General features: G+C 50.6%; 2 protein-coding genes across 2 annotated transcripts; both read left to right on the top strand.

Moving 5' to 3' along the window:
- The first annotated feature begins 13,117 nt into the window (after positions 1-13,117).
- Positions 13,118-20,052, top strand: LOC147107953 (proteinase-activated receptor 3-like). The gene is made up of 2 exons (XM_086004323.1): positions 13,118-13,304; positions 17,720-20,052. The coding sequence occupies exons 1-2, from the start codon at positions 13,205-13,207 to the stop codon at positions 18,775-18,777; spliced, it is 1,158 nt and encodes a 385-aa protein (XP_085860449.1). The 5' UTR covers positions 13,118-13,204; the 3' UTR covers positions 18,778-20,052.
- A 15,978-nt stretch (positions 20,053-36,030) lies between these two features.
- LOC147107952 (proteinase-activated receptor 3-like) lies at positions 36,031-68,058 on the top strand. The gene is made up of 2 exons (XM_086004322.1): positions 36,031-36,457; positions 65,352-68,058. The coding sequence occupies exons 1-2, from the start codon at positions 36,238-36,240 to the stop codon at positions 66,479-66,481; spliced, it is 1,350 nt and encodes a 449-aa protein (XP_085860448.1). The 5' UTR covers positions 36,031-36,237; the 3' UTR covers positions 66,482-68,058.
- The last annotated feature ends 3,878 nt before the right edge of the window (positions 68,059-71,936 follow it).

Raw genomic sequence — 71,936 nt, 5'->3', positions numbered from 1 at the left:
AACGCTTAGTCTGGGGGGCCGGAGATTGGTGGCACAACGCTTAGTCTGGGGGGGGCGGAGATTGGTGGCACAACGCTTAGTCTGGGGGGCCGGAGATTGGTGGCACAACGCTTAGTCTGGGGGGCCGGAGATTGGTGGCACAACGCTTAGTCTGGGGGGCTGGAGATTGGTGGCACAACGCTTAGTCTGGGGGGCCGGAGATTGGTGGCACAACGCTTAGTCTGGGGGGGGCGGAGATTGGTGGCACAACGCTTAGTCTGGGGGGCCGGAGATTGGTGGCACAACGCTTAGTCTGGGGGGCCGGAGATTGGTGGCACAACGCTTAGTCTGGGGGGGCCGGAGATTGGTGGCACAGTGCTTAGTCTGGGGGGGCCGGAGATTGGTGGCACAGTGCTTAGTCTGGGGGGCCGGAGATTGGTGGCACAACGCTTAGTCTGGGGGGCCGGAGATTGGTGGCACAACGCTTAGTCTGGGGGGGGCGGAGATTGGTGGCACAGCGCTTAGTCTGGGGGGGCCGGAGATTGGTGGCACAGTGCTTAGTCTGGGGGGCTGGAGATTGGTGGCACAGCGCTTAGTCTGGGGGGGCTGGAGATTGGTGGCACAGCACTTAGTCTGGGGGGGGGGGGGCTGGAGATTGGTGGCACAACGCTTAGTCTGGGGGGGGGAGATTGGTGGCACAACGCTTAGTCTGGGGGGGCCGGAGATTGGTGGCACAGCGCTTAGTCTGGGGGGCCGGAGATTGGTGGCACAGCGCTTAGTCTGGGGGGCCGGAGATTGGTGGCACAGCACTTAGTCTGGGGGGGCCGGAGCTTGGTGGCACAGCGCTTAGTCTGGGGGGGCCGGAGATTGGTGGCACGGCGCTTAGTCTGGGGGGGGCGGAGATTGGTGGCACAGCACTTAGTCTGGGGGGGCCGGAGATTGGTGGCACAGCGCTTAGTCTGGGGGGGCCGGAGATTGGTGGCACAGCGCTTAGTCTGGGGGGCTGGAGATTGGCGGCACAGCACTTAGTCTGGGGGGGCCGGAGATTGGTGGCACAGTGCTTAGTCTGGGGGGGCCGGAGATTGGTGACACAGTGCTTAGTCTGGGGGGGCCGGAGATTGGTGACACAGCACTTAGTCTGGGGGGCCGGAGATTGGTGGCACAGCGCTTAGTCTGGGGGGGGCGGAGCTTGGTGGCACAGCGCTTAGTCTGGGGGGCCGGAGATTGGTGGCACAGCGCTTAGTCTGGGGGGGCCAGAGATTGGTGGCACAGCGCTTAGTCTGGGGGGGCCGGAGATTGGTGGCACGGCGCTTAGTCTGGGGGGGCCGGAGATTGGTGGCACAGTGCTTAGTCTGGGGGGCCGGAGATTGGTGGCACAGCGCTTAGTCTGGGGGGGCCGGAGATTGGTGGCACAGCGCTTAGTCTGGGGGGGCCGGAGATTGGTGGCACGGCGCTTAGTCTGGGGGGGCTGGAGATTGGTGGCACAGTGCTTAGTCTGGGGGGGCGGAGATTGGTGGCACAGTGCTTAGTCTGGGGGGCCGGAGATTGGTCGCACAGTGCTTAGTCTGGGGGGGCGGAGATTGGTGGCACAGTGCTTAGTCTGGGGGGCCGGAGATTGGTGGCACAGTGCTTAGTCTGGGGGGGCCGGAGATTGGTGGCACAGCGCTTAGTCTGGGGGGCCGGAGATTGGTGGCACAGCGCTTAGTCTGGGGGGGCCGGAGATTGGTGGCACAACGCTTAGTCTGGGGAGCGGAGATTGGTGGCACAGCGCTTAGTCTGGGGGGGCCGGAGATTGGTGGCACAACGCTTAGTCTGGGGGGCCGGAGATTGGTGGCACAGCGCTTAGTCTGGGGGGCCGGAGATCGGTGGCACAGCGCTTATTCTGGGGGGGCCGGAGATTGGTGGCACAGTGCTTCGTCTGGGGGGGCTGGAGATTGGTGGCACAGTGCTTAGTCTGGGGGGGCGGAGATTGGTGGCACAGTGCTTAGTCTGGGGGGCCGGAGATTGGTGGCACAGTGCTTAGTCTGGGGGGGCCGGAGATTGGTGGCACAGCGCTTAGTCTGGGGGGCCGGAGATTGGTGGCACAGCGCTTAGTCTGGGGGGGCCGGAGATTGGTGGCACAACGCTTAGTCTGGGGGGCGGAGATTGGTGGCACAGTGCTTAGTCTGGGGGGGCGGAGATTGGTGGCACAGCGCTTAGTCTGGGGGGGCCGGAGATTGGTGGCACAACGCTTAGTCTGGGGGGCCGGAGATTGGTGGCACAGCACTTAGTCTGGGGGGCCGGAGATTGGTGGCACAGTGCTTAGTCTGGGGGGCCGGAGATTGGTGGCACAGTGCTTAGTCTGGGGGGCGGAGATTGGTGGCACAGCACTTAGTCTGGGGGGGCCGGAGATTGGCGGCACAGTGCTTAATCTGGGGGGGCCGGAGATTGGTGGCACAGCGCTTAGTCTGGGGGGGCTGGAGATTGGTGGCACAACGCTTAGTCTGGGGGGCTGGAGATTGGTGGCACAGCGCTTAGTCTGGGGGGGGCGGAGATTGGTGGCACAGTGCTTAGTCTGGGGGGGGCGGAGATTGGTGGCACAACGCTTAGTCTGGGGGGGCTGGAGATTGGTGGCACAACGCTTAGTCTGGGGTGCCAGAGATTGGTGGCACAGTGCTTAGTCTGGGGTGCCAGAGATTGGTGGCACAGCGCTTAGTCTGGGGGGGGGGAGATTGGTGGCACAGCGCTTAGTCTGGGGGGGCCGGAGATTGGTGGCACAGCACTTAGTCTGGGGGGGCTGGAGATTGGTGGCACAGTGCTTAGTCTGGGGGGGGGGAGATTGGTGGCACAGCGCTTAGTCTGGGGGGCCGGAGATTGGTGGCACAGCGCTTAGTCTGGGGTGCCGGAGATTGGTGGCACAACGCTTAGTCTGGGGGGGCCGGAGATTGGTGACACAGCACTTAGTCTGGGGGGGCCGGAGATTGGTGGCACAGCGCTTAGTCTGGGGGGGCCGGAGATTGGTGGCACAGCGCTTAGTCTGGGGGGTGCCGGAGATTGGTGGCACAGCGCTTCGTCTGGGGGGCTGGAGATTGGTGGCACAGCGCTTAGTCTGGGGGGGGCCGGAGATTGGTGGCACAGCGCTTCGTCTGGGGGGCTGGAGATTGGTGGCACAACGCTTAGTCTGGGGGGGGGGCGGAGATTGGTGGCACAGCACTTAGTCTGGGGGGCCGGAGATTGGTGGCACAGCGCTTAGTCTGGGGGGCCGGAGATTGGTGGCACAGCGCTTAGTCTGGGGGGCCGGAGATTGGTGGCACAGCGCTTAGTCTGGGGGGGGGCGGAGATTGGTGGCACAGCGCTTAGTCTGGGGGGGCCGGAGATTGGTGGCACAGCGCTTAGTCTGGGGGGGGGGCCGGAGATTGGTGGCACAGCACTTAGTCTGGGGGGGCCGGAGATTGGTGGCACAGTGCTTAGTCTGGGGGGGCCGGAGATTGGTGGCACAGCACTTAGTCTGGGGGGGCCGGAGATTGGTGGCACAGCGCTTAGTCTGGGGGGGGGGGAGATTGGTGGCACAGCACTTAGTCTGGGGGGGCCGGAGATTGGTGGCACAGTGCTTAGTCTGGGGGGGCCGGAGATTGGTGGCACAGCACTTAATCTGGGGGGGCCGGAGATTGGTGGCACAGCGCTTAGTCTGGGGGGGCCGGAGATTGGTGGCACAGCGCTTAGTCTGGGGGGGCCGGAGATTGGTGGCACAACGCTTAGTCTGGGGGGGCCGGAGATTGGTGGCACAGTGCTTAGTCTGGGGGGCCGGAGATTGGTGGCACAGCGCTTAGTCTGGTGGGGCCGGAGATTGGTGGCACAGCACTTAGTCTGGGGGGCCGGAGATTGGTGGCACAGTGCTTAGTCTGGGGGGCCGGAGATTGGTGGCACAGTGCTTAGTCTGGGGGTGGCCGGAGATTGGTGGCACAGCACTTAGTCTGGGGGGGCCGGAGATTGGTGGCACAGTGCTTAGTCTGGGGGGGGCCGGAGATTGGTGGCACAGCGCTTAGTCTGGGGGGGCCGGAGATTGGTGGCACAGCGCTTAGTCTGGGGGGGCGGAGATTGGTGGCACAGTGCTTAGTCTGGGGGGGGCCGGAGATTGGTGGCACAGCGCTTAGTCTGGGGGGGGGGAGATTGGTGGCACAGTGCTTAGTCTGGGGGGCCGGAGATTGGTGGCATAGTGCTTAGTCTGGGGGGCGGAGATTGGTGGCACAGCGCTTAGTCTGGGGGGCCGGAGATTGGTGGCACAACGCTTAGTCTGGGGGGCCGGAGATTGGTGGCACAGTGCTTAGTCTGGGGGGGCCGGAGATTGGTGGCACAACGCTTAGTCTGGGGTGCCGGAGATTGGTGGCACAGCGCTTAGTCTGGGGGGCCGGAGATTGGTGGCACAGTGCTCAGTCTGGGGGGGCCGGAGATTGGTGGCGCAGTGCTTAGTCTGGGGGGCCGGAGATTGGTGGCACAGCGCTTACCGGCCGTGCAACGCCGTCCTGGTGGAGTTAGTGGAAGCATCTGACCCAAAGTTCGTGCCCAGGAGCGCCGTTCCAGCTTCGCACAGCCTCTGGGAGCGAGACTGTGGAGCTCGCAAGTAATTGTGAGCAATAAAGAGGTCTGTGAACTAAAGGGGCCACGCACTCAGAACTAATACAAAATATCGTGGGCAGCACGGTGGCATAGTGGTTAGCACTGTTGCCTCACAGCGCCAGGGACCCGAGTTCGAATCCGGCCTCGGGCGACTGCCTGTGTGGAGTTTGCACATTCTCCCCGTGTTTGCGTGGGTTTCCTCCGGGTGCTCCGGTTTCCTCCCACAGTCCAAAGATGTGCGGGTTAGTTTGATTGGCTGTGATAAATTGACCCTTAGTGTTAGGGGGATTAAATACGTGGGGTTACGGGGATAGGGTGGGATATGTGTTGGTGTAGGGGTTACGGGGATCGGGTGGAATATGCGTCGGTGCAGGCTCGATGGGCCGAAATGGCCTCTATCTGCAGTGTGGGGTTTCTGTGATTTCTGTGATTTCTGTGAAAATGCAGTGAAACAATGCAGTTTTCAGTCCTTACTGCCTTTCAAAAATAAAATTTAAAAGAAGTCCCAAATGTGAATTCCGTTCCTAATCTTTAAAAAAATGGGAAAAGTGCTTCAGCACCAATACAAATGGCTCAGCAAGCCAGGGAAGGAGCTCCCAGGGTCTCACACTCAGCACTCCAGCTTTGTGCAGAGGGTCAACACTGCAAGAGAGGTCCTCTACCCACAGGGGCCAGGAGGCCCTCCAGAAAGAACAATGTGGGACCAGATCACTGAGGCCGTCACTGCCGGCAGTGTCACCCCCACCACCTGGCTCTGGCACCCAAAGAAGCTTCATGGCCTCAGACCACTGGTCAAGGTCAGTGAATGCACCTTCAAAAGCCGTCTCCTACCAACTGCACCACCAGCCTCACACACTGCTCAATGCACGGCCCCCCAATCACTCACCTACCAACAATCTGCACCAATCAGGAGGCACATCTGCCATTCCTAGCCTCACTTCATCCCCTTGGAGGAGACGGTGCTGGCCATTCTTGGCCGGGGCATGGCTGAGCCCTTGGGCAGCAGCGGGGCTGAAAGGATACAAGATGCTGGTATCCTCATATGTTATCCTTTTGGCATGCACCTCATGCTTTGCCGCCCTCCCCTCACAACTCCACCCTTGTGCCTTCCTCATTTCACACACCCAAGAAATGCAGCCTGCCCAGCCAGTGGGTGACCAAGAAGAGGGAGAGGTGAGTGAAGAAGAGCAAGAAGAAGAAGAAGATTGTTTTGACTCTCCCAGCCACCAGCTCCTCAAGGTCAACCAGCAAGGCCATTTGCAGTGTCCCCCACTGAAAGTCAACAGCCGTCCACCAGCCATGTTTATAGATGAGGAAAGACAGGAGGAGGCTCGAGTGGAGCATGGACTGGTTGGGCCGAATGGCCTGTTTCTGTGCTGTATATCCTCTGTAATTCTATGTAATGCTGCAGTCACTGGACTAGCACTGCATGACATCCGTAGGATAGGCAAAGGCACACACAAGACAGTCACTAAGAGAATGCATAAGGGCGATGAGTTGATTTCTTGATGTCATATTGGTAGATAGATGTATAAAGTTGGATTGGAAAATTTGATTTCTGGTGCCTTTTATTTCAGCATTGTGGCCAAGAGGACGTTGTGATGGTCAGTAACCGAGGGAAGGTAAGGTGTGGGACTAATATTGAAAGGGGAATTGGGGTTGTGGTCACTAGGACCGCAGGCGAATGATTCCATCCCGGATATCCCGGCCACAAAGGGACTGTCTGGGATGCATCCTTCTGCCTGCTTCCTCCTCTCCTGCTTTCTCCTCTCCTGTGTCTTCCTCTTCCCTCTGCGAGCAGATGCTGTAAATATGAAATGACAGCATAAAATGCTGGAAATACTCAGCTGGTCAGGCAGCATCTCGACCTGAGATGTGAAATCTGTTTTTCTCTCCATGGATGTTGCCTGACCGGCTGAGAATTTGCAGCATGTTCTGTCTTCTCAAAGACCTTCATTTACCATCCTAGACCTTGCAAGCGTTCGGCAGCACTCCCTACACACTTAATAAACTTTTAACATAGATACATAGAAGATAGGAGCAGGAGTAGGCCATTCGGCCCTTCGTGCCTGCTCCGCCATTCGATGAGATCATGGCTGATCCTTTAATTCAGTATCCCGTCCCCGCCTTCTCTCCGTAACCCTTAACCCCTTTTGCCCGTAGAAATATATCTAATTCCCTCTTAAATATATTTAATGAGCTGGCGTACACTGCCCTCTGTGGCAATGAGTTCCACAGGTTCACCACTCTCTGAGTGAAGAAATTCCCCCTCATCTCTGTCCTAAATGGTTTAGCCCTTATCCTTAAATTATGTCCTCTAGTTCTGTTCTCACCCGCCAAGGGAAACATTCCTTCTGCATCCAGTCTGTCTAGACCTGTCAGAATTTTATACACTTCTATGAGGTCCCCTCTCAATCTTCTAAACTCCAGTGTGTACATCCCTAAACTACATAGTCTCTCCTCATAGGTCATTCCCGCCATTCCTGGTATCAGCCTGGTGAATCGCCGCTGCACCCCCTCCATGGCAAGAACATCCTTCCTCAGATGAGGCGACCAAAACTGTACACAGTACTCGAGGTGTGGTCTCACCAGTGCCCTGTACAGCTGCAGCAAGGTATCCCTGTTCCTGTATTCTAACCCTTTTGCTATGAAGGCCAGCATACCGTTTGCCTTCTTGACCGCCTGTTGCACCTGCATGCTCGCCTTCAGTGACTGGTGTACAAGAACACCCAGGTCTCTCTGTACTTCCCCCTCTCCCAATCTATTGCCATTTAAATAATAATTTGCCCTCCCGTTCCTGCACCCAAGGTGGATAACTTCGCACTTGTCCACATTATAGTGCATCTGCCATTTATCCGCCCAATCGCCCAGTCTGTCCAAATCGCTCTGGAGCTTCCTGGTCTCTTCCTCTGAGCCCACCCCCCCTCCTAGTTTAGTGTCGTCTGCAAATTTGGAAATGCTGCATCCGACTCCCTGATCCAGGTCATTAATGTAAATTGTGAACAGCTGGGGGCCCAGGACAGATCCCTGTGGTACCCCACTTGTTACTGCCTGCCATTCAGAAAATGAGCCGTTTATTCCAACTCTCTGTTTTCTATCTGACAGCCAGTTCCCTATCCACGCCAAAACTTTCCCCTTTATCCCATGAGCCTCAATTTTCCATGCTAATCTTTTATGTGGGACCTTATCGAAGGCCTTTTGGAAGTCCAGGTACACCACATCTACTGGCTCTCCCCCATCTATTCTACCAGTTACTCCCTCAAAAAATTCCAATAGATTAGTCAAGCACGATTTACCCTTTGTAAATCCATGTTGACTCTGTCCTATCCTGTCCCCATTTGCTAAGTGCTCCGCTATTTCATCCTTAATGATGGACTCCAGCATTTTGCCCACAACTGATGTAAGGCTTACAGGTCTGTAATTACCTGCTTTTTCCCTACCCCCCTTTTTGAATAGTGGGGTAACGTTAGCTACCCTCCAATCCATCGGTACTGTTCCCGAGTCTAATGAATTCTGAAAAATCATCCTTAGTGCATCCGCTATCTCTAGGGCCACCTCCTTCAGTACCCTAGGATGCATGTTATCAGGCCCTGGGGATTTGTCCACCTTCAATCCCTTTAGCTTCCTTAACACCATATCCTTAGAGATATTGATTTGCGTCAGTTCCTCCTTTGCCAATGTCCCTATTTTTCCCGATATCCCAGGGAGGTTTTTTGTGTCTTCCTTCGTAAAGACTGACCCAAAGTATGCATTTAGTTGATCTGCCATTTCCTTATTTCCCATTATATATTCCCCCGTATCTGACTGCAATGGACCAACTTTGGTTTTCACCAGTCTTTTCCTTTTGATATACTTATAAAAGCTTTTGGAGTTAGTTTTTATATTTTCCGCCAGCTTGTTTTCGTAAGCTATTTTGCCCCTCTTGATTATGCCCTTTGCCCTCCTTTGCTCTATCTTAAACTGTTCCCAATCTTCCGCTCTGGCGCTTTTTTTGGCTATTTTATACGCCCTATCTTTGGATTTTATGCTGTCTCTAATTTCCCCTGTTATCCACGGTTGAGTCACCTTTTTAGATTTCCTTTTATGCCAGATTGGTATAAACAATTTTTGCAATTTTGTCATTCTATCTTTAAATGTTTGCCATTGTTTATCTACCTCCAGTCCTCCCAGGAACGTTGTCCACTCAGACCTACTCAGTTCCCGTCTCATGGCATCATAATTCCCCTTGTTTAAATTCAGGACCTTAGTCTCTGAGTCAATTTCTTCGCTCTCCATTTCGAGTGAGAAATCGATCATGTTATGATCGCTCTGACCCAAGGGTCCCCGTACAACAAGATTACTGATTAGTCCCTTCTCATTGCACAGTACCCAGTCCAATATAGCCTGTTCCCGAGTTGGTTCCTCGACATATTGATCCAGATAACCATCCCTCAAACACTCAAGGAATTCCTCCTCCTCATTATTTTTACTGATTAGGCTAGTCCAATCTATATGTAAGTTAAAGTCACCTATGATGACAGCTGTGCTCTTATTGCACGCTTCTCTAATTTCCCTCGTGATGCCCTCCCTAACCTCTATTTTACTATTTGGAGGCCTATATACCACTCCTATTAATGTTTTTCGCCCCTCGCTATTTCTTAGCTCCACCCATATAGATTCTGTATTAACTGAGTTAATATCCTTCCTTTCAATTGCATTTATCCCCTCTTTTACTAGCAATGCTACCCCTCCTCCCTTTCTTTTTTGTCGATCCTTCCTAAATACTGAATACCCCTGTATGTTAAGCTCCCAGCCCTGCTCACCCTGCAACCATGTTTCCGTAATCCCAATTAGATCATAATTATTAACCTCTATTTCCACAGCTAATTCATCTACCTTGTTCCTGATGCTTCTCGCATTAAGGTATAAAACCCTCAGGCTTTTTTTATGCTCACATTTTTTATGAATTAGTTTGGCCCTTTGTTTTTTGTTCCTCACCCTTTTATCATTTATTTCTGTCTGCCTTTCACTTTCCTCTATTTCACTACATAGGTTTCTAGCCCCCTGCCATACTAGTTTAAATGCTCCCGAACTGCTTTATCAAAAATTACCCCGAGAACATCAGTTCCATCTCTGCACAGGTGTAGACCGTCCCTTTTGTATAGGTCACACCTACCACAAAACTGGTTCCAATGCCTCAAAAATTTAAAACCCTCCCTCTTACACCACTGCTCAAGCCACGTATTTAGCCTAACTATCCTGTTCTCTGTACTCTTACTAGCACGTGGCACTGGTAGTAATCCAGAGATTACTACCTTCGAGGTCCTACTTTTTAGTTTGGCTCCTAACTCCCTAAATTCTACTTGTAGGACCTCTTCCCTTTTTTTAGCTACGTCGTTGGTACCAACATGTATCACGACAACTGGCTGTTCCCCCTCCCCCTCCAGAATGTTCTGCACCCGCGCCGAGACATCCTTGACCCTTGCACCAGGGAGGCAACATACCATCCTGGAGTCTCGGTCGCGACCACAGAAACCCCTATCTATTCCCCTTACAATCGAATCCCCTATTACTATAGCCCTGCCACTCTTTTTCCCTCCCTTCTTTGCAACAGAGCCAGTCATGGTGCCATGAGCCTGGCTGCTGGTGCCTTCCCCCGATGTGTCACCCCCCCCGACAACAGTACCTAAGGCGGTGAACCTGTTGCTAAGGGAGACAACCCCAGGGGATTTCTGCACTACCTTCCTGCCCTTGCTCTGCCTTTTGGTCACCCATGTACTGTCTACGCTGGCCTTAACCTGCGGTGTGACCAACTCACTAAATGTGCTATCCACACCCCTCTCAGAATCGTGGATGCTCCAAAGTGAGTCCACCTGCAGCTCAAGGGCCATCATGCGGTCCCACATGAGCTGCAGCTGGACACACTTCCTGCACACATAGTCGTCAGGGACACAGGAAGCGTCCCTGATTTCCCACATGTTACAGGAGGCCAATACTTCAATAAAATCAAAAAAAACAGTCCAAAAAATAAATCCAAATTTACTTGAAAGATGTGTGTGACCCTTTAAGAGGTGCTGACATTGCTACTGTCAGCCTGCTTGCATGCCGGGTTAACCTGGCGTGGTTAGGACCCAGCGCTGAATTCAGTGCTAGGGTTGAAGTTCGCCTTGGTGACATTAAGTCAGCGTTACACACCGATTGACATCACCACGCCACCATCTTCTTCTGCATGGCGCTGACAGTTACCGGCAGCGCAAAGGGAGGGAGGAAAACGGTGGCCGCCATGGGACCCGCCACCAGCTGGCGAAAGAGCGGCAGCCGGCATTTTAGCGCCATTTCATGGCGCTATGGAGTGGCGCTGATGGGCCGAACTTCTAGCCCTTATTTTCCAAGCAGTGTGTGGCCACCTTATTCTTCCAACCAAAATGCAGCACCTCACACTTCTCTATATTGATGTTCATTTGCCAATTACATGCCCATTCTGCTAGTTTATTAATGTCTTTTTTGTTGCAGTCCTCTGTGTTAACTACACCTCCCAATTTGGTGTCATCCGCAAATTTTGAAATTGTACTTCCGATTCTCGAGTCCAAATTGTTGATGTAAATGGTGAACAACAGTGGTTCCAGCGCCGATCCTTATGGAACATCACTTCCACCATTTGTCAATCTGATTAACTACCTTTAACCCCATCTCTCTTTTCTGTTTTGTAGCCAGCTGTAGCTTGCTGCAACTGTAACACCAGTCACTATAATCCTGTAACTATAACACTAGTCACTATAATCTTGTAACTATAACACCAGTCACTATAATCTTGTAACTATAACACTAGTCACTATAATCTTGTAACTATTACAGCAGTCACTATAATCTTGTAACTATTACAGCAGTCACTATAATCCTGTAACTATAACACTAGTCACTATAATCCTGTAACTATAACACTAGTCACTATAATCTTGTAACTATATACCAGTCACTATAATCCTGTAACTATAACACTAGTCACTATAATCCTGTAACTATAACACTAGTCACTATAATCTTGTAACTATAACACCAGTCACTGTAATCCTGTAACTATAACACCAGTCACTGTAATCCTGTAACTATTACACCAGTCACTGTAATCCTGTAACTATATACCAGTCACTATAATCCTGTAACTATAACACCAGTCACTATAATCCTGTAACTATAACACTAGTCACTATAATCTTGTAACTATAACACCAGTCACTGTAATCCTGTAACTATAACACCAGTCACTGTAATCCTGTAACTATTACACCAGTCACTGTAATCCTGTAACTATATACCAGTCACTATAATCCTGTAACTATAACACCAGTCACTATAATCCTGTAACTATAACACTAGTCACTATAATCTTGTAACTATAACACCAGTCACTGTAATCCTGTAACTATAACACTAGTCACTATAATCCTGTAACTATAACACTAGTCACTATAATCTTGTAACTATAACACCAGTCACTATAATCTTGTAACTATAACACCAGTCACTGTAATCCTGTAACTATAACACTAGTCACTATAATCCTGTAACTATAACACTAGTCACTATAATCCTGTAACTATAACACTAGTCACTATAATCTTGTAACTATAACACCAGTCACTGTAATCCTGTAACTATAACACTAGTCACTATAATCCTGTAACTATAACACTAGTCACTATAATCTTGTAACTATAACACCAGTCACTATAATCTTGTAACTATAACACCAGTCACTGTAATCCTGTAACTATAACACTAGTCACTATAATCCTGTAACTATAACACCAGTCACTATAATCCTGTAACTATAACACTAGTCACTATAATCCTGTAACTATAACACTAGTCACTGTAATCTTGTAACTATAACACTAGTCACTATAATCCTGTAACTATAACACTAGTCACTATAATCTTGTAACTATATACCAGTCACTGTAATCCTGTAATTATTACACCAGTCACTAGAATCCAATTTCACCTGCACCAACTCAGATCTCTGCCTTGCTCCCACTCCATGTGCGACTTGATATTAATCGGACTAACGAGGAGTTCTCTCGCTACCCCGGTCGCTCCATGGTTAATGCACCACTGCTACTGAACCATACCGACCAGGACATTCTCTGCCATGCCCCTCGGCATTCTCCTGCCGTGTTAGCCTTGATTACGCGCCCACACCCTGACTCAGAGATAGAGCGACAGCTGGACCCAGCGATCACTGAGCCCATTATAGTTTACTCTGGCAATGTGGTGTACACTTGTTTCATCTCTTTGTCGTTTCACTGTTACATTACAGTTTGTAGCAAAATAAATCCAGTGTAATGTAATTTAAAAAGTCAACTGGAGGAATCCAGAGCGTTGTGAGGTCATTCTCCCGGCTCTGCTCACCCCCCTCCCAGCTCTGCTCACCCCCCTCCCAGCTCTGCTCACCCCCCTCCCAGCTCTGCGGTTTCCTGAAGTTACTGGGCTGTTTGATAAGGTGATGTGTGAACGTGTGAATGTGACACAAGCTCCTCATCCAAGTGCGGCGAGCTTCCTGCGGTCTCATTGTAAACTCCCAAAACACAAAGGGGAGGAAACACTGATAAAGACCCTGAGATCAGTTAATCCAGAGCCAGAGGGCAAGATGTGCAGCTCGGCAACTGTGGAGCTGCCCCGGCTGCTCCACTCGCTCACCGTCTCAGCTTTCTTACTCGCGTGTGCGGGGGGCTGCCACTCGCAGGAAGGTAGGAATCCGCACATCACCGGTTCAGGTCAGGCAGGACATGTTCCTGCATTCACAACATGTTCCTGCATTCACAACGGCTGGCGAACGGGAATTCTGTTCCCTGTTTATGTTTCCCTGGTCCTTTCTGCTGAGATTGGTTCAGAATTCCTCAAACGCTACACATTGGTCAGAGTAGGACAGCAAACTCGCACCCGCCACATTTAAACCTGCACCTAACCCGCGCTGTACCTGCCCTGGGAGTGTTTGATGGGACAGTGTAGAGGGAGCTTTACTCTGTATCTAACCCCTGCTGTATCTGCCCTGGGAGTGTTTGATGGGACAGTGTAGAGGGAGCTTTACTCTGTATCTAACCCCTGCTGTATCTGCCCTGGGAGTGTTTGATGGGACAGTGTAGAGGGAGCTTTACTCTGTATCTAACCCGTGCTGTACCTGCCCTGGGAGTGTTTGATGGGACAGTGTAGAGGGAGCTTTACTCTGTATCTAACCCGTGCTGTACCTGCCCTGGGAGTGTTTGATGGGACAGTGTAAAGGGAGCTTTACTCTGTATCTAACCCGTGCTGTACCTGCCCTGGGAGTGTTTGATGGGACAGTGTAGAGGGAGCTTTACTCTGTATCTAACCCGTGCTGTACCTGCCCTGGGAGTGTTTGATGGGACAGTGTAGAGGGAGTTTAATCTGTATCTAACCCGTGCTGTACCTGCCCTGGGAGTGTTTGATGGGACAGTGTAGAGGGAGCTTTACTCTGTATCTAACCCGCGCTGTACCTGCCCTGGGAGTGTTTGATGGGACAGTGTAGAGGGAGCTTTACTCTGTATCTAACCCGTGCTGTACCTGCCCTGGGAGTGTTTGATGGGACAGTGTAGAGGGAGCTTTACTCTGTATCTACCCCGTGCTGTACCTGCCCTGGGAGTGTTTGATGGGACAGTGTAGAGGGAGCTTTACTCTGTATCTAGCCCTGTGCTGTACCTGCCCTGGGAGTGTTTGATGGGACAGTGTAGAGGGAGCTTTACTCTGTATCTAACCTGTGCTGTACCTGCCCTGGGAGTGTTTGATGGGACAGTGTAGAGGGAGCTTTACTCTGTATCTAGCCCTGTGCTGTACCTGCCCTGGGAGTGTTTGATGGGACAGTGTAGAGGGAGCTTTACTCTGTATCTAACCCGTGCTGTACCTGCCCTGGGAGTGTTTGATGGGACAGTGTAGAGGGAGCTTTACTCTGTATCTAACCCCGTGCTGTACCTGCCCTGGGAGTGTTTGATGGGACAGTGTAGAGGGAGCTTTACTCTGTATCTAACCCGTGCTGTACCTGCCCTGGGAGTGTTTGATGGGACAGTGTAGAGGGAGCTTTACTCTGTATCTAACCCATGTTGTACCTGCCCTGGGAGTGTTTGATGGGACAGTGTAGAGGGAGCTTTACTCTGTATCTAACCCGTGCTGTACCTGCCCTGGGAGTGTTTGATGGGGCAGTGTAGAGGGAGCATTACTCTGTATCTAACCCGTGCTGTACCTGCCCTGGGAGTGTTTGATGGGACAGTGTAGAGGGAGCTTCACTTTGTATCTAACCCGTGCTGTACCTGCCCTGGGAGTGTTTGATGGGACAGTGTAGATGCAGCTTTACTCTCTATCTAACCCGTGCTGTACCTGCCCTGGGAGTGTTTGATGTGACATTGGCGGTGGAAGCAGGTTCAATTGTAACTTTCAAAAGGGAATTGGATAAATACTTGAAAAGGAAAATATTGCTGGGTTCTGGAGAAAGAGCGGGATTAATTGGAAGCTCGTTCAAAGAGCCAGCACACATATGATGGGCCGAATGGCCTCCGCCTGTGCTGTATTGTTCGATGATTCTACCAATCTAAGCTCTACCCTTCCCATGGGCCTTCCTTTGATGCGATGCCCGGAACTGAAAGCAACACTCTGACTGTGGCCTGAGCATGGCAGACAGAATTTAAGAGGCTGAAGACTTTGTGGAAGGGTCATGGAGGGCATTTCCGGTGATTCTGAATTCTCAAAACAGTCAAATCAATAAATATTCCCATACCTGCTTCCAGCGCTCCATTTAACTTGTGCTGGACCCCAGCCTATACCGGCCATGAATAGCGGGCAAGGTTTACCGCCAAGCTCCCACCACAATGGCACCTAAACACATAGAATCATAGAAATTTGCAGCACATTGTGTCCGTGCCGACCGACAAATAACAATCCAGCTTAATCCCACTTTCCAGCTCTTGGTCCGTAGCCCTGTAGGTTACGGCACTTCGAGTGCATATCCAAGTAGTTTTTAAATGTGATGAGGGTTTCTGTCTCTACCACCATTTCAGGCAGTGAGTTCCAGACCCCCACCACCCTCTGGGTGAAGAAATTTCCCCTCAAATCCCCTCTAAACCTCCGACCAATTACTTTAAATCTATGCCTCCTGGTTTTTGACCCCTCTGCTAAGGGAAATAGGTCCTTCCTACCCACTCTATCTAGGCCCCTCATAATTTAAAACACCTCAATTAGGTCTCCCCTCAGCCTCCTCTGTTCCAAAGAAAACAACCCCAGCCTCTCCAATCTTTCCTCATAGCTAAGATTCTCTACTCCCAGCAACATCCTTGTAAATCTCCTCTGTACCCTCTCTAGTGCAATCACATCTTTCCTGTAATGTGGTGACCAGAACTGCACGCAGTACTCCAGCTGAGGCCTAACTAGTGTTGTATACAGTTGAAGCATAACCCCCCTGCTCTTGTATTCTATGCCACGGCTAATAAAGGCAAGCATTCCGTATGCCTTCTTAACCACCTTATCTACCTGGCCTGCTACCTTCAGGGATCTGTGGACATGCACTCCGAGGTCCCTTTGTTCCTCTACACTTCTCAGTGTCCTACCATTTATTGTGTATTCCCTTGCCTTGTTAGCCCTCCCCAAATTTATTACCTCACACTTCTCCAGATTGAATTCCATTTGCCACTGTTCTGCCCACCTGACCAATTTATTGATATCTTCCTGCAGTCTACAGCTTCCTTCATCAGTATCAACCACACAGCCAATTTTAATATCATCTGCAAACTTCTTAATCATACCCCCTACATTGAAGTGTAAGTCATTGATATATACATCATCGGACCCCAATTTTCATTGAGAAATGAGGTTGTTTCTGGCAGACTCTGACCACCTAAATTGAAGTCTGCTGGAACATTGTAATGGGCGGGCCGTATCCAGGAATTGGCGGTGAATTTTTTTCACTAATTTTGCACCGCGACCTCCCCATTCCTTCTGTAAAGTGGGCCGGTAGAGAGATGAAACTCTCCCCAGTGTCTTGTACCGTCTCATCTTTGCTTGTTATATTCAGCCTCTGTGTATAAAAACCAAGACTCCCATTAGCCTTTTCATGGCCGATTCTCCTTCACTCCCACCTTTGATGACCTGCTTCGCACTGTCAAATTTTACCATGTAGGACTTCACATGGCTCTGCATTGAACTGTATCCACTCCATTCACCAATTCCTCTTCCCCTACAATCTTCATCTTTCTTCCTCACGGTTTGACGGTCCTCCCAGTTTGGTATTATCAGTAACTTCAGTATCCATTCTCCTGTGCCTACATTCTAATCATTTATATAAATGGGAAACAAAGGAGCACCCAGCACAGGGACGATGGGCTGAATGGCCTCCTTCTGTGCTGCAAGATTCTATGATTCTAGATCCCTGGGGCGCACCAAGACCCACATCCTGCCATCCCAACAACACCCATTTAGCCAACTCTTTGATTTCTATTCCCCTTAACGTTCCTGTATCCATGCAACTGTCTCACTTTAGTGTCAGCCGTGGCTCATTGGCAGCATTCTCACCTCTAAGTCAGAAAGTTGTGGGTTCAAGTCCCACGTCAGCACGTAATCTAGGCTGACACTCCCAGTGCAGTGCTGAGGGAGCGCTGCACTGTCAGAGGTGCCGTCTTTCAGATGAGACGTTAAACCGAGGCCCTGTCTGCCCTCTCAGGAGGACGTAAAAGATCCCATGGGCACTGTTTCGAAGAAGAGCAGGGGAGTTCTCCCCGGTGTCCTGGGTCAATATTTATCCTTCAAACAACATCACTAAAACAGATGATCTGGTCATTATCACATTGCTGTTTGTGGGAGCTTGCTGTGCGCAAATTGGCTGCTGCATTTCCCACATTACAACAGTGGCTACACTTCAAAAAGTACTTCATTGGCTGTAAAGCGCTTTGGGATGTCCAGTGGTCGTGAAAGGCACTATATAAATGTAAGTCATTCTTTCTTTCCTAACCATAGACAGGCAATAAAATAACCCGACAGACTGTGTGCATACGAAAGATCTAAAGACGAAACTAGAGCAGAAAATAGGCATTGAAAGAATTTCAAAATATTAAAAGCTCTTCCTGACCTGTGATTCTAAAGGTCCAGTTTCCTCTTGTCTGTATAGGGACCTCAGGAGATGAAGGACATGGAAGAAGTCTCTCCTTTGAAATTGTTACATTAACAAAATATTCAAACATTTCTAAGAATTTGTTAAATGAATCAGCCAAGTATCACCTGACCAGCACTATCACCACAGCCGTGACCCCTGCCCTTTACATCATCGTCTTTGTCATTGGTCTCCCAGCCAATGGGATGGCCATGTTCAGTCTCATTACCAAGGTCCAGCGAATGCCTTCCACCATCTTCCTGATGAACTTGGCAACGGCCGACCTTCTCCTGACCCTAGTGCTGCCATTCAAAATCCACTATCACTTCCTGGGCAACAACTGGCTCTTTGGTGAGGGTCTCTGCCGGACAATGACCGCCTTCTTCTACGGGAACATGTACTGCTCCATCCTGCTCCTCACCTTCATCAGCATCGACAGATACTTCGCTCTGGTCCATCCGTTTCTCTCCAGACGATTCAGGGACAATAGGTTTGCCGTTGGTGCCTGTTGTGTGATTTGGGCGCTTGTTGTACTCTCTGTGTTACCGTTTCTCCTCCAGAGGCAGACGTATCCAATCCAGGACCTAAACATCACCACCTGCCATGATGCTTTGCCGGAAAAAGTGCAGTCTGATTATTTCTTCTATTACTTTGTGTGTTTGGTTGTGTTTGGGTTTCTGATTCCCTGTCTTGTTACTATATTCTGTTACGTGTCTGTGATCAAAACATTGATGATCAATGATGGTAAATATGGCAAAGCTGTAAGGACCATAATTCTGGTGCTGATAGTGTATGTGGTGTGTTTCACTCCCAGTAATATAATCCTGCTCATCCACCACTCTGAGTATCACCTCACTGACAGCAGTGAACTGTATTTATATTATGTGGTCTGTCTGGTGCTCAGCACCTTTAATAACTGCATCGACCCATTCATCTACTATTACATCTCCGATGAGTTACGAGACAAAGTGAGAAGCTTAATATCTCTTAGTAAAGATAAGAAAGGTGAAGACTCCAGAAAAACATTCCTTCACACAGACAGCTCATCAGCATCGAAAACTATGGCACCACTATAATGTATTTAAATGAAATGGGAGTCAACAATGGAAAGGCACAGGAGGGTTTGGATTACGGGAGACCCAGGGGTTCAAATACAAAATTCCCCGAGAGAGCAAGTGCAGGGGGATAACGCCATAACAAGGCCAACATCATTCTGGCTTTTATAAATAGAGACACAGAATCCAAAAGTAAGGAAAGAACATAAGGAATAAGAGCAGGAGTAGGCCATTCGGCCCCTCGAGCCTGCCCCGCCATTCAATAAGATCATGGCTGATCTTCTAACTCAACTGCACTTTCCCGCCCGATCTCCAAATCCCTTGATTCCCCTAGAGTCCAGAAATCAATCGATCTCAGCCTTGAATATACTCAAAGACTTGGCATTCACAGCCCTCTGGGATAGAGAATTCCAAAGATCCACAACCCTCTGAGTGAAGAAATTCCTCCTCCTCTCAGTCTTAAATGGCCGACACCTTATCCTGAGAAAGAATGATAAATTTATATAAAACACTGATTAGGTCAGAGTTCGAGGAATGTGTCCAGTTTTGGGAGCCCCATTATAGAAAGGCTATTAAAGCCACGGAGAGCAGACAGTGTAGATTCACCAGGGCGTTGCCAGGGATGGAAACTCTAGTTATGAGGAGAGACTGGAGACACTGGGACTGTTCCCACTGGAGCAGAGAAGATCAAGAGGAGATTTAATAGAGGTTTAAAATGATGAAGGGTTTTGATAGGCTGAAATAAAAACAGAAAATGCTGGAAACACTCAGCAGGTCAGGCAGCATCCGTGGAGAGAGAATCAGAGTTAACGTTTCAGGTCAAAGAGCTTTCATCAGAATACCAAACTAATTCCGTTAAAAGATCATCGACCTGAAACGTTAACTCTGATTCTCTCTCCACAGATGCTGCCTGACCCGCTGAGTGTTTCTAGCATTTTCTATCTTTATTCCAGATTTCCAGCATCCGCAGTATTTTGCTTTCGTTTGATCGGCTGGATTGGGAAAGACGGTTCCCTCTGGATGGGGAGTCGGTGACGAGGAATCATCGATTTAAAATGATCACCAAGAGTGAGGAGAGATTCAGAGAAATGTCTTCACACAGAGGGTTAGTAGAGGTAGTGCAGTGCTGTCAATGTGACAAAGTGGGAGAGTGGGACTAGCAGAGAGCGGGATCGGGCTTGAACCGTTCTGTGATTCTATGAAAGTCTATTTGTATTTTGTTATGTTTAAATAAACTTGCTCACTTTATGTAAAAGCCTTTTTCCTGTAACTTTAATAAACTGCACTCAGATCCTGGTTTGTCACTTCCTGCTCAGTTCTACCGAACTAATTTCTGAACCATTTTGTTTCATTTATGGAAGGTTGAGAATAACCGCACTCTCGCCAGTGAAGATTAGTCTGAGTCCAACTCGCTTCAAAATTTCAACTGACTGCTTCGATCGGGAGGGCGGTGGACCGACCAAAGCCCAGCGCTCAGAGGCTTCAGCCATTCTCATGAGCAGCGTACGATAGCAAAATACTGCAGATGCTGGAAATCCGAAATAACAACAGAGAATGCTGCAAACACTCAGCAGGCCTGGCAACAGTCTTGACGAAGGGTCTTCGACCCGAAACGTTGACTCTATTTTCTCTCCACGGATGTTGCCTGGCCTGCTGAGTTTTTCCAGCATTTTCTGTTGTTATTTTTATTCTCATGAGCAAGCCGTCGCTCAGAGGCTCACGATTATCGAGCAGCTCCTCGATCAGAAAGGACAAGAGATCTGACGGCCAGGCCGGGCCAGGAGATCCCAGGGAGGAGGCACAGGGTCGAACCTGGCGGAGCATTATTGCATTCCTTTCCTGTTTAGCCCCATCAAACACAGTCCTCGCTCACTCTCTCAGCACTTGCAGACAAGGGCCTGCTGCATCAATCTCAGCTTCCTTAGTGCTTGCCCGATGTAAGATATTTTGTCCAGATCCTTATCTCCTGTCCCTAATATCCTCCTCCTTCCAAATGCTACACCAGTGGGAGAAACAAGTATGGTGGCACTTTCCTGGTCCACGTGGGAAGCCCATCACTCGACTGTGGCAAAAGCCTGTCACTGGATCAGGAGATGGTTCTGTCACTGGATCAGGAGACGGTCCTGTCACTGGATCAGGAGACGGTCCTGTCACTGGATCAGGAGATGGTTCTGTCACTGGATCAGGAGATGGTTCTGTCACTGGATCAGGAGATGGTTCTGTCACTGGATCAGGAGATGGTTCTGTCACTACTGATATATTAAGTAGACAAAGCACTTAATATGCTTGTATTCAAAAAAGGTGGTGGAGAAAAAGCGGGGAATTATAGACCGGTAAGCCTGACATCGGTAGGGGGGAAAATGCTGGAGTCTATTATAAAAGATGTAATAGCAGAGCACTTGGAAAGCAGTGACAGGATCAGACAAAGTCAACATGGATTTACAAAAGGTAAATCATGCTTGACTAATCTACTGGAATTTTTTGAGGATGTAACTGGTAAAATAGATAAGGGAGAACCAGTGGATGTGGTGTATTTGGACTTTCAGAAGGCTTTCGATAAGGTCCCACATAAGAGATTAGCGTGCAAAATTAAGGCACATGGGATTGGGGGCAAGGTATTGACTTGGATAGAGAACTGGTTGGCGGACAGAAAGCAAAGAGTTGGAATAAACGGGTCGTTTTCCGAGTGGCAGGCAGTGACTAGTGGGGTACCGCAAGGATCGGTCCTAGGACCCCAGCTGTTCACAATATATATTAATGATCTGGACGAGGGAATTGGATGTAATATCTCCACATTTGCAGACGACACAAAGCTGGGTGGGAGGGTAAGCTGTGAGGAGGATGTCGTGAAACTCCAGTACGATTTGGACAGGTTGGGTGATTGGGCAGAAACATGGCAAATGCACTATAATGTGGATAAATGTGAGGTTATCCACTTTGGTGGCAAAAACAGGAAGGCAGATTATTATTTGAATGGCAATAGATTGGGAGAAGGGGAAGTGCAAAGAGACCTGGGTGTTCTTGTGCACCAGTCGCTGAAGGTAAGCATGCAGGTGCAGCAGGCGGTTAAGAAGGCAAATGGCATGCTGGCCTTCATAGCAAGAGGGTTCGAGTACAGGAACAAGGATGTCTTGCTACAGTTGTACAGGGCCTTGGTGAGACCACACCTTGAGTAGCAGTATTGGTCACCTTACCTGAGGAAGGACGTTCTTGCCATGGAGGGAGTGCAGCGAAGATTCACCAGGCTGATACCTGGGATGGCAGGAATGACGTATGAGGAGAGATTGTGTCGATTGGGCTGATACTCACTGGAGTTTAGAAGATTGAGAGGGGATCTCATCGAAACCTATAAAATTCTGTCAGGTCTGGACAGACTAGATGCAGGAAGGATGTTTCGGATGGCCGGGGAGTCCAGAACCAGGGGTCATAGTCTAAGGATAAGGGGTAAGCCATTTAGGACTGAAATGAGGAGGAACTTCTTTACCCAGAGAGTGGTGAACCTGTGGAATTCTCTGCCACAGAGGGCGGTGGAGGCCAGTTCATTAAATATATTCAAGAAAGAGTTGGATATATTTCTTGAGGCTAAAGGAATCAAGGGATATGGGGAGAAAGCAGGGACCGGGTACTGAGTTTGGATGATCAGCCATGATCTCATTGAATGGTGGAGCAGACTCGAGGGGCCGAATGGCCTACTCCTGCTCCTATCTTCTATGTTTCTATGTATCAAATTCTCTTGCCTGTGTTTGAATGAAAGGATTGACATGTGCCAGCCTCTAATCTCCATCAGTTACCCGACATCCACACACACAGGGAGTGAAACTGGTCGTCACCAGCAGCGTGACACAGGTGGCACGATTACCTCATACCGATTACATCACCAATTACACCATACCGATTACATCATACCGATTACATCACCAATTACACCATACCGATTACATCATACCGATTACATCACCAATTACACCATACCGATTACATCATACCGATTACATCACCGATTACATCACCAATTACACCATACCGATTACATCATACCGATTACATCACCAATTACACCATACCGATTACATCATACCGATTACATCACCGATTACATCATACTGATTACCTCATACCGATTACATCACTGATTACATCATACCGATTACATCATACCCATTACATCACCGATTACATCATACTGATTACCTCATACCGATTACATCACTGATTACATCATACCGATTACATCATACTGATTACATCATACCGATTACATCACCAATTACATCACCAATGATTCTATCCGCTGAAGCAATGGGCTGCGGTGTACATCGAGCCGCCGATTCGCTCTCAGCCGGTTTGCATTACTGGTGTAGACCAATTTCACGGCCATGCTGTCCGGCGCTGATAGTGTGGCAGGTGCCGGGCCCCTGGTGAAGTTTCTCCTCTGCAGCTCGGGCATTGGGCACAATCTTTATAGAATTCACATCGTGAAGCTCCCGGGGCGGTATTCCTCCCACTGAGAGCACAGTGTGGGAATCCGGGAACGGCGGTCAGTGGGTCTCTTGAATTTTGTGTTTATTAAAATCAATGGATTAAATCCTGTGCGGCCCACTGACCTCTGCGGCCAAATATATGGTATACATGCCCAGCGGGCAAAACTCTGAAATGCAAACTCAGAAAATTACCCTTACATGTAAAAAGGTCAGTTCTGTAAACGGTGGGCACGATTTTAGAGCGATCTGGTGAAAGGCATGAATCCTGGGACACAAAGGCCTAGAAATTCATTATAGCCACTTTTGGGGCGGTAAAGTCGTGCGGCCGCTAAAGTTTGCGCCCGGCGCAAATTCGAGGCCACTTCGCCGATATTCATTAGCTTCGCCCTAAGAGTTTGCTCGAGCGCTAAAACTGGCGATGCATGGCTGTCTTTAGGCGCTAAGCCGGCAGCCCGGGCGCTAACACCGGAAGGTGGGCGCAGGGCAGGTGCGGCGAGCTGCTGATTGACGGCAGACACTCTGGCTCCGGTGAGCTCTTAAAGGGGGAGGGTGGATTTGTTTGTTTGAAAGGCCGAGACTGCTGTATTTGTGTTGTTGGGGAGGGCTTCTCTCCATCAGTTTGTTATGTGGTACCTCCTCCTCCTCCTCCTCCTCCCCCCCTCCTCCTCCTCCCCCCTCCTCCTCCTCCTCCTCCTCCATCATCACCATCTTTGTCTCTCACAAAGTGTTGCAAAACGGCTGCCTTTTCTACTGCAGGAGTGCCCTTTAATTTGCGCTCCCCGCGGCCCGCCTCAGCTGTGTACCGTTCCACTTCACAGTCGTTAGGGCCGCCAGGCGCACAATGGGGCGGCGCAAGTGAAGTTCCGGTTCCGGGCGCACAAAGGGCGTTGCACGACGAAATGACGTCATGATCTGCGCGTGCAGCTGAGCGCGCGCAAAGACTTTGCGCCGGCGCTAAATGTCTACTGAAGTTGGGGCGAGGCGCAGATCGCGCTGCGCCCGGGCGCTAAGCGCCTAGCGCTCGAGATCTGCTCCTCCTAAGGCGTTAACGGCTGGCGCAGCCAACTGAATTTCTAGGCCAAAGAGTTAATGTAAAATAACAACAGAAACGCTGGAAACACTCGGCAGGTCAGGCAGCATCCGTGGAGAGAGAAACAGAGTTAACGTTTCAGGTCGAAGACCTTTCGTTCTCCACCGATGCTGCCTAGCCTGCTGAGCTTTTCCAGCGTTTTCTGTTATTTCAGATTTCCAACATCCGCAGTATTTTGCTATTGGAAGATCTAATATAGCTGTGCAAGGATGGTGCAATAAGGGCACAGGACTATGTGGGGGTCACAGAGTTGCAGATTAGCTGGAGGTTCTGAATACCGGAGATGGGAGGTCAGTGAGGTCGACAGGGAAATGGTCCAGGGGTGGAGGACGGTCCTCTTGGTGAGAGACCAGATGTGTGGTTGAACTCTCAGCTTAAGGTTGGAAGGTTGGTGCAGTCAAAGTAAGAGGCACTTGGGTTCCAGCAAGACCAAGAGGATAGAGTCGGTTTCGAGTTGTAGGAAACAACTCCAGTTCACCTGAATCTCCAGTGTGAGTCCCAGGTTGCAGTAAACAGGGTTAGAGGCAAAGCTTATCCTGGTTATCAACTTTATCTCTTTTAATATCATAGGCAAGAAAAGTTGGTTCGGTAGACCATGCCCAAATTTATAGAAGGGGCAGAAAATTGCCCAGATCTCCTCCACATGTGAGTCACGTTTGGCCTTCAGTTGTCCAGGCACAGGACACAGGGCTGGACCTATTGTTCCCGCTCCATTGATCAAATGCCAATAAAGATGGGAGCCTGGGTTCAGCATTACATCTCTGGGACCTGGGCTCAAGTCTGGCCATGGTTGATCAGTGATGGTTTCCTCTGCTGACTGGCTGTAAGAGTGTTACACGGAGCGAGGTTGACTAGTTTCCAAACTACAAGCCGGTCCCTCTTGCAGTGCTATTTGGCACTAAGTTGACAATCTCGCCAAAAAAGCCACAAGTTGGAAAGGCAGATGGAAAAATGTTGCACTGGTGCTCTGAGGATGGGGTTAAGGGAATGCATTAGTGCAATGTAACGGTAGCTGTTCTCTGCATTTAACCCATGCAGTGCCTGATGTGAGAGCGTTTGACACTGACACTGGTTCAGGGAATTCCCTCGGAAGCTCGCTCCCAATTGGCTGCCGTAACTTCGGCGGAAAGTCGGAGGAAATCCTCCCACTAACATCCCTCACCTTGATAAGCAGAGATTTCATAAATGTTAAGACAAAACATTGAAGATGGAGCAGAAAAAGACAAGTGTCATCCTGTCTTGGCTTTGCTAAATTGGCTCTCTCCAAGCTGTCCTCATGATTAGAAGAGAATGAAGTGAAAAAGAGAGAATTCAATCTCAGATGAAAAGAAAACAAGAAAGGATTTCAGAGTCATCACCAATCTGCAGAGTGGGACGAACGTGCTGGAGACCTCGGCAGGTAACTTCAAGGTACCATCCATGTTATAATGGCTTATGTGACCTGGTGTTAACCTCTCTAAAAATGGCAAAAGATAGCATGAGGCCAGTCTCACCAGGCACTGCACCGCCCTGCCAGAGCTGGGGATGTCAGGGTTACAACACAGGTGAATAGAATGATCAGCTTATTTAGATCTGGGAGAAGTAACAGATGTCCCTTCATGTGGTGGAGCAGGCTTGAGGGGCTGAATGGCCGACTCCTGTGGAGAATTGGTCCAACCTATGGGGGAGGTTGTGTTTAAGAGGGAACGACTGCACTGGACAGGATATGAAGGCTACTTAATGCAGCTCTGCTGTTCCAGCTTCACTCAAGGATGTTCCCAATGGGCAGGAGTCTAATCTAAAACAGGCTTCATGTACATGGCCCAGCTGAAGAATAATACTTCACATTGAGCAGAGTCAAAGGCATCAAAGGGGTGGGTTTGCTTGTAATTAAAAATAAATTAAGAAATATTTCAGCCTGGAACAATTGAGGCGGCTCTGGTGATATAGAGAAAGGAATTCTTGGGAAAGATATAGGACACAGGGAAGAATGATCATTCTAAGAGTGCTGACTGTCCCATTAACTGCAAACCTGCTGAATAGCTTGCGTGACTGTGAGATCATTACTTTTGAATATGAGCTGCAGATTCTGACTAACCGGCACTCTTATACACCTGCAGCTGGGATTGGTCCATTTAAAAGGGAAGGTGTTTTTAACAGTCAGCGGCAGTGATACTTTCTCCCTTGGTAAAATAATTGAATATTCAGAAAAATCGAAGTTGCTTGTCACAGGCCATAACAGCAGAGAAACCAGTGCAACAGAAGTAAAGAGCCAGACATCACCTGCACACCATAAGGTTTTCCCTTTCTAACCATGACTTGAATTCCTCATTGTTATCGATTAACCGGTGTCCTGATAGCCAAGGCCTCGGGCACCAATGGAAATAGCAGGAGATCGAAATGCTGAAGAGGCTTTATTACCTGTCGCGGGACAGACACAGAACACGCTCGGAAACATCAGCAGCAGGAGCATTGCCCTCAAAGGTTAGAACTCCATTTGATCAAAGTATTTTTTTCCATCTAGGAAAAGAAAGACTTGCATTTCTATAGCGCCTTTCACGACCTCAGGATGTCCCAAAGCGCTTTACAGCCATTGAAGTACTTTTTGAAGAGTAGTCACTGTTGTAATGTAGGAAACGCGGCAGCCAATTTGCGCACAGCAAGCTCCCACAAACAGCAATGAAATAATGACCAGAAAATGTGTTTGTTGATGGATAAATAATGACCATTAGAACTCCCCCGCCCTTCTTTGAAATAGTGTCATGGGTTCTTTTACGTCCATCTGAGATTGCAGATGGGGCCTCGTTTTAACGTCTCATCCGAAAGATGGCACCTCCGACAGTGCAGCGCAACCTCAGTACTGTCCCTCCGACAGTGCAGCGCAACCTCAGTACTGCCCCTCCGACAGTGCAGCGCTCCCTCAGTACTGCCCCTCCGACAGTGCAGCGCTCCCTCAGTACTGCACTGGAGTGTCAGCATAGATTTTTGTGCTCATTGAAACTTATAAAATTCTGACAGGACTGGACAGACTAGATGCAGGAAGGATGTTCCCGATGGTCGGGGAGTCCGGAACCAGGGGTCACAGTCTAAGGATAAGGGGTAAGCCATTCAGGACAGAGATGAGGAGGAATTTCTTCACCCAGAGAGTGGTGAACCTGTGGAATTCTCTACCACAGAAGGCAGTAGAGGCCAATTCATTAAATATATTCAAGAAGGAGTTGGATATATTTCTTAAGACTAAAGGGATCAAGGGATATGGGGAGAAAGCCAGGGCAGGGTACTGAATTTGGATGATCATAGAGTCATAGGCCTAGAAATTCAGCAAGGCGCTGCCAGCTTTGCGGCCAGTTACCGCCCAAAGAGGGCTTCTGCGCCAATAGAGGAGTTTGCGCTGATATTCAGCGCAGTGGTAATGGCGGCGGTAGCCGTTAGCGCTGCGCCGGCACCGATGACGTCATCGGTGTGCGCAGTGCCCCGGTTCCGCCCCGATACCGGCCCGACCCCCATATTGAGTTGCGGCCGCCTCTTCCACAGCGGCCGCAAACAGCGATCAGAAAACGGGGCCGTACTGTAGCCTTAGTGGGGCGCTTTAAGGTGGAGGTACAGCCGGACGCTTTTTTGGCGGCCGCCTGCCCGCACCTCCTTCCCCGGCCTCCTCCACCTGCCCCCCCCCGCGGCATTGCCGGCTGCTTTCCGCGAACCCGGCACTTCTCCTTGGTGCCGGGCTCATTTTCCGGCACTATCCAGCGGTGATCTCCCCGTTGCAGGCACCTCCCCCTTAAGAGAAGGAGGAGGCCTGCAGTACCGCAGCCTGCCGCTCCGCAGCGGGTGGCACAGCGGCGCCTCGAGCACTGAAATTCAGTTTCAGCGCCCCAAGCGGGGGCGGGCACACCCTGGAATAGCGCTCGGTTCCGACTTGGGGCGCAAAAACTGAATATCTGACGGTCGCAACTGGCTCCGCGCTCAGCGCTAACTTTTGGGCGCACGCCAGCTGGCGGGCCCAAAGTGAATTTCTAGGCCATAGAGTCATAGAGTTATACAGCACAGAAAGAGGCCCTTCGGCCCATCGTGTCTGCGCCGTCCATCAAGCCCTGTCCAATCGAATCCCATTTTCCAGCATTTGGTCCATAGCCTTGTATGCAATGGCATTTCAAGTGCTCATCCAAATGCTTCTTGAATGTTGTGAGGGTTCCTGCCTCTACCACCCTTTCAGGCAGTGAGTTCCAGACTCCAACCACCCTCTGGTTGAAAAAGTTCCTCCTCAAATCCCCTCTAAACCTCCTGCCCCTTACCTTGAATCTATGCCCCCTTGTTATTGACCCCCCTACTAAGGGGAAAAGTTCCTCTTTATCTACCCTATCTATGCCCCTCATCATTTTGTACACCTCAATCAGGTCCCCCCTCAGCCTTCTTTGCTCCAAGGAAAACAACCCCAGCCTGTTTAGTCTTTCTTCATAACTGAGGCACTCCATCCCAGGTAACATCCTGGTGAATCTTCTCTGCACCCTCTCCAAAGCAATCACATCCTTCCTATAGTGAGGCGACCAGAACTGCACACAGTACTCCAGCTGTGGCCTTACCAGCGTTTTGTACAGCTCCATCATAACCTCCCTGCTCTTATATTCTATGCCTCGGCTAATGAAGGCAAGTATCCCATATGCCTTTTTAACCACCTTATCTACCTGTTCCGCTGCCTTCAGGGATCTATGTACATGTACACCAAGATCCCTCTGACCCTCTGTACTTCCTAGGGTCCTACCACTCATTGTGTATTCCCTTGCCTTATTTGTCCATCCAAAATGCATCACCTCGCACTTTTCAGGGTTAAATTCCATTTGCCACTTTTCCGCCCATCTGACCAACCCGTTTATATCGTCCTGTAGCCTGAGGCTTTCCTCCTCGCAATTTACCACCCCACCAATTTTCGTGTCATCTGCGAACTTACTGATCATACCTTTTACATTCTCATCCAAATCATTTATGTAGATCACAAACAGCAAGGGTCCCTGAGGTACCCCACTGGACACAGGCTTCCAGTCACAAAAGCAACCTTCGACCATCACCCTCTGCCTCCTGCCACTCAGCCAGTTTAGGATCCAACGTGCCAAGGCACCCTGGATCCCATGGGCTCTTACCTTCTTGACCAGTCTCCTATGCGGGACTTTGTCAAAAGCCTTACTGAAGTCCATGTATACCACATCCACAGCATTTCCCTCATCCACACACCTAGTCACCCCCTCAAAAAATTCAATCAGATTGGTCAGACATGATTTACCCTTGACAAAGCCATGCTGACTATCCCCGATTAATCCTTGCCTCTCCAAGTGGAGACTAATTTTGTCCCTCAGAATTTTTTCCAATAATTTCCCTACCACAGATGTTAGGCTCACTGGCCTGTAATTCCCTGGTTTATCCCTGCTACCCTTCTTGAATAATGGTACTACATTAGCTGTTCTCCAGTCCTCTGGTACATCCCCTGTGGCCAGAGAGGTTCTGAAAATTTGTGTCAGAGTCCCTGCAATCTCCTCCTTTGCCTCACACAGCAGCCTGGATACATCTCGTCCGGGCCTGGGGATTTATCCACTTTTTGGCCTGCTAAAACCGCTAGTACCTCCTCCCTCTCGATGCTAATATGTTCAAGTATATCACAGTCCCCTTGCCCGATTTCTATGTCTACATCGTCTTTCTCCATAGTGAACACAGATGCAAAAAATTCATTTAAAACCCCGCCTACATCATCTGGCTCTACACACAGATTGCCACTTTGGTCCCTAATGGGCCCTACCCTTTCCCTGGTTATCCTCTTGCCCTTAATATACTTATAAAACATCTTAGGATTTTCCTTTATTTTGCTCGCCAGTGTTATTTCATGGCCCCTCCTCGCTCTCCTAATTTCTTTTTTAAGTATGCCCCTGCACTTTTTATACTCCTCTAGGGCTTCTTCCGTCTTTAGTCTTTTGTAACTGCCAAAAGCCCCCCTTTTTTTCCTAATGCATTTTTGTATATCTCTTGTCATCCAAGGTTCCCTTTGCTTGTTGGTCCCACCCTTGACCTTTACAGGAACATGTTGGCGTTGTACTCTCTCTATTTCCCTTCTGAAAGTCTCCCACTGTCTTGATGTGGATTTTCCTATAAGTAGCTGCTCCCAGTCCACTTTGGCCAGATCCTGCCTTATCATATTAAGATCGGCCTTCCCCCAATTTAGAACCCTTATTTCCGGGCCGTCTTTGTCTTTTTCCATGACCACCTTAAATCTCACCGAATTATGGTCACTATCGCCAAAATGCTCTCCTACTGACACTTCCACCACTTGCCCGGCTACATTCCCCAGAATTAGGTCCAGTATCGCCCCCTCTCTTGTAGGACTTTCTTGTATGCTATGGCATTTCAAGTGCTCATCCAAATGCTTCTTAAATGCTGTGAGGGTTCCTGCCTCCACAACCCTTTCAGGCAGTGAGTTCCAGACTCCAACCACCCTCTGGGTGAAAAAGTTCTTTCTCAAATCCCCTCTAAACCTCCTGCCCTTTACCTTGAATCTATGCCCCCTAGTTATTGACCCTTCTACTAAGGGAAAAAGCTCCTCAGTGTCCATCCTATCTATGCCCCTCATAATTTTGTACACCTCAATCATGTCCCCCCTCAGCCTCCTCTGCTCCAAGGAAAACAAACCCAATCTGCCCAGTCTCTCTTCATAGCTGAAGCGCTCCATCCCTGGTAACATCCTGGTGAATCTCCTCTGCACCCTCTCCAAAGCGTTCACATCCTTCCTGTAGTGTGGCGACCAGAACTGCACACAGTATTCCAGCTGTGGCCTAACCAGTGTTTTATACAGCTCCATCATAACCTCCTTGCTCTTATATTCAATGCCTCGGCTAATGAAGGCAAGTATCCCATATGCCTTTTTTACCACCTTATCCACCTGTTCCGCCGCCTTCAGGGATCTGTGTACTTGCACACCCAGATCCCTCTGACCCTCCGTCTTGCCTAGGGTCTTACCATTCATTGTGTATTCCCTTGCCTTGTTAGTCCCCCCAAAGTGCATCACCTCGCACTTTTCTGGGTTAAATTCAATTTGCCACTGTTCCGCCCATCTGACCAACCCATCTATATCGTCCTGCAGACTGAGGCTACCCTCCTCGCTATTTACCACCATACCAATTTTTGTATCATCCGCGAACTTACTGATCATACCTTTTACATTCATATCCAAGTCATTAATGTAGACCACAAACAGCAAGGGACCCAGCACCGATCCCTGTTGTACCCCACTGGCCACAGGCTTCCAGTCACAAAAACAACCTTCGACCATCACCCTCTGCCTTCTGCCACTAAGCCAGTTTTGTATCCAATGTGCCAAGGCACCCTGGATTCCATGGGCTCTTACCTTCTTGACCAGTCTCCTGTGCGGGACTTTATCGAAGGCCTTACTGAAATCCATGTATACCACATCCACTGCGTTACCCTCATCCACACACCTAGTCACCCCCTCAAAAAATTCAATCAAATTAGTCAGACATGATCCCCTTGACAAAGCCATGTTGACTATCCCTGATTAATCCTTGCCTCTCCAAGTGGAGACAAATTTTGTCCCTCAGAATTTTTTCCAATAATTTTCCTACCACTGATGTTAGGCTCACTGGCCTGTAGTTCCCCGGTTTTTCCCTACTTCCCTTCTTGAATAATGGTACTACATTAGCGGTTCTCCAGCCCTCTGGCACATCCCCTGTGGCCAGAGAGGTCCTGAATATATGTGTTAGAGCCCCCGCAATCTCTTCCTTTGCCTCACACAGCAGCCTGGGATACATTTCGTCCGGGCCTGGGGATTTATCCATTTTTAGGCCAGCTAAAACCGCCAATACCTCCTCCCTCTCGATGTTAATATGTTCGAGCATATCACAGTCCCCCCGCCCTATTTCTATGTCTACATCGTCCTTCTCCATAGTGAAAACAGATGCAAAAAATTCATTTAGAACCCCTCCTACATCTTCCGGCTCCACACACAGATTGCCACTTTTGTCCCTAATGGGCCCTATTTTTTCCCTAGTTATCCTCTTACCCTTAATATACTTATAAAACATCTTAGGATTTTCCTTTATTTTGTTCGCCAGTGTTATTTCATGGCCCCTCCTTGATCTCCTAATTTCTTTTTTAAGTATCCCCCTGCACTTTTTGTACTCCTCTAGGGCTTCCTCCGTCTTTAGCCTTTTGTATCTGCCAAAAGCCCTCCTTTTTTTCCTAATCCATTCTCGTATATCCCCTGACATCCAAGGTTCCCTGTGGTTTTTGGAACCACCCTTGACCTTTACGGGAACATGTTGCCATTGTATGATCTCAATCTCCCTTCTGAAAGCCTCCCATTGCTCCGATGCGGATTTTCCTACAAGTAGCTGATCCCAGTCCATTTTGGCCAGATCCTGCCTTATCCTATTAAAATCGGCCTTCCTCCAATTTAGACCCTTTATTTCCGGCCCATCCCTGTCCTTTTCCATGACCACCTTAAATCTCACCATATTATGGTCACTGTCACCAAAGTGCTCACCTACTAGCACTTTTTCCACTTGGCCGGCCACATTCCCTAGAATTAGGTCCAGTACCGCCCCCTCTCTTGTAGGACTTTCTACATGCTGGCTCAAAAAGCTCTCCTGGATGCACTTTAAGAATTCTACACCCTCTGAGCCTTTCACATTCTGACTATCCCAGTTAATATTGGGGAAGTTGAAATCCCCCATTATTATTACCCTATTATTTGCACATTTCTCTGAGATTTGCCTACATATCTGTTCCTCTATCTCCCCCTGACTGTTTGGAGGCCTATAGTACACTCCCAGCAAAGTGCTTGCCCCCTTTTTGTTTTTAAGCTCCACCCATATGGCCTCATTAGAGGAACCTGCTAATATATCATCCCTCCTTACTGCAGTAATTGACTCCTTAATTAATATTGCGACACCCCCTCCTCTTATACCTCCCCCTCTGTCTCGCCTGAAGATTCTGTACCCCGGAATATTGAGCTGCCAGTCTTGCCCCTCCCTCAACCATGTCTCCGTGATAGCAACAATATCGTACTCCCATGTGTTCAACAACAACTTCAGTTCATCCACCTTATTTGCAAGACTCCTTGCATTAAAATAAATGCCTTCCAGCCTTGCTATATTCCCTTTTGCCTTCACATATTTGCTCTGCCTTCCCAGCTGACTTGTTTTTTCCTCCGTATTTGGCTGTAAATCACTCCCTACTATAGCTCCACTCTGTATCCCATCCCCCTGCCAAGTTAGTTTAAACCCCCCCCAACAGTGCTAGCAAACCTCCCCGCAAGGATGTTGGTCCCCCTCTGGTTCAGGTGTAAACCATCCGACTTGTACAAGTCCCACCTTTCCCAGAAGCAGGCCCAGTGATCCAGGAAACTAAAGCCCTCCCTCCTGCGCCATCCCTTTAGCCACGCATTCATCTGTTCTATCTTCCTATTCCTGTACTCACTAGCACGTGGCACCGGGAGTAATCCAGAGATTACAACCTTTGAGGTCCTGCTCTTTAATCTTCTACCTAGCGATGATTGCATTGAATGGCGGAGCAGGCTCGAGGGGCCGAATGGCCTACTCCTGCTCCTATCTTCTATGTTTCAAGTCTCTGGAGTGGGACTTGAACCCACAGCCTTCTGACTCAGAGGTGAGAGAGTGACTCACTGTGCTAGAGCTGACACTGAAAGATTACAGTACCGAGGAATTGTATTTTTAACTTGAGTACATGACATGCAAGTGTCCACTTCTGAGAAACAGCAAGCTCATACAAATGTAAAAGAGAGTGCACAGGAAATTTGTGTAAAGAGATAAGATATTCTCGTAGTACCGCAGAGCAAGGAGGGCGACACCCTTCAGCCACAGAATATGAACTGCTGGTTTCTTCCAGTGAAAGGGTAAAATTGTGTGTTTTCCTTAATTTAATTAACAGCACCACAGCTGCGCAACGAAATAAACAGTTTGTTCAATTGTACATATATTATCATCCAACAACAGTCTATTAATATCGGGGAGGAGGAAGCGGTGAGAAAATTGGTGGAAAAATTAAAAAGTAAAAAGAAACACGAAGCCTCCATAACTGTGTGCAGAGTCCGAGCCAGGTTCACAAGTCCATCATTTATCAATGGAAAAGATGAAATGAATTCTTCTCAAATCACTTCTAATGGGTCGAAGTTTGCAATTTGCTTTGAGAAATGGCCTGTGACTCTGACCCAACAGCCAGTGAGGAATTTGATTGAAGAGTCACAGAGCCGTGGGAATGTGAACAACAATCCAGTCTCAGATGATTAACTGGATAAATATCTGGCTGGGAACCGGGCTGGAGGTTACAACAACAACACCTTGTATTTATATAGCACCTTTAACGTAGTAAAACGTCACAAGGCGCTGCACAGGAGTATTTTAAGACATAAAATTGACACCGAGCCACATAAGGATAAATTAGGGCAGGTGACCAAAAGTTTGGTCAAAGAGGTCGGTTTAAAGGAGTGTTTTAAAGGAGGAAAGAGAGGTAGCGAGGCGGAGAGGTTTAGGGAGGGAATTCCAGAGCTCGGGCCCAGGCAACAGAAGGCACGGCCACCAATGGTGGAGCGATTATAATCAGGGATGCTCAAGAGGGCAGAATTAGAGGAGCGCAGATATCTCGGGGGGGTTGTGGGGCTGGGGGAGATTATAGAGATAGGGAGGGGGGGTGAGGCCATGGAGGGATTTGAAAACAAGGATGAGAATTTTAAAATCGAGGCGTTGCTGGACCGGGAGCCAATGTGGGTCAGCGAGCACAGGGGGTGATGGGTGAACGGGACTTGGTGCGAGTTAGGACACGGGCAGCCGAGCTTTGGATGACCTCAGGTTTACGTAGGCGCAAGCGGAGGCAGAACGAAAGGGTCCCGGTGCGATGGGATGGGGGAGGTTGGCTGGAGGGGAGGAGGCCATGGTTGAATAGTGGAGGTGTGAAGATGGACGAATATTCTGGGGTTGTGGTTGATTCCCTTTGGGGTCAGGGTTTTTTTATGCTCAAGAGATTCAGTGGGTGGAGCGGAGCCCATGACAGGGGTCGTGGCTCACGGCCCACGAATGGAGCTGGTGTGTTGGATCAAACAGTCGTTTCTCATCCCGTGCTTTCTACGGTTACTCCCAGATAATCTGCGTTTGGTTTACAGAATACAATGTTAGAAAGTAATATCAAATGTAAACAGAAATATAGCTGAGTGTCCTGAGAGCAGCGAGCCTCCCAGCAGGGGTAACAGAGGGCAGTGATTGTCCCAGCAGGGGTATCAGAGGGCGGTGATTCTCCCAGCAGGGGTAACAGAGGGCGGTGAGCCTCCCAGCAGGGGTAACAGAGGGCGGTGATTCTCCCAGCAGGGGAACCAGAGGGTGGTAATTATCCCAGCAGGCAGATTGCCCGAAATGTCCCTCATTCTTTGAGTAAATAAATTTGTCCCAATATAAATTAGAAGAAAATAAACTCAAAATGCCGGAAATCCTGTTTTAGTTTCAATTCTTCCCACTATCTGTTTGAAGGTTAGTTGGGTTTAAGCAGGGGCCCACTGATCAAACCCCACAAATTCCTCCATCTGGGGGAAATAAATTATGCAATTGGGGTTCTAGAACCGCTGCCCTTCAGATATTGCTGTGGGTCTCGGGGCAGCCGGGAATGAGGAATATTTCTCAGACGATGATTCTCTACTTGTGCTCCTAACACTGTCGGCCACACGGGACACCTGTGCTGTGAGTTCTGCAATGGGACAGAGAGAGCGAGAGAAAGAAAAAGTAGGAATTTTCCTCCAATATTTCAATTATAGGACATTTTTTAGAAAAAATGTTTACAGCTTTAGCCCTTTTTGTTTAACGGTTTAATCTAACTTATTAAAATCCTCTCCGGAATCCAGGACCCAAAACGTCACCAAGTTGGCCTGTGATGTTTACACAGGCTGCTGATCTCAGTAGAAAAACATTGATATCCATCTGCAGTCCGCTTCTTCCCATGTTCTTTCACAGCCTCCAGCCTCGACACTCGGCTCGGAAACATTGCTGTCTTTGCAGCTCACAGGACAAGTGCCCCGAAATGGGTTGTAATCTGCTGCTGGTTGTGCTGCTCTGGAGTCGGGCAGCAGGTTGCACAACTCCAGACTATGATGGTAAGAGTTTTCCCTTTTAATTCCTGTCAATATCAGACACGGCAGGGCAGAGTTGGTGCAGCTTTCTGCTGATGTTTTATGCGTCCCGGGAATGTCGAGAGGAATGTCGGTCTGAAATGTGCTTACACTCTCAGTAAATGTGTCTCGCACAACATCTGCGAGTTCTATAGAGGTCCTCAGACACACACAGACACAGGCATCTCAGACACACACAGACACAGGCATCTCAGCATCTCAGCACGGCCAGTGAGGGGTGGTGATAGACAAAGAGAGAGGCTTTTAGAAAACTTCTGAAATCAGGTAGGGAGGTGGCCCAGGCCGAGGGATTTAGGGAGGGGGCTCCACAGGGTGCGTGGGGGGGGGGGGGGAGTGTTGTGGGGGGGAGTGTTGTGTTGTGGGGGTGTTGGGGGGGGGAGTGTTGAGGGGGTGGGGTGTGTGTTGGGGGTTGGGGAGAGTGTTGGGGGTTGGGGGGGGGGGGTTGTTCCAGGTGTGTGTATTGGTGGTTGTCATGAAATAACATTGGGCGGCCAGCTGGTGGCGCCGTCCAAGGAGTATAAATACTCGGGCGTGGGCCCAGCTTGCTCAGGATGTTTCTGTAACCAGGAACTAGTGATGTAACTAGAAATCTCATGGTTGTGAAACAGTTGATTAAAGCCTTGTTTTATACTCAAACCAAGCGCTCAGTAGTCTTTTTACATCGGGGGGGGGGCGTGTTGGGGGTGTGTGTTGGGGGTGGGGGGGTATATTCGGGGGGGGCATATTTGGGGTTGGGGGGGTGTTCCGGGGGTATGTGTTGGGGGTATGTGTTGGGGGTGGGGGGGTATATTCAGGGGGTATATTCGGGGGTGGGGGGGTGTTCCGGGGGGTGTGTTTGGGGTGGGGGGGCTATATTCGGGGGGTATATTCGGGGGTGGGGGGGTGTTCCGGGGGGTGTGTTGGGAGTGTGTGTTGGGGGTGGGGGGGCTATATTCGGGGGGGTATATTCGGGGGTGGGGGGGTGCTCCGGGGGGGTGTTCCGGGGGGGGCTGTTGGGGGGTGTGGGGGTATATTCGGGGGGGGGTATATTCGGGGGGGGGGTATATTCGGGGGGGTATGTTCGGGGGGTGCGGTGGAGTCTCAGAAACAGCATTGCTACCATTGGTGTCTGAGGAATGGAGATTTGGAGTGTGATGTACGACTGCGTGGACTGAGGCCATGAGGGGATTTGAAAGCGAGGACAGGATATTATAATCAGTATTTGGAGAGGAGTCGGTGGGGTTTGAGGAGGGCTGGGTGATGGGAGTGCCGCACTGTGTGGCGGTGAGCAGGCTGGAAATGGTGCAGTGAATGAGTTGCAGTTTGTGGAAGGTGGATCGGGGAGGCTGTTCAGGGAGAGGATTTTGAAACATTACACAATGAGGGAGAGAGGAAGGGGCAGTGGAAAAGAAAAGAGAGTAAAAGAAGGCAGCCTGAAAATACCGTATGAACAGCAAAGTTTTCAAATATTTTAGGATAATTCTGAAAGTGCTGAGACACTGGAAACTGGTGTTGGGAATCACGGTTTTATTTCCATTGATCCCAATGTCAGCTTTACACCCGAGTGGCAAGTTGAAAATCTGCTCCAAAATATTCTCTGTGGAAAAGAACAAACTTTGAATACCGGGGAATAGAAGTTAAAATGTATCTGGAACTAAACCCCAACAAGGAATAGCACCATCTGGCAAGGGGGGGATCTAGAGGAGAAAGAAATTACTAGGTTAAAAGTTAGAACAGTAACCGAGTTGTGGAGTAAGTTACCAGCAAGGCCACTGAATGGGTCACAGAAACAGGAACAACAAACAACTAGATATCATCCTAAAAAGATATGGGAATGGGGGATATCATGAGAAGGAGGTTTGAGATCTATCAGAAAGACACGGGCGAGTTGACTTTAATTGCTTACTGCTGTTCTCAACAACGTTTCTGCCCTTAAGGCAATGTTTAATATTCAGCAACATTCAGTGTGTGCTGCACTGCCATTCACTTATTGCCACGTTTAAGGTTTCACCAGAGCCTGAATGTGAAGAATCCTGAGGCCTGTCCAGTCCACAGATCCCTAGGAGCTAGTGGACAGAACATAAGACAGGTACCAAAATGTAACCAAAAAGGCCAGTGGAATGTCGGACTTTATTTCGAGGGGGCTGGGACATGAGGAAGTGAAGCTTCAGCTGTACCGAGCTCTGGTCAGACCCCCTCTGGACACTGGGTTCAGGTCTGGGCCCCGCCCCTCAGGGAGGATATCTCGGCCTCGGAGGGAGGGCAGCGCAGATTCACCAGAATGATACCGGGGCTGAAAGGGTTAAATTATGAGGACAGGTTGCTTAAACTTGGCTCTTATTCCCATGAGTTTAGAAGATTGAGGGGATGATCCAATTGTCATGTTTACACTGATAAAAGGATTTGATCAGGTAGATAGAGAGAAACTATTCCCTCTGTTGGGGCGAGACCAGAACAAGGGCGGCTGATCTTAACCCCGGGCCCGGCCGTTCCGGAGTGAAATTAAGAAGCATTTTTTACTCACGGCGGGGGGGGGGTGGAAATCTGCAACACTCTCCCCCAAAAGGCTATGGATGCCGGGGATCAATTGGAGCTTTCAGCATTGAGATCAATAGAATGTTGTTGGTTCAGGGGGTCAGGGGGTCAGGGGATAGGGGATAGGGAGAAACTGCGGGTTAATGGAGTGGAGGTGCAGATCAGCCGTGATCTAACTGGAAAGGCGGAACAGGCTCGAGGGGCTGAATGGCCTCCTACTCTTCCTATGTTTCAATTCATAAAGAATTATGAGGCGAAGTTTTGTGCATTGGTGTGAGTCAAATGTAAATGGTTAAGAATTGGTGCAAATTTCGTCCGAATGCTAATGTCTCCCATTTTCCAGGAACAGACTAGTTGCATAATTACCGGTACTGACACTGACCGGTAATGGCACTGACCGGTACTGGCACTGACCGGTACAGACACTGACTGATACAGACATTGACCGATACAGACACTGACCAGTACTGGCACTGACCGGTACTGACCAGTACAGACACTGACCGGTACTGACACTGACTGATACAGACATTGACCGATACAGACACTGACCAGTACTGGTACTGACCGGTACTGACCAGTACAGACACTGACCGGTACTGACACTGACTGATACAGACATTGACCGATACAGACACTGACCGGTACTGGCACTGACCGGTACTGACACTGACCGGTACAGACACTGACCGGTACAGACACTGACCGATACAGACACTGATCGGTACTGGTACTGACCAGTACAGACATTGACCGATACAGACACTGACCGGTACTGGCACTGACCGGTACTGACACTGACCGGTACAGACACTGACCGGTACAGACACTGACCGGTACAGACACTGACCGATACAGACACTGACCGGTACTGGTACTGACCAGTACAGACATTGACCGATACAGACACTGACCGGTACAGACAGTGACCGATACAGACACTGACTGATACAAACATTGACCGATACAGACACTGACCAGTACAGACACTGACTGATACAGACACTGACCAGTATTGACACTGACCAATACAGACACTGACCGGTACAGATACTGACTGATACAGACACTGACCAGTATTGACACTGACCAGTACAGACAGTGACCGATACAGACATTGACCGGTACAGACACTGACACTGACCAATACAGACACCGACCAATACAGACACTGACCGGTACAGATACTGACTGATACAGACACTGACCAGTATTGACACTGACCAGTACTGGCAGTGACCGGTACAGACATTGACCGGTACAGACACTGACACTGACCAATACAGACACTGACCAATACAGACACTGACTGATACAGACACTGACCAGTATTGACACTGACCAGTACAGACAGTGACCGGTACAGACATTGACCGGTACAGACACTGACACTGACCAATACAGACACCGACCAATACAGACACTGACCAATACAGATACTGACTGATACAGACACTGACCAGTACTGGCACTGACCGGTCCAGGGGATTTATCAGCTTTCAGTCCCATTAATTTCTCCGGTACTATTTTTTACTAATACTAATATCTTTCAGTTCCTCATTCTCGCTAGACCCTTAGTTCTCCACTATTTCCAGAAAGTTTTTTGTGTCTTTTTCCATGAAGACAGACACAAAGTATTTGTTTAATTTCTCTGCCATTTCCTTATTTCCCATTATAATTTCCTGTCTCAGCCTGTAAGGGACCCACATTTACTTTCACTAATCTTTTCCTTTTTACATACCTGAAGAAGGTTTTACAGTCTGTTTTTATGTCTCTCGCTAGTTTTCTCTCATATTCTATTTTTCCTTTTGTCATCAATTTCTTGGTCATCCTTTGCAGAATTCTAAAATACTCCCAATCCTCAGGCTTGCTGCTCTTTTTGGCAACATTATAAACCTCTTCCTTTTATCTAATAATATCTTTAACTTCTCTTGTTAGCCACGGTTGGACCACTTTTCCTGTGGGGTTTTGTGCCTAAAGGAATGTTTATTTGTTGTAAATTATGTATTAATTCTTTAAATGCTAGCCATTGCTCATCCACTGTCATACCTTTTAATGTAGTTTCCCAATCTACCTTAGTCAACTCACCCCTCATACCTTCGTAGTTTGCTTTCTTTAGATTTAAGACACTAGTTTTGAATTTAACTAAGTCACTTTCAAACTCAATATAAATTCTATCATATTATGGTCACTCTTCCCTAAAGGCCCCTTTACTACAAGGTTAGTAATTAACCCTTTCTTGCTGCACAATACTAGATCTAAAATAGCCTGTTCCCTAGTTGATTCCTTAACATACTGATCGAGAAAACTATCTTGCATACATTAGATGAATTGGTCCTCCACACTATTACTGCAAATTAGGTTTGCCCAGTCTATATGTAGATTAAAGTCCCCCATGATTATTGTATTACCCTTGTTACATGTGCCTCTAATTTCCTGATTTATACTCTGCCCTACATTACACCTACTGTTTGGGGGCCTATAAACAACTCCCACCAATGTTTTCTGCCCCTTGCTGTTTCTTAGCTCCACCCAAACTGGCTCCACCCAAACTGATTCTACTTGTTGATTTTCGGAGCTAAGATCCTTTCTCTCTACTGTCTTTACCCCATCCTTTATTCTCAGGGCTACCCCTCCTCCTTTTCCATTTTGCCTATCTCTTCTAAAAGTTAAGTATCCTGGAATATTTAGTTCCCAACCTTGGTCACTTTGCAACCACGTCTCCATTATGGCTATTAGATCAAACCTGTTCATTTCTATCTGCGCTATTAATTCATCTATTTTGTTGTGAATGCTTCGCGCATTGAGTTTTGTGCCTTTTGCTTTGACTTATTTCTATTTTTCCCTGATGTCACCTTAGTCACTGATGCCCTATGACCTTTGTTACTCTCTCTGTCCCTTCCTGACCCACTCTGCTTATTTTTACCCCAAACTCTACTCTGCTCTAGAGCCTCGACATTTCTCTTGCTGCTTTTAAATTTACTCTTTCCTGAATCCTCCCACCCCCCCTTCATTAGTTTAAAGCCCTGTCTACTGCCCTAGATATTCGGTTCGCTAGAACACTGGTTCCAGCCCAGTTTAAGTGGAGCTCGTCCCAATGGAACAGCTCCCTCTTTCCCCAGTACTGGTGCCAGTGCCCCATGAACTGAAACCCCTTCCTCCCACACCACTCTTTGAGCCACGCATTTAAACCTCTAATCTGTTTGGTCCTATGCCAATTTGCACGTGGCTCAGGTAACAATCCAGAGATTATTATCTTTGAGGTTCTGCTTTTTAATTTGGACCCTAGCTCCTCAAACTCCCTCAGCAGAATCTCATTCCTAGTTCCACCTATGCCGTTGGTTCCTACGTGGACCACGACAACTGGATCCTCCCCCTCCCTCTCCAAGTTCTTCTCCAGCTGTGAGGAGATGTCTTTAACCCTGGCACCGAGCAGGCAACATAACCTTCGGAACTCTCGGCCGCGGCTGCAGAGAACAGTATCTAAACCCCTGACTATACTGTCCCTTACCACAACTACATTCCCTTTCACTCCCCCCACTTGAATGGCCTCCTGCACCATGGTGCCATGGTCAGCTTGCTCATCCATCCTGCAGGCTTTTCCCTCATCCACACAGGCAGCAAGAACCTCATACCTGTTGGACAAGGACAAAGGCTGAGTCTCCTCCAGCACTGCACCTGGGGTCCCCTTACCTGCCTGAGTTGCAGTCACAGCCTCCTGTCCCTGACCACTAACCAGACCTGTACCACTGCCTAACCTAAGGGGTGTGACTGCTTCCTGGATCAAAGTGTCCAGGTAACTCTTCCCCATCCCTGATGCCCCACAATGTCTGCACCTCAGACTCCAGCTCAAAAACTCTTAGCTGACGTTCCTCAAGATGCAGGCACTTACTGCACATGTGGTTGTCCAGGATCACACTGCTCTCCACAAACTCCCACATGCTGCAGTTGCGACACACCACCTGCACTGCAATCCCTATATGACCTTGTTTTATTTAATTAGGTAACTTCGTTTGCAGTGTAGTTTCTTGACTACTTACTTGATCTAGATTAAGTTAAGGGTACTGAAATTAAATATCTACCTGTAACACAAAGCACTACAAGTAGTGTCGGCAAAAAGCAACAACTCCTTCCCTCTCTTCTCCAAATTCCCACTCTTTCCAAATTCCCAACTAAAACACTGTTCAAGTCCACTCCGTTTAATCCCGCTCTGTGCAGACCACTCTGTGCTCTACAGAATGTTTACTTTCATACTCTTGGAGCCTCACCCAATTTGCAAGTGATGATTCCGCTCTGCTGCTCCCGGTGATTAGCGTCTGCTCAAGACAAACACTGACCGTTATCTCCCCGGGCAGGCAACTCCTGTTAACTACAGTTTTTATAAAGTTCTATGTTAAAATCAAAATCTTAAACTAAATTTCACTTTTTACAGCTTCTACTTACCCAATACTTACCAGAAATTCCCACTCTTTCCAAATTCCCAACCAAGGCACTCTGTTCAAGTCCACTCCCTTTAATCCCACTCTGTGCTCTGCAGAAATGTTTATGGAATTGTTTTTATCGGCCTGGCATTATTTCTTGCTTTCTTTTTATTCCTGTTTTCACTCGGCGGATCAGGAGGCTTTACAATTTTTTTTGGCAGATCCACATTATTTGGACAATGGGTTTTCCATTGGCAATTCCCCTTCACTTACATTTTCTTTGGAGTAAGAGAGGAGCAGTGGGACAATGCCAGGCGGCACCAGAGGCTGGCGGTGCCTGCCCGCCCACAGATACAGGCAACACACCCAAGCTCCGGGTCGGTACACAGATGCTGCAACTGACACAGAAACATAGAAAAATAGGAGCAGGAGTCGGCCATTCGGCCCTTCGAGCCTGCTCCGCCATTCAATATGATCAAGGCTGATCCTCTATCTCAATATTCCCGCTCTTTCCCCATACCCCTTGATGCCATTTGTGTCTAGAAATCTATCGATCTCCTTCTTAAATATATTCAGTGACTTGGCCTCCACAGCCTTCTGTGGTAGAGAATTCCACAGGTTCACCACCCTCTGAGTGAAGAAATTTCTCCTCATCTCAGTCCTAAATGTCCTACCCTGTATCCTGAGACTGTGACCTCTCGTTCTAGACCCCCCAGCCAGGGGAAACATCCTCCCTGCATCTAATCTGTCTAGCCCTGTCAGAATTTTATACGTTTCAATGAGATCCTCTCTCATTCTTCTAAACTTTTTTAAAATTTGTTTATGGGATCAGGGCATCGCTGGCAATGCCAGCATTTATTGCCCATTCCTAGTTGCCCCTTGAGAAGGTGGTGGTGAGCCACCTTCTTGAACCGCTGCAGTCCGTGTGGTGAAGGTACTCCCACAGTGCTGTTAGGGAGGGAGTTCCAGGATTTTGACCCAGCGACGAAGAAGGATCGGCCGATATACTTCTAAGTCAGGATGGTGTGTGACTTGGAGGGGAACTTGGAGGTGGTGGTGTTCCCATGTGCCTGCTGCCCTTGTCCTTCTAGGTGGAAGAGGTCGCGGGTTTGGGAGGTGCTGCTCTTTCAAAACTGAGATGAGGAGGAACTACTTCACTCAGAGGGGGGTAGGTCCATGGAATATGCTGCCCCAAAAAGCTGTAGAAGCTACATCAATACATAAATTTAAAACAGAAATAGACAGTTTCCTAGAAGTAAAGGGAATTAAGGGTTACGGGGAGCGGGCAGGAATTTGGACATGAGTCTAGGTTCGGATCGGTCATGGCCCTGTGGGTAGCGGAGCGGGCCCAGGGGCCGTGTAGCCTGATCCTGCTCCTATTTTGTGTGTCTAATTCTGTTAGATTCAGGAGATGGTTCTGTGATAGTGGATTGGCGGTTAGGATCAGATCAGCCATGATCTTATTGAATGGCGGAGCAGGCTCGAGGGGCCGATTGGCCTACTCCTGCTCCTATTTCTTATGTTCTTATGTAAGCCTTGGCGAGTTGCTGCAGTGCATCTTGTAGATGGTACACACTGCAGCCATGGTGCGCCGGTGGTGGAGGGAGTGAATGTTTAAGGTGGTGGATGGGGTACCAATCAAGCGGGGCTGCTTTGTCCTGGATGGTGTCGAGCTTCTTGAGTGTTGTTGGAGCTGCACTCATCCAGGCAAGTGGAGAGTATTCCATCACACTCCTTACTTGTGCCTTGTAGTTGGTGGAAAGGCTTTGAGGAGTCAGGAGGTGAGACACTCGCCGCAGAATACCCAGCCTCTGACCTGCTCTTGTTGCCACAGTATTTATGTGGCTGGTCCAGTTAAGTTTCTGGTCAATGGTGACCGATGGTGGGGGATTCAGCGATGGTAATGCCATTGAATGTCAAGGGTAGGTGGTTAGACTCTCACTTGTTGGAGATAGTCATTGCCTGCCACTTCTAGTGCATACAGGCCTAGTCGACCCAATCTCTCCTCATACGACAGTCCTGCCATCCCAGGAATCAGTCTGGTGAACCTTCGCTGCACTCCCTCTATGGCAAGTATATCCTTTCTTAGGTAAGGAGACCAAAACTGCACACAGTACTCCAGGTGTGGTCTCACCAAGGCCCTGTATAACTGTAGTAAGACATCCTTGCTCCTGTACTCAAATCTTCTTGCAATGAAGGCCAACATACCATTTGCCTTCCTAACTGCTTGCTGCACCTGCATGTTTGCTTTCAGTGACTGGTGTACAAGGACACCCAGGTCCCTTTGTACACCAGCATTTCCCAATCTAGCACCATTTAAATAACACTCTGCCTTTCTGTTTTTCTTACCGAAGTGGATAATTTCACATTTATCCACGTTATACTGCATCTGCCATGTATTTGCCCACTCACTCAACTTGTCTAAATCGCCTTGAAGCCTCTTTGCATCCTCCTAACGTGCACCGACACTGTCAAGGGACTTTAACAGCCAGCGGTACCATCTGTTGCAAGGGCACCTGCAGTTAATATGCACCGGGGTAGTGTACTGTGGCAGTAATGGACGAATGTGGCCTCAAATTCGCTTCCTCCTTCCAACCTGCTGCATGCAGTCCTGTGGCAGGCTGACCCTCATCGCTACTCACCCATTTCACCGGCCATCAAGCGGGAGGCTGCCCCGCTCAGCCACATACTCCGCTTCCTGCCTTTGCAGTGACTGTCTCGCCCACTGGGCTTGTTCGGGTATTTTTGTTAACCCGAGGCGGAAATATCATCAGCTTTTGCAGCGATGGCCCGCATTTAGTTCCCACGCGCATCGCTTACCTTTAAGTGGCGCCGACCCTTTACATTTACTCACAACCCGTTTGTGGAGGATTTTCAGGAGCTGTGAACATCGGGCCCGGGTTAGACCGGGAGCTCACCCTCCCTGTGCAAATAAAGCTGACCCGAACGATCAGGTCGGGCCAGGCCACCGGACAGTGGTTATACTGCGCGGCCTGACTGCAACATCTACACCGCTGACCACCTCATCCTTAACAGAGAGGAGATCTTTATCCCATAGTGTGGGCTGGCCATCAATACAGGTGCCAGAAGTGAACGGACTGTGGTGCAAGGACCACACTCTAGAGCACAGCGAATGAGAACGACGCGTGGGATCTTCCCCGACAGCTGCCTTCATGTTGCATCTCCTCTGTGTCATGGCCGGAATCCCACAAACTCAAGGACCTGCGACCAGGAAAAGCTTGCGGTGCAGACGGCATCCTAAGCAAGATGATTAAACACAGGGACGATAAAATGAAATTGGCTATACTGAAACTCTTCAACTTGGTTCTGAGTGTCGGTTACATCCCTGATATCTGGAACAAAGGACTCATAACGCCCATATACAAAAGTGGAGACAAAGTTGACCCAAATAACTATCGAGGCATCTGTGTAAACAGTAACCTGGGGAAGGTTTTCTGTAGTATCATAAACAAAAGACTTATAAACTTCCTTGAGGAGCACAATGTCTTGAGTAAAAGCCAAATTGGATTCCTACCAAACTATAGAACATCAGATCATATCTTCACTCTGCAGACCCTAATTGACAAACATGTTCAACAAAACAAAAGCAAAATTTTTGCCTGCTTTATAGATTTCCAGAAGGCTTTCGATTCCATCTGGCACGACAATCTATTCTTGAAACTTATTGAAAGTGGTGTAGGGGGGAAAACATATGATGTAATTAAATCAATGTATACAAACAATAAATGTGCAGTTAAAATTGGAGACAAACAAACAAAATACTTCCCACAGGGGCGTGGTGTGACACAGGGCTCGCCCATCTCACCGACACTCTTTAATATTTGCATAAATGAATTGGCAAAACTACTTGAACAATCTACAGCACCCGGCCTCACCCTATGTGAATCCAAGGTTAAATTCCTCCTCTATGCAGATGACCTGGTTCTGCTGTCACCAACTAAGGAGGGTCTACAGCAGAACCTGGATCTGCTAGAGTCATTCTGTCAGACCTGGGCCCTGACAATAAACCCCCAAAAAACCAAAGTCCTTGTGTTCCAGCAAAGATCCAGACATCAGGGACCCAGAATAAATTTCACACTAGGAACAACTAAAATTGAACAAACCACTAACTACACATACTTGGGCTTAAAAATCAGCTCTACGGGAAATTTTCATCTGGCTGTGAATGAACTGAAAGAGAAAGCAAGAAGGGCTTTCTATGCCATTAAAAAATCAATCCAAATAGAAATCCCAATTAGCATTTGGCTCAAAATTTTTAAATCAGTAATTGAACCAATTGCACTCGATGGCAGTGAGGTGTGGGGACCGCTAACACAACAAGAATTTGCAAAATGGGACAAACACCCAATTGAGATCCTACATGCAGAATTCTGTAAAAGTATCCTCCGGACTCAAAGGAAAACCATAAACAATGCATGCAGGGCAGAACTAGGCCAATATCCATTAATAATTACTATCCAAAAAAGAGCCACCAAATTTTGGAAACACCTAAAAATGAGCAACCCCCACTGCTATCATTACGAAGCCCTGAAATGCCAAGAGATGACCATAAAGAAGAATACCCTCAGTCAACTAGTCCTGGGACTCAGTGAAGTAACTACTAACACTACTAACAATAACCAGCCCCAGGACAGTGACATCGTAGCACAGAGAATTCGACCCAACACAATGGTCACTAAGCAAAAGGAAAAATATCTGTCATATTGGGCAGAAACAACAAAAACCCAAAACAAACTCAATTGCTACTTGGCCCTAAACAGACAATACAACATGGCTGAATACCTGACCATGGTAAAGGATAGCAAACTGAGAAAAACCTTGACAATGTACAGACTTAGTGAACATAGCCTGGCCATCGAAAAAGGCAGACACAGACAGACCCGGCTGCCAAGAGAGGACAGGATATGCTCTCACTGCAGTCAGGGAGTGGTGGAGCCAGAGATGCACTTCCTCACAGCTTATGGAAAATATCAGGGCATCAGGGAGAATTTCTACCCAAAATTCACAAAAATATGCCCTAAATTCAGAAATTTGAATGACGACCAAAAACTCCCATACCTACTAGGGGAACAGAGAAATTGTGTAACCTTAGCGGCACACTATGTTACAGCTTGCCATAAACAGAGGGACAACCATTAAACCTAAGAAAAGAGTATATACAAACTATACGAATGTATATTTATACACTCAGGGATATATCTGTTTATACACTGTATGGATAGATCTGCGTTTAGGTGTTCAACCATAAATGTTTTTTGATGCTTTGGCAACATAAGATGTACCTTATCATGCCAATAAAGCGATTTGAATTGAATTGAATAGAATTGAAATGTCACTCGCTCCAGAGAGAGCACATCAGTGAAAAGAGAACTTGTTAATTATATGGTGGCAGCAAGAGGCACGATTTCACCCTCCCCTCTTTCATAAATAACTCGTGCAATTGGACTGGGAAGAGATTTCCTAGAGTGGAAAGAGGATCAGGTTCACTTTCAAAGACAACTTTGGGAGAAAGTCTTGGTGCTGACCCATGGACTGACCTTTCTTGGTGCTGACCCACAGACTGACCTTTCTTGGTGCTGACCCTTGGCCTGACCTTTCTTGGTGCTGACCCTTGGACTGACCTTTCTTGGTGCTGACCCTTGGCCTGACCTTTCTTGGTGCTGACCCTTTGCCTGACCTTTCTTGGTGCTGACCCTTGGCCTGACCTTTCTTGGTGCTGACCCTTGGCCTGACCTTTCTTGGTGCTGACCCTTGGCCTGACCTTTCTTGGTGCTGACCCTTCGCCTGACCTTTCTTGGTGCTGACCCTTGGCCTGACCTTTCTTGGTGCTGACCCATGGCCTGACCTTTCTTGGTGCTGACCCTTGGCCTGACCTTTCTTGGTGCTGACCCTTGGACTGACCTTTCTTGGTGCTGACCCTTGGCCTGACCTTTCTTGGTGCTGACCCATGGCCTGACCTTTCTTGGTGCTGACCCTTGGCCTGACCTTTCTTGGTGCTGACCCATGGACTGACCTTTCTTGCTGACCCATGGACTGACCTTTCTTGGTGCTGACCCTTGGCCTGACCTTTCTTGGTGCTGACCCATGGCCTGACCTTTCTTGGTGCTGACCAATGGACTGACATTTCTTGGTGCTGACCCATGGACTGACCTTTCTTGCTGACCCATGGACTGACCTTTCTTGCTGACCCATGGACTGACCTTTCTTGGTGCTGACCCATGGACTGACCTTTCTTGGTGCTGACCCATGGACTGACCTTTCTTGGTGCTGACCCATGGACTGACCTTTCTTGGTGCTGACCCTTGGACTGACCTTTCTTGGTGCTGACCCTTGGCCTGACCTTTCTTGGTGCTGACCCATGGCCTGACCTTTCTTGGTGCTGACCCATGGACTGACCTTTCTTGGTGCTGACCCTTGGCCTGACCTTTCTTGGTGCTGACCCATGGACTGACCTTTCTTGGTGCTGACCCATGGCCTGACCTTTCTTGGTGCTGACCCATTGACTGACCTTTCTTGGTGCTGACCCATTGACTGACCTTTCTTGGTGCTGACCCTTGGCCTGACCTTTCTTGGTGCTGACCCATGGACTGACCTTTCTTGGTGCTGACCCATGGACTGACCTTTCTTGCTGACCCATGGACTGACCTTTCTTGCTGACCCATGGACTGACCTTTCTTGCTGACCCATGGACTGACCTTTCTTGGTGCTGACCCATGGACTGACCTTTCTTGCTGACCCATGGACTGACCTTTCTTGCTGACCCATGGACTGACCTTTCTTGCTGACCCTGAGACTGACCTTTCTTGGTGCTGACCCATGGATTGGTAATGTTCAGCTATTCCAATACTCCAAAGACATTTGTTTAAAATCCCCGAATATGACCGGGAATGTAAGGGTTAGGCTCGAATCTAACATGTGGCTTGTCACAAAGAGCAAGCTTTGATCACGACGATTGTGTTTACAGGGATCCTGGAGTAGCTGGCATGCAGGAAATTGCAATTACAGCCCCTTCCTTCCTGTGATTTGACTGGAAATTGTGAAACTCTGTTTTGTATAAATTTTCCAGAAAATTATGAGTCACCAAAATGGAAGCTCCCTGAGTTCGTGATGTGCTGGTGACTGAATAAACTTACTGGAAGAATGGTCACTATTCCTAGCGATATGGTAAAAGCATTCTAAAATCACACGAAACAATTTTCCCAGAGAGATTGAACAGGGGGGATATTCCCATGTGTTTACCATGTCACGAACACGCTGTGACCAGAAGGGATATTACACTCTCTACCTTGACTCTCACTCCCTGTAATTCAATCTACATCAAGGTGAAGAATGTTGGTGTGGAATGAAATAATTTTCCATATTTTGCAGCCGGAGTCTCAGTATCAAAAACTCCCAGGGCAGGTACAGCACGGGTTAGATACAGAGTAAAGCTCCCTCTACACTGTCCCATCAAACACTCCCAGGGCAGGTACAGCACGGGTTAGATACAGAGTAAAGCTCCCTCTACACTGTCCCATCAAACACTCCCAGGGCAGGTACAGCACGGGTTAGATACAGAGTAAAGCTCCCTCTACACTGTCCCATCAAACACTCCCAGGGCAGGTACAGCACGGGTTAGATAGAGTAAAGCTCCCTCTACACTGTCCCATCAAACACTCCCAGGGCAGGTACAGCACAGGTTAGATACAGAGTAAAGCTCCCTCTACACTGTCCCATCAAACACTCCCAGGGCAGGTACAGCACGGGTTAGATACAGAGTAAAGCTCCCTCTACACTGTCCCCATCAAACACTCCCAGGGCAGGTACAGCACGGGTTAGATACAGAGTAAAGCTCCCTCTACACTGTCCCATCAAACACTCCCACGGCAGGGACAGCACGGGTTAGATACAGAGTAAAGCTCCCTCGACACTGTCCCATCAAACACTCCCAGGGCAGGGACAACACGGGTTAGATACAGAGTAAAGCTCCCTCTACACTGTCCCATCAAACACTCCCAGGTCAGGTACAGCACAGGTTAGATACAGAGTAAAGCTCCCTCTACACTGTCCCATCAAACACTCCCAGGGCAGGTACAGCACGGGTTAGATAGAGTAAAGCTCCCTCTACACTGTCCCATCAAACACTCCCAGGGCAGGTACAGCACGGGTTAGATACAGAGTAAAGCTCCCTCTACACGGTCCCATCAAACACTCCCAGGGCAGGTACAGCACGGGTTAGATACAGAGTAAAGCTCCCTCTACACTGTCCCCATCAAACACTCCCAGGGCAGGTACAGCACGGGTTAGATACAGAGTAAAGCTCCCTCTACACTGTCCCATCAAACACTCCCAGGGCAGGTACAGCACGGGTTAGATACAGAGTAAAGCTCCCTCTACACTGTCCCATTAAACACTCCCAGGGCAGGTACAGCACGGGTTAGATACAGAGTAAAGCTCCCTCTACACTGTCCCATCAAACACTCCCAGGGCAGGTACAAAACAGGTTAGATACAGAGTAAAGCTCCCTCTACACTGTCCCATCAAACACTCTCAGGGCAGGTACAGCACGGGTTAGATACAGAGCAAAGCTCCCTCTACACTGTCCCATCAAACACTCCCAGGGCAGGTACAGCACGGGTTAGATACAGAGTAAAGCTCCCTCTACACTGTCCCATCAAACACTCCCAGGGCAGGTACAGCACGGGTTAGATACAGAGTAAAGCTCCCTCTACACTGTCCCATTAAACACTCCCAGGGCAGGTACAGCACGGGTTAGATACAGAGTAAAGCTCCCTCTACACTGTCCCATCAAACACTCCCAGGGCAGGTACAGCACGGGTTAGATACAGAGTAAAGCTCCCTCTACACTGTCCCATTAAACACTCCCAGGGCAGGTACAGCACGGGTTAGATACAGAGTAAAGCTCCCTCTACACTGTCCCATCATACACTCCCAGGGCTGGTACAGCATGGGTTAGATACAGAGTAAAGCTCCCTCGACACTGTCCCATCAAACACTCCCAGGGCAGGTACAACACGGGTTAGATACAGAGTAAAGCTCCCTCTACACTGTCCCATCAAACACTCCCAGGGCAGGTACAGCACGGGTTAGATAGAGAGTAAAGCTCCCTCTACACTGTCCCATCAAACACTCCCAGGGCAGGTACAGCACGGGTTAGATACAGAGTAAAGTTCCCTCTACACTGTCCCATCAAACACTCCCAGGGCAGGTACAGCACGGGTTAGATACAGAGTAAAGCTCCCTCTACACTGTCCCATCAAACACTCCCAGGGCAGGTACAGCACGGGTTAGATACAGAGTAAAGCTCCCTCTACACTGTCCCATCAAACACTCCCAGGGCAGGTACAGCACGGGTTAGATACAGAGTAAAGCTCCCTCTACACTGTCCCATCAAACACTCCCAGGGCTGGTACAGCACGGGTTAGATACAGAGTAAAGCTCCCTCGACACTGTCCCATCAAACACTCCCAGGGCAGGTACAACACGGGTTAGATACAGAGTAAAGCTCCCTCTACACTGTCCCATCAAACACTCCCAGGGCAGGTACAGCACGGGTTAGATACAGAGTAAAGCTCCCTCTACACTGCCCCATCAAACACCCCCAGGGCAGGTACAGCACGGGTTAGATACAGAGTAAAGCTCCCTCTACACTGTCCCATCAAACACTCCCAGGGCAGGTACAGCACGGGTTAGATACAGAGTAAAGCTCCCTCTACACTGTCCCATCAAACGCTCCCAGGTCAGGTACAGCACGGGTTAGATACAGAGTAAAGCTCCCTCTACACTGTCCCATCAAACACTCCCAGGGCAGGAACAGCACGGGTTAGATACAGAGTAAAGCTCCCTCTACACTGTCCCATCAAGCACTCCCAGGGCAGGTACAGCAAGGGTTAGATGCAGAGTAAAGCTCCCTCTACACTGTCCCATCAAACACTCCCAGGGCAGGTACAGCACGGGTTAGATACTGAGTAAAGCTCCCTCTACACTGTCCCATCAAACACTCCCAGGGCAGGTACAGCACGGGTTAGATACAGAGTAAAGCTCCCTCTACACTGTCCCATCAAATGCTCCCAGGGCAGGTACAGCATGGGTTAGATACACAGTGAAGCTCCCTCTACACTGTCCCATCAAACACTCCCATCAAACATTCCCAGGGCAGGTACAGCACGGGTTAGATACAGAGTAAAGCTCCCTCTACACTGTCCCATCACACACTCCCAGGGCAGGAACAGCACGGGTGAGATACAGAGTAAAGCTCCCTCTACACTGTCCCATCAAGCACTCCCAGGGCAGGTACAGCAAGGGTTAGATACAGAGTAAAGCTCCCTCTGCACTGTCCCATCAAATACTCCCAGGGCAGGTACAGCACGGGTTAGATACAGAGTAAAGCTCCCTCTACACTGTCCCATCAAACACTCCCAGGGCAGGTACAGCACGGGTTAGATACAGAGTAAAGCTCCCTCTACACTGTCCCATCAAACACTCCCAGCGTAGGTAGAGCACGGGTTAGATACAGAGTAAAGCTCCCTCTACACTGTCCCATCAAACACTCCCAGGGCAGGTACAGCCCGGGTTAGATACAGAGTAAAGCTCCCTCTACACTGTCCCATCAAACACTCCCAGGGTAGGTACAGCACGGGTTAGATACAGAGTAAAGCTCCCTCTACACTGTCCCATCAAACACACCCAGGGCAGGTACAGCACGGGTTAGATACAGAGTAAAGCTCCCTCTACACTGTCCCATCAAACACTCCCAGGGCAGGTACAGCACGGATTAGATACAGAGTAAACCTCCCTCTACACTGCCCCATCAAACACTCCCAGGGCAGGTACAGCACGGGTTAGATACAGAGTAAAGCTCCCTCTACACTGTCCCATCAAACACTCCCAGGGCAGGTACAGCACGGGTTAGATACAGAGTAAAGCTCCCTCTACACTGTCCCATCAAACACTCCCAGGGCAGGTACAGCACGGATTAGATACAGAGTAAACCTCCCTCTACACTGTCCCATCAAACACTCCCAGGGCAGGTACAGCACGGATTAGATACAGAGTAAACCTTCTTCTATACTGTATAGTTTAAGCATCCAAAATCCGCTGGAAAGATTTTTATTAAGTTATAGCTGGGACCCACAATTCCTCAGTTCCCACTCTCACCATATTCCTGGTTTAAAGTTTTCACTCTGTAGATCACTCGCTCAGTTTATGTTCTGTGCTCGATATCTGAGTGTGTGACTATTATCATATTTGTATACATGTATATTATCTGTATGAGTATATCTGTGTGTGTGACCAGTATGCATATACTCATACAGATTTATTCATGCTGATAACCTGCAAAGGTACAGAAAAAGATTAGAATGGCTATGTGGCCATGAACAAAGACTGGGAGTGAACAGACAGGGATCAGAGGCTTTAGCTACAAGTGGAGCCAAGATAAACTTATCATTCGAACAAAGAAGGTAAGGAGGCAATTTGATAGAGATGCTCAAAACTATTTTCACAGGTCGGTGAGACAGTAACCGGGGAGGATAAATTTGAAATGATCACCAAAGAACGAAGGGTAAGGTTAGGAGAATGTTTTTAGGAGAATGTTTTTCCCGCAGTGATGTGAGAAGATGGAATGTCAGGGATCGGTGCTCGGACCCCAGATATTCAGAATACTGTATATATAAATGATCTAGACGAGGGAACTAGATGTAATATCTCCAAGTTTGCAGACGACACAAAGCTAGGTGGGCGTGTGTGCTGTGAGGAGGATGCCGAGAAACTCCAGGATGATTTGGACAGGTTGGGTGATTGGGCAGATGCAGTATAATGTGGATAAATGCAAGGTTATCCACTTTGGTGGCAAAAACAGGACCGCAGATTATTATCTGAATGGCAATAGATTGGGAGATGGGTGTGGTAAACCACTGTTTGTATTCCACTGTGTACATGCCTGGACATGCCTCGGCTGACTCCTCCCACAAGTCCTAGTATAAAGGTGACTGCTCCCCAGCCCTTTGTATTTCTGGACCGGTCGACCACTCGAGGCAGACCTTCATTCTTTTGTTAATAAAAGCCTTTAGTTACTCTCTTAACTCTCAGTCTTTTATGAGTAATTGATAGCGCATCAATTTTATTAACAAAATTTTTATAATGGAGAAGATCCTCACACCAGCATGCCTGGACTTAGATCATCGGGAGGCGGACTCATCCACCAAGTTTACTCACTGGCTTAAGTGTTTCAAAAAATTCCTGACCGCCTCCGCAGCAATCAAATCGGACGAGGACAAACTGGATGTCCTGACCTCCAAAGTGAACCACCGAGTGTACTCGGTCATCCAAGACGCGACTTCGTACGCGGACGCTATCAAGCTCCTCAAGGACCAGTACACGCGCCCAGTGAACGAAGTGTACGCCAGGCACCTTCTGGGGAGTCGTAAACAACAACCTGGGGAATCGACCGTGGAATACCTTCAGGCACTGTCTGTGCTTGGCCGGGCCTGTGGTTGTAAGGATGTAAAGGCCGCCGTGTACACAGAGGAACTTATCCGGGACGCTTTTGTAGCGGGCCACAGATCCAATTACACCCGACAGCGACTGTTGGAGCAGAGTGACCTCGACCTCAACAAGGCCTCTGAACTCACACTATCATTGGATGCAGCCTACCGGGGCATGGATGCCTACTCCTCTGCACCGTGGACGCCGCGGGGAATGACAGCCTGGGACACGGTAGGACCACCTCATAGCGCCGTGCCACCCCAGCCACACCCCAGCAACGGCCCAACTACCGCAGCAGTGTCCCAAGGCCAGACAGCAGTGCCCCAAGGCCAGAAATGCTACTTCTGTGGCCAGGCAAAACACCCCAGAGCGCGCTGCCCGGCGAAAAACGCGATCTGCTCGGGCTGCGGGAAGAAGGGACACTACGCTAACGTCTGCAGGGCCAAAGCCACCCCGAACCCCAGCAGCGCCGCGTGTGGGCCATGCGGGCCGCCATCTTGGGCCTCCCCGGCCATGTGCGAACCACCGGTACAGCAGCCATTTTGGACGCCTCCAGCCACATGGGGATCATGGACGCCGCCATCTTGGATGACAGCCGGAACGCAGCAGGCCCCCAACACCGCCTCATCTGATACCCGCAGCGACACACCGACCCCTACGCTGGCATCCGTTACACTGGACCAAGCGAGACCGCACCAGCTGGCCAGTTCCACAATGGACATTAAGGTAAATGGCCATGATACAATCTGCCTTTTTGACTCTGGGAGCACGGAGAGCTTCATCCACCCCGACACGGTGCGGCGTTGCTCTCTCCCAGTCCTGCCTGCGCACCAGCGGATTTCTATGGCCTCCGAGTCCCAGTCGGCGGACATCGGCGGCTACTGCGTAGTGACACTCGTAGTAGACGGGACCGTGTACGATCATTTTAAACTTCTGGTCCTGCCCGACCTCTGCGCTGCCGTCCTGCTGGGGTTAGATTTTCAGTGCCACCTTAAAAGTGTTACGATGGCATACGGTGGACCCCTACCCCCACTCACAGTCCGCAGCCAGCTGCTCCCAAATTGCCCGCCGCGCACCAGGTGCAACCTCTCCACACTCAGAGTCACCCCCCCCCACTGTTTGCTAACCTCACCCCCGACTGTAAGCCCATCGCCACAAAGAGCAGGCGATACAGTGCCGGGGACAGGATTTTCATTAAAACCGAAGTGGAGCGGCTCCTGAAGGAAGGGATTATTGAGGGCAGCACCAGCCCCTGGCGAGCCCAGGTTGTGGTCGTTAAGACCGGCGAGAAGCAGCGCCTGGTCATTGACTACAGCCAGACAATAAATCGCTACACCCCGCTGGACGCCTACCCACTCCCCCGCATAGCTGATATGGTCAACCAGATCGCGCAGTACCGCGTCTTCTCGACCATTGACCTGAAATCAGCGTACCACCAGCTCCCTATCCGCCCTGAGGACCGCCAGTATACTGCCTTTGAGGCAAACGGCCGCCTCTACCACTTCCTTAGGGTTCCCTTTGGCGTCACCAACGGGGTCTCCGTCTTCCAAAGGGAGATGGACCGGATGGTAGATCAAAATGCGTTGCAGGCCACTTTCCCATATCTGGACAATGTGACCATCTGCGGCCGTGACTTGCAGGACCATGACGCAAACCTCGAAAAATTCCTCCGCACCGCCCAACTCCTGAACCTGACATATAACAAGGAGAAGTGCATATTCCGCACAAACCGCCTCGCCATCCTTGGCTGTGTTGTGGAACACGGAGTCATCGGCCCCGACCCCGACCGGATGCGTCCCCTTATGGAACTCCCACTGCCCCACTGCCTCACTGCCTCAAGGCCCTGAAGAGGTGCCTAGGGTTTTTCTCCTATTATGCCCAGTGGGTCCCCTACTATGCGGACAAGGCCCATCCGCTGATCAAGTCCACCTCTTTTCCCTTGACGGCAGAGGCCCGCTTAGCCTTCCACCGTATCAAGGAAGACATTGCCAAAGCCACCATGCACGCAGTGGACGAATCCATCCCCTTCCAGGTGGAAAGCGACGCATCCGACTTTGCCCTGGCCGCTACCCTCAATCAGGCGGGGAGACCCGTGGCCTTCTTTTCACGAACCCTCCAAGGCCCGGAGACCAGACACTCCGCTGTTGAGAAGGAGGCCCAGGCGATTGTGGAGGCTGTGCGTCATTGGAGGCACTACCTGGCCGGAAAACGATTTACCCTGCTCACTGACCAGCGTTCAGTTGCTTTCATGTATAACAACAAGCAGAGGGGCAAAATCAAAAATGACAAGGTCTTGAGGTGGAGAATTGAACTTTCCACCTACAATTACGAGATCTTGTACCGGCCCGGGAAGCTCAATGAACCCCCGGATGCGCTATCGCGTGGCACCTGCGCCAGCGCGCAGATCGATAGACTGCGGGCCCTCCACAATGACCTCTGCCACCCGGGGGTCACCAGGTTCTTCCACTTCATCAAGGCCCGCAACCTGCCTTACTCTATTGAGGAGGTCAGGACCATGACCAGGAACTGCCAAGTGTGCGCTGAGTGCAAACCGCACTTTTATAGACCAGACAGGGCCCACCTGATAAAAGCCACTCGCCCCTTCGAGCGCCTGAGCGTTGATTTTAAAGGGCCTCTCCCCTCCTCCGACCGCAATGTGTACTTCCTCAACATTGTTGATGAGTACTCCCGTTTCCCGTTCGCCATCCCCTGCCCGGACATGACCAGTGCCACAGTCATTAAATGTCTGAACGACCTCTTCACCCTGTTCGGTTTCCCCAGCTATATCCATAGCGACCAGGGCTCATCGTTTATGAGCGACGAACTCCGCCAGTACCTGCTAACTAGGGGTATTGCCACAAGCAGGACCACCAGTTACAACCCCCAGGGGAACGGACAGGTGGAAAGAGAAAATGCGACAGTTTGGAAAGCCGCCCTGCTAGCCTTAAAGTCTAGGGGCCTTCCAACCTCCCGCTGGCAGGATGTGCTCCCCGATGCGCTCCACTCTATTCGGTCACTGCTCTGCACTGCCACTAACGCCACCCCTCATGAGAAAATGTTTGTCTTCCCAAGGAAGTCCACATCGGGGACATCGCTACCACCATGGCTGACGTCCCCAGGGCCGGTCCTACTGAGAAGGCACGTGAGGACCCATAAAATGGACCCCCTGGTCGAGAGGGTCGACCTCCTCCACGCCAACCCCCAGTATGCTTACATTGCATACCCGGACGGGCGGGAGGACACAGTCTCCATAAGAGACCTTGCACCCTCGGGGGCCGCAGTAACCCACTACTCACTACCACCCCCCCCCCACGATCCGATATCCAGCCCCAGCAGACGGCAGGCCTGGGCCCCGCGACCCGCTCGACATCTATGAGGACGACACGCCTGTGCCACAGACTACGCAGGACTCGACACCGGAAGCTCCACTACCCCTGCCGTCGCAACGCCGATCACAGCGGCAGACAAGACCTCCGGAGAGACTCCAATACACTAACTTTTAATACACTTCACCCCGCCGGACTCAATTTTAAACAAGGGGTGAATGTGGTAAACCACTGTTTGTATTCCACTGTGTACATGCCTGGACATGCCTCGGCTGACTCCTCCCACAAGTCCTAGTATAAAGGTGACTGCTCCCCAGCCCTTTGTATTTCTGGACCGGTCGACCACTCGAGGCAGACCTTCATTCTTTTGTTAATAAAAGCCTTTAGTTACTCTCTTAACTCTCAGTCTTTTATGAGTAATTGATAGCGCATCAATGGGGAAGTGCAACGAGACCTGGGTGTCCTTGTGCACCAGTCGCTGAAGGTAAGCATGCAGGTGCAGCAGGCAGTTAAGAAGGCAAATGGTATGTTGGCCTTCATAGCAAGAGGGTTCGAGTACAGTAACAAGGATGTCTTGCTGCAGTTGTACAGGGCCTTGGTGAGACCACACCTTGAGTACTATGTGCAGTTTTGGTCGCCTTATCTGAGGAAGGATGTTCTTGCCATGGAGGGAGTGCAACGAAGATTCACCAGACTGATACCTGGGATGGCAGGAATGACGTATGAGGAGAGATTGGGTCGATTGGGCTTATATTCGCTGGAATTTAGAAGAATGAGAGGGGATCTCATTGAAACTTATAAAATTCTAACAGGACTAGACAGACTAGATGCAGGAAGGATGTTCCCGATGGCCGGGGAGTCCAGAACCAGGGGTCACAGTCTAAGGATAAGGGGTAAGCCAATTAGGACTGAGATGAGGAGGAATTTCTTCACCCAGAGAGTGGTGAACCTGTGGAATTCTCTACCACAGAAGGCAATTGAGGCCAATTCATTAAATATATTCAAGAAAGAGTTGGATATATTTCTTAAGGCTAAAGGGATCAAGGGATATGGGGAGAAGGCAGGGACAGGGTACTGAATTTGGATGATCAGCCATGATCTCATTGAATGGTGGAGCAGGCTCGAGGGGCCGAATGGCCTACTCCTGCTCCTATCTTCTATGTTTCTATGTTTCTATGTCCGTCCAGAATCCGTGGAGCTTTTAAAAAGGAAGTGGATAAATATTTAAAACAGAAATCTTTTAAAGGGTGATATACCTATCAATTCGTCCAATGAAAAGCGACGAGTTAGGAAAGTAACTATAGGTTTTTATTGACTAAATAACAGAGCCCACCCTCATGGGTGATCGGGTCCAACAAGGAGGAATACCAGCCAGTCGACTACCTTTATACCTGGGCAGGTAGGTGGAGCCATGGGCGGAGTCAGTGATGGTCAGCCCAGGTATAACAGCGTGACAAGAGGCGACCTCGTATAGTGATACAACAGTGAGAACAGTGATAACAATATAACAGTGATAACTATAGTGTAACGATAGTGAACGATAAAAGTGGTTTACCACATTCACCCCTTCTTTAGATTTGAGTCCGGCGGGGTGAAGTGTATTACCAGTTCTGGCATGTCAGTCTGTCCGGAGGCCTCGTAAGCCTCTCCGATCGTCGCAGCGGCGGTGTTGCATTATCCGGTGTTAATGCTGGTGTCTGCGTGGTCGGCGAAGGCTCGTGGGGTTCCGGCGAAGGCTCGTGGGGTTCCGGCATGCCGTCTACCTGGGCTGGAATTGGGGGGGTGGTGGGGGGGGGTAAAGGTGGTGCCTCCGGAGTGCCCGAGGGTGCGAGGTCTCGTAAGGAGACTGTGTCCTCCCGCCCGTCTGGGTAAGCCACGTAGGCGTACTGGGGGTTGGCGTGCAGGAGGTTCACCCTCTCTACCAGGGGGTCCGTTTTATGGGCCCTCACGTGCTTTCGCAGCAATACGGGCCCCGGAGAGATCAGCCAGGTTGGTAGAGTGGTTCCCGTAGTCGACTTCCTGGGGAAAACAAACATTCGTTCATGGGGGGTGGCGTTAACGGCAGTGCAAAGTAGTGACCGGATGGAGTGCAGCGCTGTCGGGAGGACTTCCTGCCAGCGGGAGGTTGGGAGGCCCTTAGACATTAGGGCTAAGAGGACGGCCTTCCATACCGTCGCGTTCTCTCTTTCCACCTGGCCGTTCCCTCGGGGGTTGTAGCTGGTGGTCCTGCTTGCAGCAATACCTCTCGCTAGCAGGAACTGACGGAGTTCCTCGCTCATGAAGGAGGAGCCCCGGTCACTATGTATATAGTTTGGGAACCCAAACAAGGCGAAGAGGTCGTTCAGGCATTTGATGACCGTGGTACTGGTCATGTCTGGGCAGGGGAAGGCAAAGGGGAAACGGGAGTACTCATCAACGATGTTGAGGAAGTACACATTACGGTCAGAGGACGGGAGGGGCCCCTTAAAGTCGATGCTCAGGCTCGAAGGGGCGGGTGGCCTTGATCAGGCTTGCTCTGTCCGGCCTAAAGAAGTGCGGTTTGCACTCGGCACAGGTCTGGCAGTTCCTGGTCATGGTCCTGACCTCCTCGATGGAGTATGGCAGGTTGCGGGCCTTAATGAAGTGGTAAAGTCTGGTGACCCCAGGGTGGCAGAGGTCGTTGTGGAGGGTCTGAAGTCTATCACTTTGCGCGCTGGCGCATGTAATTCGTGACAGAGCATCAGGGGGATCGTTCAGCTTACCTGGCCGGTACAAGATATCATAATCATAGGTGGATAGTTCGATTCTCCACCTCAATATCTTGTCATTCTTGATTTTGCCCCTCAGCTTGTTATTAAACATAAAAGCGACCGAACGCTGGTCGGTGAGGAGGGTAAATCGTTTGCCTGCCAGGTAATGCCTCCAGCGTCGTACCGCCTCCACAATCGCTTGGGCCTCCTTCTCAACCGACGAGTGTCGGATCTCAGGGCCCTGTAGGGCCCTTGAAATGAAGGCCACTGGTCTCCCCTCCTGGTTAAGGGTAGCGGCTAGGGCGAAGTCGGATGCATCGCTCTCCACTTGGAAGGGGATGGACTCGTCCACTGCGTGCATTGTGGCCTTGGCGATGTCTCCCTTAATGAGGGAGAAGGCTGCGCATGCTTCCTCCGTAAGGGGGAAGGATGTGGACTTCATGAGGGGTCTGGCTTTGTCTGCATAATTGGGCACCCATTGGGCATAGTAGGCGAAGAGCCCCAGGGTTCTCTTCAGAGCCTTTGGACAGTGGGGGAGGGGTAGCTCCATGAGGGGACGCATTCTTTCGGGGTCGGGGCCGATGACTCCGTTCTCTACTACACAGCCGAGGATGGCAAGGCGCGAGGTGTTAAACACACATTTCTCCTTATTGTAGGTGAGGTTCAGCCGTTGGGCCGTACGGAGGAATCTCTCCAGATTAACGTCATGGTCCTGCCGGTCGCGGCCGCAGATGGTGACGTTATCTAGGTAGGGGAACGTGGCATGCAGCCCGTTCTGGTTAACCATCCGGTCCATCTCCCTTTGGAAGACCGAAACCCCGTTGGTGACGCCGAAGGGAACCCTAAGGAAGTGGTAGAGGCGGCCGTTCGCCTCGAAGGCTGTATACTGGCGGTCCTCAGGGCGGATAGGGAGTTGGTGGTAGGCCGACTTAAGGTCGATGGTCGAGAATACTCGGTATTGTGCAATCTGATTGACCATGTCAGATATGCGGGGAAGGGGGTATGTGTCCAGCTGGGTGTACCTGTTTATGGTCTGGCTGTAGTCGATGACCAGGCGATTTTTATCGCCGGTCTTAACGACCACGACCTGGGCACGCCAGGGGCTGCTGCTCCCCTCGATAATGCCCTCTTTCAGGAGGCGCCGCACCTCAGAGCTAATGAAGGCTCTGTCCCCGGCGCTGTACCGCCTGCTCTTGGTAGCGACGGGTTTGCAGTCGGGGGTTAGGTTAGCGAACAGGGAAGGTGGCGGGACCTTGAGGGTGGATAGGCTGCAGGTGTTACGCGGTGGGCGGTTTAACATCCGCTGGTTGTCGACTGTGAGTGGGGGGAGGGGTCCACCGTATGCTAGGGTGACACTTTGGAGGTGGGATTGGAAGTCCAGCCCTAGTAGGACGGCAGCGCAGAGCTGGGGGAGGACGAGGAGTTTAAAGTTTTTATACTCCGTACCCTTAACCGACAGGGTCACAGCACAGTAGCCGCTGATGTCCGTGGCGTGGCACCTCGATGCCATCGAGATTCGGTTGCGCGTTGGCAGGACAGGGAGGGAGTAGTGGCTCACCGTGTCTGGGTGGATGAAGCTCTCCGTGCTTCCGCTGTCGAACAGGCAGGTCGTGGCGTGGCCGTTTACTTTGATGTCCATCATCGACTTGGACAGGTGATGCGGGCGGGCTTGATCCAGAGTGACGGAGGCTAGTGTGTAGTTGAGCGAGTCGTTGTCGTCTGCGGGTGAGGCGGTCGTCGGGTCCGGAGGCACGGTGGCAGTCGAGCGTGGTGGGTAAAATGGCGTCTCCCACGAGGTTGGACAAAATGGCTGCCCCCATAACTCACATGAGGCACTATTGGTGTCGGTTGCCTTGATCAAAGATGGCCACCCCATGACTCACGTGTGGGGATGCTGGCCTCTGTTGCCTTGAAGGAAGATGGCCGCCCCCACAGTTCGCATGAGGCACTGCTGGCCTCTGAAGATCCACTCCTGCAGGCCTTAGCAAAATGGCCTTTCTTCCTGCAGGTTGAGCAGGTGGGGTTCCTAGCTGGGCAGCGCGGCCTCGGGTGTTTCTCCTCGCCGCAGAAAAAGCAGCCGCGGGGGTCCGATGTCAGAGCCGGTACCGGGGGTGGCGGTCCCGATCGGGTCCGGGACGCCGACGCTGAGGTAGGTCCCGGGGGCGGCGCGGTGAAGGGTATTGCGGTAGGGGTCGGGCCCGAGTCCCAGGGTCGCGAACAGTACCTGGAGAACGCCTCCTGGTCCCGATGGGCCACCTCCAGGGAGAGAGCGAGGGCTGCAGCTTTGTCCAGGTCGAGGTCCCTTGCTTCCAGTAATCGCTGCCGTGAGTAGTCGGACCGTAGGCCTTTCACGAAGGCATCGCGGACGTTGTCTTCCGTATTTTCTGCCGCCGTTACTGCTTTAAAGTTACAGTCTCTGCCGAGTGCTTGTAGCACCCGTAAAAATTCCTCCACCGGCTCCCCTGGCAGTTGCGGGCGGGACCTTAGGAGGTGCCTGGTATACATGGGGTTTACCGGGGTTTGGTACTGTCTTTTCAGCCGGTTGATGGCGTCCTCGTATGTTTTAAGGTCCCGGATGAGCGCGAATACTTTAGGGCTCAGTTGGGCGTTCAGGACTCTTAGCTTGGATCTCTGAGGCATGCTGGACTCTTCCAGGTAGGCTTCAAAGCAGCCCAGCCAGTGATCGAAGTCGAGGGCTGAGTTCGCTGCCCGTGGATTTAGATCCAGGTACGGTGGTCTGAGGGCTCGCAGCCAAGCCGGCTGCTGTGACTGTTGCGGCTCGGCGTCTGAAGGCTGCTGTGGCTGTTGTGGCTGGGCGCCTGGCTGGTCAAACATCTTAAAATTTAGTCAATAAAATTGATATACCTATCAATTCGTCCAATGAAAAGCGACGAGTTAGGAAAGTAACTATAGGTTTTTATTGACTAAATAACAGAGCCCACCCTCATGGGTGATCGGGTCCAACAAGGAGGAATACCAGCCAGTCGACTACCTTTATACCTGGGCAGGTAGGTGGAGCCATGGGCGGAGTCAGTGATGGTCAGCCCAGGTATAACAGCGTGACAAGAGGCGACCTCGTATAGTGATACAACAGTGAGAACAGTGAGAACAATATAACAGTGATAACTATGGTGTAACGATAGTGAACGATAAAAGTGGTTTACCACAAAGGGTTTGAGGAAAAGGGCAGGAAAATGGGACTAAGTGGATACCTCTTTAAGAAAGCTGGCACATGTACGATGGGCCGAATGGCCTCCTTCTGTGCTGTAAAATTCTTTGAATCTGCGTTTTATGATTTTACTATGGTTATAAATCCAATAATAATGAATTCATCTTTTTTTCTTTCTATTTTCTTGTTTAGATTATAATGATTCTCCCAGTAACAATTCCCAACCAGAGAACCCAGCGAAGAGTCAAAACCCAAGTGTGGCTGATATCATGAGGTCGTTTGGCGGTGTAAAGCAAAAAGTGAATGGCTCCAATGAGACTTACGATACTGTGGGGATGAGAGCCCGAATGCACCTGACCGGTCCCATCACCACAGCTACCATCCCAGCTCTTTGCATCCTTGTCTTTGCCATTGGGCTCCCAGCCAATGGACTGGGTCTCTGGATAATGACAAGAAAAATCAGGAAATTGCCTTCCACCATCTTCCTGGTCAACCTGGCAACCACAGACCTCCTTCTGATCCTGATGCTGCCTTTCAAGATCTCCTACCACCTCCTGGGCAACAACTGGCTCTTTGGTGAGGGTCTCTGTCGGACAATGACCGCCTTCTTCTACGGGAACATGTACTGCTCCATCCTGCTCCTCACCTTCATCAGCATCGACAGATACCTAGCTCTGGTCCATCCATTTACCTCCAGACGCTTCAGGGACAATACGTTTGCTGTTGGTGCCTGTTGTGTTATTTGGGTGATTGCTGTCCTCTTGGTCTTACCATTTCTCTTTGTGGAGCAGTTGTACACGATCCAGGACCTAAACATCACCACATGTCACGATGTGTTATCACTGGAGAAACAGACTGGATATTTCTTCTATTACTTTGTGTGTCTGGTTGCCATGGGGTTTCTCATTCCATGCTGTGTCACTATATTCTGTTATGGGTCTGTAATCCAAACTTTAATAGTTAATGAAAAGAGATACGCACGAGCTGCAACGGTCATTGTTCTAATCCTGCTGGTGTATATAGTGTGTTTCACTCCCAGCAATATCATCCTACTCATTCACCACTCAGAGTATCACCTCTCTAATGATAGTGACCTCTATATTTATTACATGGTCTGCCTGGTCCTCAGTAGCTCCAGCAGCTGCATCGACCCTTTCATTTACTATTACATTTCTGATGAGTTTAGAGCCAAAGTAAAACAGGTGATTTGTTGTGGCAAAGGCAAGCGCAGAGAAATGTCTGGTAAGACTTCCCAAGAGCTTCTTCGCACCGCCATCTATTCATCACACTCAACAGTTGCAGTGTCGGTGAGGAGAATCTGATTCTGTGCTGGAGATTTCAAAACACTGAAAAAAATCCGCTGATTGGGTAATTGTAAGCTGAGAAAATACTTCCAATCCTGGCCAGTTCACGAAAGGTCTCAGCATCAAATTGATGGCAAAACTGAAAATAATCCAAAATCCATTGGTTGAAATAAATTCAGGAGATTCTGGTTTTCCCCATTTTCATCAATTTGGAATTTTGAGAATGGAAATATGTGTTCCTTTGAAGCTCGCTGTAAGTGTGTGCAAGGTCCATCAGACAGGAGGGGAGAAAGGGGAAACAGGCCATTCAGCCCATCCAGTCCCTGCTGGTGTTTACCCTCCACACCAGCAGGATCCCAATCCCATGACCTGCTCTGTCCCCAGATCCCTTTATCCCTCTTTTCTTCAACCACCTATCTAACCTGCTCTTAAATGTTGCCCTGGTTTCTGTTTCACTCACTAGTTCATCCCACAGCCTCAACAACCCTCTGAGTAAAAAGGTTTCTCCGGTTCTCTGTCCTGAATCTTACATTTAATCTTATATCCATAACCCTCGTGCTAGACTCCTGAAAACAGTCTGTTTCTATCCACTCTGTTCCATCCCGTCAGATTTTTAAACGCTTCTATCAAATCACCCCTGTAATCTCCATTCTAAAATTTATATTCCTTATTGACTGGTTTGATTTCCGTGGGTCTGGAGGTTTGTACGAGGCTGTTTTTAGCACTGTTATCTCATTGATGCATAAACCCGAAATCAGAAGCTTCAGATCGATGAGTATCAGCAATTTGAGGTAGATGAACATTTGTGGAAAGATGTAAACTTTATACCTAGCCCCCGAGGTTCCACGGCACACACCAGTGCATAACACAAAGACAAATCGTTGGACACCTCTGAGTGAGCATATGAATGGGTAATGAAAATGCTAATGGGTTGTTATTCTTATCCAGTCATAACAGTAAAGGGCCCCAAGGATGAGCCAAAAGACACTTTTATAAGCATGCTGTTTTAGGTCAGGTTCTGGCAGTCCAGCATCTGCCAGTTACATTCCTAAATCTGGTTGGTGGCAAGCTGGTAGAGTCAGCTTTTCATGACTCTATGAATCCACTGCTGGGACAAGCTCACCAGATCTATCAGTGTAACTGCAGAGAGCTTTCCCAAGGGCACTGTCTCCTGCAGTGTAGTATAAAACCATAGCGGTGTCAGAGCAGTTAGTGTCTGCCTGCTGAGCACTCTCCAGCACTTGGAACAGTTGAGTGGTGCTCCACTCCGACCAGTATTGGGTTGAAAGCAATGATGGAACAAACCAAATAGACAAACATTCTGAGCAACACATTGGGAGAGGAGGCTGGGCTGGACATTGGGAGAGGAGGCTGGGCTGGACATTGGGAGAGGGGGCTGGACGGACATTGGGAGAGGAGGCTGGGCTGGACATTGGGAGAGGGGGCTGGGCTGGACATTGGGAGAGGAGGCTGGGCTGGACATTGGGAGAGGAGGCTGGGCTGGACATTGGGAGAGTGGGCTGGACATTGGGAGAGGGGGCTGGGCTGGACATTGGGAGAGGAGGCTGGACGGACATTGGGAGAGGGGGCTGGGCTGGACATTGGGAGAGGGGGCTGGGCTGGACATTGGGAGAGGAGGCTGGGCTGGACATTGGGAGAGGGGGCTGGACGGACATTGGGAGAGGAGGCTGGGCTGGACATTGGGAGAGGGGGCTGGGCTGGACATTGGGAGAGGAGGCTGGGCTGGACATTGGGAGAGGAGGCTGGACGGACATTGGGAGAGGGGGCTGGGCTGGACATTGGGAGAGGGGGCTGGGCTGGACATTGGGAGAGGAGGCTGGGCTGGACATTGGGAGAGGGGGCTGGACGGACATTGGGAGAGGAGGCTGGGCTGGACATTGGGAGAGGGGGCTGGGCTGGACATTGGGAGAGGAGGCTGGGCTGGACATTGGGAGAGTGGGCTGGGCTGGACATTGGGAGAGGAGGCTGGGCTGGACATTGGGAGAGTGGGCTGGACATTGGGAGAGGAGGCTGGGCTGGACATTGGGAGAGGAGGCTGGGCTGGACATTGGGAGAGGAGGCTGGGCTGGACATTGGGAGAGGGGGCTGGACATTGGGAGAGGAGGCTGGGCTGGACATTGGGAGAGGAGGCTGGGCTGGACATTGGGAGAGGAGGCTGGGCTGGACATTGGGAGAGGGGGCTGGGCTGGACATTGGGAGAGGGGGCTGGGCTGGACATTGGGAGAGGAGGCTGGGCTGGACATTGGGAGAGGGGGCTGGACATTGGGAGAGGAGGCTGGGCTGGACATTGGGAGAGGAGGCTGGGCTGGACATTGGGAGAGGAGGCTGGGCTGGACATTGGGAGAGGAGGCTGGGCTGGACATTGGGAGAGGGGGCTGGGCTGGACATTGGGAGAGGAGGCTGGGCTGGACATTGGGAGAGGAGGCTGGGCTGGACATTGGGAGAGGAGGCTGGGCTGGACATTGGGAGAGGGGGCTGGGCTGGACATTGGGAGAGGAGGCTGGACGGACATTGGGAGAGGGGGCTGGGCTGGACATTGGGAGGAGGGGCTGGGTTGGACATTGGGAGAGGGGGCTGGGCTGGACATTGGGAGAGGAGGCTGGACGGACATTGGGAGAGGGGGCTGGGCTGGACATTGGGAGAGGGGGCTGGGCTGGACATTGGGAGAGGAGGCTGGGCTGGACATTGGGAGAGGGGGCTGGACGGACATTGGGAGAGGAGGCTGGGCTGGACATTGGGAGAGGGGGCTGGGCTGGACATTGGGAGAGGAGGCTGGGCTGGACATTGGGAGAGGAGGCTGGGCTGGACATTGGGAGAGGAGGCTGGACGGACATTGGGAGAGGGGGCTGGGCTGGACATTGGGAGAGGAGGCTGGGCTGGACATTGGGAGAGGAGGCTGGACGGACATTGGGAGAGGGGGCTGGGCTGGACATTGGGAGAGGGGGCTGGGCTGGACATTGGGAGAGGAGGCTGGGCTGGACATTGGGAGAGGGGGCTGGACGGACATTGGGAGAGGAGGCTGGGCTGGACATTGGGAGAGGGGGCTGGGCTGGACATTGGGAGAGGAGGCTGGGCTGGACATTGGGAGAGTGGGCTGGGCTGGACATTGGGAGAGGAGGCTGGGCTGGACATTGGGAGAGTGGGCTGGACATTGGGAGAGGAGGCTGGGCTGGACATTGGGAGAGGAGGCTGGGCTGGACATTGGGAGAGGAGGCTGGGCTGGACATTGGGAGAGGGGGCTGGACATTGGGAGAGGAGGCTGGGCTGGACATTGGGAGAGGAGGCTGGGCTGGACATTGGGAGAGGAGGCTGGGCTGGACATTGGGAGAGGGGGCTGGGCTGGACATTGGGAGAGGGGGCTGGGCTGGACATTGGGAGAGGGGGCTGGGCTGGACATTGGGAGAGGAGGCTGGGCTGGACATTGGGAGAGGAGGCTGGGCTGGACATTGGGAGAGGGGGCTGGGCTGGACATTGGGAGAGGAGGCTGGACGGACATTGGGAGAGGGGGCTGGGCTGGACATTGGGAGAAGGGGCTGGGTTGGACATTGGGAGAGGGGGCTGGGCTGGACATTGGAAGAGGGGCTGGGCTGGACATTGGGAGAGGGGGCTGAGCTGGACATTGGGAGAGGGGGCTGGACAGACATTGGGAGAGGGGGCTGGGCTGGACATTGGGAGAGGGGGCTGGGCTGGACATTGGGAGAGGGGGCTGGGCTGGACATTGGGAGAGGGGGCTGGGCTGGACATTGGGAGAGGGGGCTGGGCTGGACATTGGGAGAGGAGGCTGGGCTGGACATTGGGAGAGGGGGCTGGGCTGGACATTGGGAGAGGGGGCTGGGCTGGACATTGGGAGAGGGGGCTGTCTGGACATTGGGAGAGGGGGCTTAGCTGGACATTGGGAGAGGGGGCTGGGCTGGACATTGGGAGAGGAGGCTGGGCTGGACATTGGGAGAGGAGGCTGGGCTGGACATTGGGAGAGGGGGCTGGGCTGGACATTGGGAGAGGGGCTGGGCTGGACATTGGGAGAGGGGGCTGGGCTGGACATTGGGAGAGGAGGCTGGGCTGGACATTGGGAGAGTGGGCTGGACATTGGGAGAGGGGGCTGGACTGGACATTGGGAGAGGAGGCTGGGCTGGACATTGGGAGAGGGGGCCGGGCTGGACATTGGGAGAGGAGGCTGGGCTGGACATTGGGAGAGGGGGCTGGGCTGGACATTGGGAGAGGGGGCTGGGCTGGATATTGGGAGAGGAGGCTGGGCTGGACATTGGGAGAGGGGGCTGGGCTGGACATTGGGAGAGGGGGCTGGGCTGGACATTGGGAGAGGGGGCTTGGCTGGACATTGGGAGAGGGGGCTGGGCTGGACATTGGGAGAGGGGGCTGGGCTGGACATTGGGAGAGGGGGCTGGGCTGGACATTGGGAGAGGGGGCTGGGCTGGACATTGGGAGTGGGGGCTGGGCTGGACATTGGGAGAGGGGGCTGGATGGACATTGGGAGAGGGGGCTGGGCTGGACATTGGGAGAGGAGGCTGGGCTGGACATTGGGAGAGGGGGCTGGGCTGGACATTGGGAGTGGGGGCTGGGCTGGACATTGGGAGAGGGGGCTGGACATTGGGAGAGGGGGCTGGGCTGGACATTGGGAGAGGAGGCTGGGCTGGACATTGGGAGAGGGGGCTGGGCTGGACATTGGGAGTGGGGGCTGGGCTGGACATTGGGAGAGGGGGCTGGGCTGGACATTGGGAGAGGGGGCTGGGCTGGACATTGGGAGAGGAGGCTGGGCTGGACATTGGGAGAGGAGGCTGGGCTGGACATCGGGTTAGGGGGCTGGACATTGGGAGAGGGGGCTGGACTGGACATTGGGAGAGGAGGCTGGGCTGGACATTGGGAGAGGGGGCCAGGCTGGACATTGGGAGAGGGGGCTGGGCTGGACATTGGGAGAGGGGGCTGGGCTGGACATTGGGAGTGGGGGCTGGGCTGGACATTGGGAGGGGGGGCTGGGCTGGACATTGGGAGAGGGGGCTGGACGGACATTGGGAGAGGGGGCTGGGCTGGACATTGGGAGAGGAGGCTGGGCTGGACATTGGGAGAGGGGGCTGGGCTGGACATTGGGAGAGGGGGCTGGGCTGGACATTGGGAGAGGGGGCTGGACATTGGGAGAGGGGGCTGGGCTGGACATTGGGAGAGGAGGCTGGGCTGGACATTGGGAGAGGGGGCTGGGCTGGACATTGGGAGTGGGGGCTGGGCTGGACATTGGGAGAGGGGGCTGGGCTGGACATTGGGAGAGGGGGCTGGGCTGGACATTGGGAGAGGAGGCTGGGCTGGACATTGGGAGAGGAGGCTGGGCTGGACATTGGGAGAGGGGGCTGGGCTGGACATTGGGAGAGGGGGCTGGACGGACATTGGGAGAGGGGGCTGGACATTGGGAGAGGGGGCTGGGCTGGACATTGGGAGAGGAGGC

This window comes from Somniosus microcephalus, chromosome 13 (genome assembly GCF_052327205.1).
Source record: "Somniosus microcephalus isolate GS21.2 chromosome 13, FLI_Smic_1.0, whole genome shotgun sequence".
Lineage (NCBI taxonomy): Eukaryota > Metazoa > Chordata > Chondrichthyes > Squaliformes > Somniosidae > Somniosus > Somniosus microcephalus.
Note: the sequence above shows the minus strand (reverse complement) of the source record. Positions and strands in the feature narration are given on the sequence as shown.

Bases quoted from the DNA above. Each gene is read 5' to 3' on its own strand.
- LOC147107953 (XM_086004323.1), top strand. From the start codon at position 13,205: ATGTGCAGCTCGGCAACTGTGGAGCTGCCCCGGCTGCTCCACTCGCTC. The intron at 13,305-17,719 runs GTAGGAATCCGC...TTGTCTGTATAG, and splicing joins GGGCTGCCACTCGCAGGAAG to GGACCTCAGGAGATGAAGGA.
- LOC147107952 (XM_086004322.1), top strand. From the start codon at position 36,238: ATGTTTACACAGGCTGCTGATCTCAGTAGAAAAACATTGATATCCATC. The intron at 36,458-65,351 runs GTAAGAGTTTTC...TTTCTTGTTTAG, and splicing joins CACAACTCCAGACTATGATG to ATTATAATGATTCTCCCAGT.